This window comes from Heterodontus francisci, chromosome 23 (genome assembly GCF_036365525.1).
Source record: "Heterodontus francisci isolate sHetFra1 chromosome 23, sHetFra1.hap1, whole genome shotgun sequence".
In the NCBI taxonomy this organism is placed as follows: Eukaryota; Metazoa; Chordata; class Chondrichthyes; order Heterodontiformes; family Heterodontidae; genus Heterodontus; species Heterodontus francisci.
This window is the reverse complement of record NC_090393.1, coordinates 63,016,566-63,088,654: the sequence shown is the minus strand read 5'-3', so window position 1 is coordinate 63,088,654 and position 72,089 is coordinate 63,016,566. Positions and strand designations below refer to the sequence as shown.

General features: G+C 45.2%; 1 protein-coding gene across 1 annotated transcript; it reads right to left on the bottom strand.

The window, feature by feature from the left end:
* Positions 1 to 20,896: 20,896 nt before the first annotated feature.
* On the bottom strand, positions 20,897 to 65,494 carry LOC137382933 (T-box-containing protein TBX6L-like). The gene is made up of 6 exons (XM_068055508.1): positions 65,380 to 65,494; positions 64,432 to 64,591; positions 63,459 to 63,561; positions 62,860 to 63,024; positions 62,148 to 62,294; positions 20,897 to 20,971 (listed from the first exon to the last, which is right to left on the bottom strand). Exons 1-6 carry the CDS (start codon positions 65,492 to 65,494, stop codon positions 20,897 to 20,899), a joined length of 765 nt encoding a protein of 254 aa, XP_067911609.1.
* Positions 65,495 to 72,089: the final 6,595 nt, after the last annotated feature.

Sequence of the window (72,089 nt, the reverse complement as noted above, 5' to 3'; positions counted from 1 at the left end):
GGTGTCCCGCACTGTGAGCAGTGGCTCCACATTGGGTGTCCTGCACTATGAACAGTGGCTCCTCACTGGGTGTCCCGCACTGTGAGCGGTGGCTTCTCACTGGCTGTCCCGCACTGTGGGCGGTGGCTCCTCACTGGGTGTCCCGCACTGTGGGCGGTGGCTCCTCACTGGGTGTCCCGCACTGTGAACAGTGGCTTCTCACTGGGTGTCCCACACTGTGAGCGGTGGCTTCTCACTGGGTGTCCCGCACTGTGGGCGGTGGCTCCTCACTGGGTGTCCCGCACTGCGAACAGTGGCTTCTCACTGGGTGTCCCGCACTGTGAGCGGTGGCTTCTCACTGGGTGTCCCGCACTGTGGGCGGTGGCTCCTCACTGGGTGTCCCGCACTGTGAGCAGTGGCTCCTCACTGGATGTCCCGCACTGTGAGCGGTGGCTTCTCACTGGGTGTTCCGCACTGTGAACAGTGGCTTCTCATTGGGTGTCCCGCACTGTGAGCGGTGGCTTCTCACTGGGTGTCCCGCACTGTGAGCAGTGGCTTCTCATTGGGTGTCCCGCACTGTGAACAGTGGCTTCTCACTGGGTGTCCCGCACTGTGAGCGGTGGCTCCTCACTGGGTGTTCCGCACTGTGAACAGTGGCTTCTCATTGGGTGTCCCGCACTGTGAGCGGTGGCTTCTCACTGGGTGTCCCGCACTGTGAGCAGTGGCTTCTCACTGGGTGTCCCGCACTGTGAACAGTGGCTTCTCACTGGGTGTCCCGCACTGTGAGCGGTGGCTCCTCACTGGGTGTCCCGCACTGTGAGCAGTGGCTTCTCACTGGGTGTCACGCACTGTGAACGGTGGCTCCTCACTGGGTGTCCCGCACTGTGAGCGGTGGCTCCTCACTGGGTGTCCCGCACTGTGAGCGGTGGCTTCTCACTGGGTGTCCCGCACTGTGAGCAGTGGCTCCACATTGGGTGTCCTGCACTATGAACAGTGGCTCCTCACTGGGTGTCCCGCACTGTGAGCGGTGGCTTCTCACTGGCTGTCCCGCACTGTGGGCGGTGGCTCCTCACTGGGTGTCCCGCACTGTGGGCGGTGGCTCCTCACTGGGTGTCCCGCACTGTGAACAGTGGCTTCTCACTGGGTGTCCCACACTGTGAGCGGTGGCTTCTCACTGGGTGTCCCGCACTGTGGGCGGTGGCTCCTCACTGGGTGTCCCGCACTGTGAACAGTGGCTTCTCACTGGGTGTCCCGCACTGTGAGCGGTGGCTTCTCACTGGGTGTCCCGCACTGTGGGCGGTGGCTCCTCACTGGGTGTCCCGCACTGTGAGCAGTGGCTCCTCACTGGATGTCCCGCACTGTGAGCGGTGGCTTCTCACTGGGTGTTCCGCACTGTGAACAGTGGCTTCTCATTGGGTGTCCCGCACTGTGAGCGGTGGCTTCTCACTGGGTGTCCCGCACTGTGAGCAGTGGCTTCTCATTGGGTGTCCCGCACTGTGAACAGTGGCTTCTCACTGGGTGTCCCGCACTGTGAGCAGTGGCTTCTCATTGGGTGTCCCGCACTGTGAGCAGTGGCTTCTCATTGGGTGTCCCGCACTGTGAGCAGTGGCTTCTCACTGGATGTCTCGCACTGTGAGCAGTGGCTCCACATTGGGTGTCCCGCACTGTGAGCGGTGGCTTCTCACTGGGTGTCCCACACTGTGAGCAGTGGCTCCTCACTGGGTGTCCCGCACTGTGAGCGGTGGCTTCTCACTAGGTGGCCCGCACTGTGAGCGGTGGCTTCTCACTGGGTGTCCCACACTGTGAGCAGTGGCTCCTCACTGGGTGTCCCGCACTGTGAGCGGTGGCTTCTCACTGGGTGTCCCACACTGTGAGCAGTGGCTCCTCACTGGGTGTCCCGCACTGTGAGCGGTGGCTTCTCACTGGGTGTCAGATCTCAGGACTTTTTGCCCATTGTTTTTCACAGAAAGGTTTTGGAAATGAGTCACATTTAAGTGTCTTATTTTAAGTTCAATTTCTGCTGCCAAGGCCCGAAGCTGTGGAATTCCCTTCCTTAAACCTGTCCATCTCTCCACCTCTTTCCTCCATTAATATGCTCCTTAAAACCAACTATCTTTGACCAAGCTTCTGATCACCTGTCCTATTATCACCTTATGTGGCCCAGTATCAAATTTTGTTTGATAACGCTCCTGCGAAGCAGCTTGGGATGTTTTATTATGCTAAAGGCGCTATATAAATGTAAGTTGTCATTGTTCACGCATCTTCTGCAGCTGCTGGGACATTTGTCCTGGGAATTTCCTCAGGCTTCTTCCATGCTCCTTGCTCGTGTGTAAATTGGTATTCTGCAGAAGTTGCAGCAGTGCAGTGGGAGCAGTCCTGAGGAAATTTCCCAGTGTAGGTGTTGATGAACCAGCCATTGAAGACGTGTTTACATAAAGACAGTGGACACGAGTTATCTCATCCCAGGCTTCCTAGAAACATCCACACATTTACCGTCCGGAAGATCTTATTCATTGGAGCCCAGAAAGCAATGTCTATCTTGAATGGTCTGGGAAAGAACTAGCTGGTTTCATTGACAGAGCTACTGGCATTTCACTGAATGGGAAAGGTTGGAGGGAGACTTCACCCAGCCACATCCTGAGTCAGCCTGTCGAGTTAGCCTTTGGGAAGGGATCCCGGCCTAGTCAGGGAAAACTCACTCGTCTTAAGCCAAGAACTGATCAGATCCAGTCAGCTGACCAGGTAAAGTTAATTTCGCCCAGTAACGTGGGTTGTCGTGGCATTTTTATTATTTATCTTATTCACAAGGGGAAATTTGAAGTTAAGTGAGTTTGATTACAACTTTTACTCAGTACATTTACCTGCTGTCTGTAAAAGAAACCCCTGGGTTACACTATCATACAGATAGCTATTGGGCAGTAGGGCACATTCCTGGACATAAGATGCTCAGACCACTTATGGAAGTGACCAGTACCACTGTACCTGAGAAAATCTAAACGTGTAACACCAGGATTTCTCCGTAACAAGAACCGTGGATTAGACTTCAAATTGCTGACATGTTTGAATCAGTATCACACTGCCTTTTTCCACTGGGAGACCCACAGGCAGACCCACAGGGATACCCACTGGGAGACCCACAGGGATATCCACTGGGAGACCCACTGGGAGACCCACTGGGAGACCCACAGGGATATCCACTGGGAGACCCACAGGGATACCCACTGGGAGACCCACAGGGATATCCACTGGGAGACCCACTGGGAGACCCACAGGGATATCCACTGGGAGACCCACTGGGAGACCCACTGGGAGATGCACAGGGAGACCCACTGGGAGACCCACAGGGAGACCCACTGGGAGACCCACTGGGAGACCCACAGGGAGACCCACTGGGAGACCCACAGGGAGACCCACTGGGAGACCCACAGGGAGACCCACAGGAAGACCCACAGGGAGACCCACTGGGAGACCCACAGGAAGACCCACAGGGAGACCCACTGGGAGACCCACAGGAAGACCCACAGGGAGACCCACAGGGAGACCCACAGGAAGACCCACTGGGAGACCCACTGGGAGACGCACAGGGAGACCCACTGGGAGACCCACTGGGAGACGCACAGGGAGACCCACTGGGAGACCCACTGGGAGACGCACAGGGAGACCCACTGGGAGACCCACAGGGAGCAGAAACTCCTGATGCTTTTCCAATTAGTCCCTTACCTGTATAATAGAAATGGAACTGGTGTAGAATAGGGCTGTTCGGCTACACAGGCATCCTCTTCTCTGGACCGTGTTGTATTGTTGGGCGCTGGACCCTCCTTTTGCTCAGGTTCCCACTGTAAATACCATTGTCCAGGCTGCTCGCTGAAAACTGTGCTCTCTGGATCTCTGGTTATTCCTGATTTGTTCACTTCTCCAAAGGACTTTCTGGGATCTAAGTTTAAACAATACATTAGGAGATTGAGAAATAAGTGAAATGAGAAGGAAAGCAGAACAAACTCTGTGGCTGGTACTCGCACTGGAACAGTTGGCTTGTGAGCTAACAATGAATGTGAGAGTTTTCAGCCAAGTCAGCTGGGGAATGACAGGGATGGCTGGGCCCTTGTAGGAATGTTAGAGTCCCGGTTTCCACCCTGTTCCTCCCCCCGCGCCTCCTGCTCAATTCCTACACAGGAGAGCATCACTGCCCCCTTCCCAGCCGAAGCATGCAGTAGCTGTCCAGGTCCAACTATGGTTGGTTTTGATGTCCTCGGCTATTAAGAACAGTTGGGGTACTACCACACAAGCCTGCCCCCCAGTCGGGCCTAGTATTAGGGAATGGGAGGGTCATGGTAATAAAGCTGGGGGCCCAGTCACAAACCCTGGGTGTCTTCTCACTGTGCCTGGGAAAAGCAGCCCAAAGGCCCCAGGCCCCAAGATCTCATCACCCAACACTACAGCACCGAGCCTGTGCCCAGCACAACCCCTTTCCTGTATTACCCTGCCAACCCACATTACCCCATCAGCCCATGATACCCCACCGCTCTGTATAACACCACCAAACATATTACTGTTACCCCAAATTACTCTGCCACCTCATATTAGCCCACCAACCCATATTACCCCACCAAACCTCCTGCATTCCCCCGTATCCCCTGTATTCTCCTGAGTTACCCAGAACCACTCTAAATTAAACAAAATCCCCAGGAATTACCAACTCCCTTACCCCCAACCCGCACCCAATGTGTGACTCAGTCTCCTTACATTTTTACTCATTCATGGGATGTGTGCATCGCTGGCAAGGCCAGCACTTATTGCCCATCCCGAATTGCCCTTGAGAAGATGATGGCCTTCTGGACCCGCTACAGTCCATGTGCAGACTTCAAGGATTTTGACCCAGTGACAGTGAAGGAACGGCAATATAGTTCCAAGTCAGGATGGTGTGTGGCTTGGAGGGGAACTCGCAGGTGGTGGTGTTCACATGCATCTGCTGCCCTTGTCCTTCTAGGTGGTAGAGGTCACAGCTTTGGAAGGTGCTGTCGAAGAAGCCTCGGCAAGTTGCTGCAGTGAATCTTGCAGATGGTACACACTGCTGCCACTTCATCACTTTGCTGATGATTGAGTGTAGACTGATGGGGCAGTAATAGAACAAAGAACAGTACAGCACAGGAACAGGCCATTCGGCCCTCCAAGCCTGTGCCGATCTTGATGCCTGCCTAAACTAAAACCTTCTGCATTTCCGGGGACCGTATCCCTCTATTCCCATCCTATTCATGTATTTGTCAAGATGCCTCTCAAACGTCGCTATTGTACCTGCTTCCACCACCTCCCCCGGCAGCAATTTCCAGGCACTCACCACCCTCTGTGTAAAGAACTTGCCTCACACATCCCCTCTAAACTTTGCCCCGCTCACCTTAAACCTATGTCCCCTAGTAACTGACTCTTCCACCCTGAGAAAAAGCTTCTGACTATCCACTCTGTCCATGCCGCTTATAACTTTGTAAACCTCTATCATGTCGCCCCTCCACCTCCGTCGTTCCAGTGAAAACAATCCGAGTTTATCCAACCTCTCCTCATAGCTAATGCCCTCCAGACCAGGCAACATCCTGGTAAACCTCTTCTGTACCCTTTCCAAACCCTCCATGTCCTTCTGGTAGTGTGGCGACCAGAATTGCACGCAATATTCTAAGTGTGGCCTAACTAAAGTTCTGTACAGCTGCAGCATGACTTGCCAATTTTTATACTCTATGCCCCGACCGATGAAAGCAAGCATGCCGTATGCCTTCTTGACTACCTTATCCACCTGCATTGCCACTTTCAGTGACCTGTGGACCTGTACGCCCAGATCTCTCTGCCTGTCAATACTCCTAAGGGTTCTGCCATTTACTGTATACTTCCCACCTGTATTAGACCTTCCAAAATGCATTACCTCACATTTGTCCGGATTAAACTCCATCTGCCATTTCTCCGCCCAAGTCTCCAACCGATCTATATCCTGCTGTATCCTCTGACAATCCTCATCACGGTCCGCAACTCCACCAACCTTTTTGTCGTCCGCAAACTTACCAATCAGACCAGCTACATTTTCCTCCAAATCATTTATATATACTACAAACAGCAAAGGTCCCAGCACTGATCCCTGCGGAGCACCACTAGTCACATCCCTCCATTCAGAAAAGCACCCTTCCACTGATACCATCTGTCTTCTATAACCGAGCCAGTTCTGTATCCATCTTGCCAGCTCACCTCTGATCCCGTGTGACTTCACCTTTTGTACCAGTCTGCCATGAGGGACCTTGTCAAAGGCTTTACTGAAGTCCATATAGATAACATCCACTGCCCTTCCTTCATCAATCATCTTTGTCACTTCCTCAAAAAACTCAATCAAATTGGCCAGATTGGATTTTTTTATTTTTTATTTTTTAGAGATACAGCACTGAAACAGGCCGTTCGGCCCACTGAGTCTGTGCCGACCAACAACCACCCATTTATACTAACCCTACAGTAATCCCATATTCCCTATCACCTCCCTACACTAGGGGCAATTTACAACGGCCAATTTACCTATCACCTGCAAGTCTTTGGATGTGGGTGGAAACCGGAGCACCCGGCGAAAACCCACGCAGACACAGGGAGAACTTGCAAACTCCACACAGGCGGTACCCAGAATCGAACCCAGGTCCCTGGAGCTGTGAGGCTGCGGTGCTAACCACTGCGCCACCGTGCCACCCTTTGTTCTGCATTTTTGTACAGGATACACCAGGACAATTTTCCACTTCGTTGACTAAATGCCTTGTTCTAGCTGTACTGGAACAGCTTGGCTAAGTTTGCGGCCAGCTCTGGAGAATAAGTCTTCAGAACTACAACTGGGATGTTGTCATGGCCCATTGCCTTTGCAGTATCCAGTGCCTTCAACCATTTATTTATCCATATTGAGTGAATCGAATTGGCTGAAGACTTGCATCTGTGATGCTGGGGATCTCAGGAGGAGGCCGAGATGGATCATCCACTCAGCACTTCTGGCTGAGCCTCAGCCTTGTCTTTTGCACTGATGTTGGGCTCCCCCATAGTTGAGGATGGGGTATTTGTGGAGCCTCCTCCTCCTGTTACTTATTTCATTGTCCACCACCATTCATGACTGGATGTGGCAGGACTGCAGAGCTTTGATCTGACCTGTTGGTTGTGGGATCACTTGGATTTGAAGGGAGTCTGGCTATAGCTTGCTCCTTCTGCTGTTTAGCATGCATGTAGTTCTCTGTAGTAGCTTCACCAGGTTGACAAGTCATTTTCAGGAACACCTGTTCTATTCCTGGCATACATTCCTACACTCCTCATTGAACTAGGGTTGATTCCCTAGCTTGATGGTAATGGTAGAGTGAGGGATATGTCAGGCCATGAGTTTACAGTTTGTGGTTGAATACAATCCTACTGATGATGATTACACACAGCGTCTTATGGATGCTCAGTTTTCAGCTTCTAGATCTGTTCTGAGCCATTTAGTATGATGGTAGTACTACACAACACAATGGCAGGTATCCTCAATGTGGATTGTGCAGTGGTCACTCCGACCAATATTGTCATGGACAAATGCATCTGTGACAGGTAGATTGGTGAGGATGAAGTCAAGTAGGTTTTTCCCTCATGTTGGTTCTTTCAGCACCTGCCACAGGACCAGTCTGGCAAATATGTCCTTCAGGACTCGGCCAGCAGTGGTACTACCGAGCCAGTCTTGGAGATGGACATTTTGAAGTCCCCCACCCAGAATACATTCTGTGTCCTTGCAACCCTCACTGTTTCCTCCAAGTGGTTTTCAACATGGAGGAGTATTGATTCATCAGCTGAGGGAGTGTGGTAGGTGGTAATCAGCAGGAGGTTTCATTTCCCATGTTTGACCTGATGCCATGAAACTTCATGGGATTGGGAGTCAATGTTGAGGGCTACTCCCTCCCAACTGTATCTCAATGTGCCACCAGGAACAGTGATGGAGGAGTCTGGGAGGTTGGCTGGAAGGTATGATGCTCTGAGTATGATTATACTGCTTGACTAGTCTGCAGGGCAGCTGTCCCCTAGCGAGGAGACAGGGTTGGCCAGGCTGTGTATGCCTTTGTCATGTCTGAATCCAGTGTGTAGGTCGGTGCTGGGTGGTCTGTCTGGTTTTATTCTTGCTATTGTATTTTGTAGTGGTCTGATACAACTGAGTAGCTTGCTCAGCCATTTCAGAGGGCAGCTAAGAGTCAACTGCCTTGCTGTGGGTTTGGAGTGGAGTCGGTAGTGGGGAAAATTCTAGGGTCCATTATCAAAGATTTTATAGCAGAGCACTTGGAGAACAGTGGTAGAATCGGACAGAGTCAGCATGGATTTACGTAAGGGAAATCATGCTTGGCAAATCTACTAGAAGTCTTCAAGGAAATAACTCGTAGAATTGATGAGGGGGAGCCAGTGGATGTGGTTTATTTGGACTTTCAGAAGGCTTTCGACAAAGCCCCACATAAGAAATTAGCGTGTAAAATTAAAGCGCATGGGATTGGGGGTAGTGTATTGCGATGGATAGAAAATTGGTTGGCAGACAAGAAACAAAGAGTAGGGATAAATGGGTAGTGATCAGGGAGGGGGATTGTGATATACTTGATCAAATTAGCATTGAAAAGGGGGAAGTATTAGCTGTATTAGCGGGCTTAAAAATGGATAAATCCCTAGGCCCAGATGAGATGTATCCCAGGCTGTTATGTGAGGCAAGGGAGGAGATAGCGGGGGCTCTGACACAAATTTTCAGATCCTCTCTGGCCACAGGAGAGGTGCCAGAGGATTAGAGAACAGCAAATGTGGTACCATTATTCAAGAAGTGTAGTAGGGATAAGTGTAGTAGGGTAATTACAGGCTGGTGAGTCTAACATCAGTGGTAGGGAAATTATTGGAAAAAATTCTGAGAGACAGGATTAATCTCCACTTGGAGAGGCAGGGACTGATCAGGGATAGTCAGCATGGCTTTATCAGGGGGAGATCGTGTCTAATAAATTTGATTGAATTTTTCGAGGCGGTGACTAGATGTGTAGATGAGGGTAAAGCAGTTGATGTAGTCTACATGAACTTCAGTAAGGCTTTTGATAAGGTCCCGCATGGGAGATTGGTTAAGAAGGTAAGAGCCCATGGGATCCAGGGCAATTTGGCAAATTGGATTCAAAATTGACTTAGTGGCAGGAGGCAGAGGATGATGGTCAGGGGTTGTTTTTGCGAGTGGAAACCTGTGACCAGTGGGATACCACAGGGATCGGTGCTGGGACCCTTGCTGTTTGTAGTGTACATCAATGATTTAGATGTGAATTTAGGAGATATGATCAGTAAGTTCGTAGATGACAGGAAAATTGGTGGTGCCGGAAATAGTGAGGAGGAAAGCCTTAGATTACTGATATAGATGGGCTGGTAAGATGGGCGGAGCAGTGGCAAATGGAATTTAATCCTAAAAAGTGTGAGGTGATGCACTTTGGGAGGACTAACAAGGCAAGGGAATATACAATGGATGGTAGGACCCTAGGAAGTACAGAGGATCAGCGGGACCTTGGGGTGCTTGTCCACAGATCACTGAAGGCAGCAGCACAGGTAGATAAGGTGGTTCGGAAGGCATATGGGATACTTGCCGTTATTAGCCAAGGCATAGAATATAAGAGCAGGGAGGTTATGATGGAGCTGTATAAAACACTGCAGCTGGAGTACTGTGTACAGTTCTGGTCGCCACACTTTAGGAAGGATGTGATTGCACTGTAGAGGGTGCAGAGGAGATTCACCAGGATATTGCCTGGGCTGGAGCATTTCAGTTATGAAGAGAGACTGGATAGGCTGGGGTTGTTTTACTTGGAGCGGAGAAGGCTGAGGGGGGACCTGATTGAGGTATACAAAATTATGAGGGGCATTGATAGGATAGATAGGAAGAAACATTTTCCCTTAGCGGAGAGGTCAATAACCAGGGGGCATAGATTTAAGGTAAGGGGCAGGAGGTTTAGAGGGGAATCGAGGAAAACATTTTTCACCCAGAGGGTGGTTGGAATCTGGAACACACTACCTGAAGGGGTGGTAGAGGCAGGAACACTCACGACATTTAAGAAGTACTTCGATGAACACTTGAAACGCCATATTGTACAAGACTACAGGCCAAGTGCAGGGAAATGGGATTACTTTTGGATGGTTGCTTGATGGTCAGTGCAGGCGCATTGGGCCAAAGGGCCTGTTTCTGTGCCGTATAACTCGATGACTCTTTGAATCAAATGGAAGAGACACAAAGAACAGCAAAGGATGACAATATAGATAGTAAGAGCTACAAAAAGGGAGTATGAAAAGAAACTTGCAAGGGATATCAAAATGAAGACAACATTTTTACAATTAAATTAGATAACAGAGGGTATTCAGGAGTAATGGGGGCTCCTTGAAAACTGATAACTGTGATATCATCAATGAAATTAAGGAGCTGGCAGGCATGTGTAATAATTAATTTGCATCAGTATTTACAATAGAGGAAGCAGTCAGCATGCCAGACATTCTAGGGAACTAACATTGAATCAGGGACAGGGACTCAGCAAAATTAATGTAAGCAAAATAACATAATGAAGAAAATAATGACACTAAAGTGTGTCAAATCCCCAGCACCAGACAGTTTCCATCGCAGGGATTAAAATGAAGTAGTTGAGAACATTGCAGATGCCCTAACGACAATCTTCCAAGGTTTTCTTGATTCGGCAATCGTCCCTTTAGATTGGAAAATTGTGTATGTCACTGATATTTAAGAAAGGTGAGAGGGAAACCAGGGAATCTGATTGAATTTTGTGAAGAGGTGACTAAAGTAGTGGACTGGGCAATGTCTAAGGATGTTATTTATATGGACCTCCAGAGGTATTTGATAAAGTCCCTCATGGAATTGAAGGCAAATTATTGACCTGATTAGGAGATTGGTTGAATAGAAAGAGATAGAGAGAAGGGATAATGGACAGGCACTCTAATCAGCAGGATGTGAGTAGTAGTGTCCCACAAGGATCTGTGCTCAGACACCAACTATTCACTGTATTCATTAACAACTTAGATGATGGAATAGAAAATCATATATCCAAATTTGATGATGACACAAAGCGAGGCGGCATTGTAAACAGTGTAATGGAAATGTAAAATTACAAAGAGATATTGTTAGATTAAGTGAATGGACAAAACTGTGGAAAATGGATTTCAATGTAGGCAAATGTGAGGTCATCCTCTGTGGACCTAATGAGGTCAGAACTGGGTACTTTCTAAATGGTGACAAGCTAGAAAGAAAGAGACTTGGGGGCATTGTGACACTGGCAGATTTTGCATGGGTAAAAGGTCACGTGAGGAGTGGGATTTGAACCCACACCCCTACAAAGGGACCAGAATTCACGAGCCTTTGGTAACACAAAGCTTAGCACGCCTTGAGCCTGGTACCTTAGACCACTCAGCCATCCTGCCAACTGTGCGCTGGTGTTTTTAAAAGTCTGCTCCAAAATCTATACACTAACTGAACTGTATCACCCTCATTCCTCCTGTGCAAACAAAGCACAAACTGCCATTTATTAAGAACATAAGAAATAGGAGCAGGAGTAGACCATGTGGTGCCACAAGCCTGCTCCACCATTCAGTATGATCATGGTTGATCTGCTTCAACTCCACTTTCCAGCCCACTCCCCATATCCCTCGATTCCCTGAGAGACATCTGTCTATCTCAGCCTTGACTAGACTCAATGATGGAGCATCCACAACCGTCTGGGGTAGAGAATTCCAAAGATTTACAACCCTTTCAGTGAAGAAGTTGATTGGCCCCTTATCCCTACACTGTGCCCCCATGTTCTAGATTCCCAGCCGGGGGAATCTTACTTAACTTATCAGGCAGTGCCAGTCATGAAATTCATTGTTCCTGCATACAACAAACATTCACACACACATATTTCATACAACAACTCAGTGGGTATCTGGAACGAGCTGCCTGAGGAGATGGTGGAGGCAGGAACAGTAGCGACATTTAAGAGGCATCTGGACAGGTACTTGAATGATCAAGGCATAGAGGGATATGGAATTAATGCAGGCAGATGGGATTAGTATAGATAGGCATTATGACGCGGTGGGCCGAAGGGCCTGTTTCTATACTGTACCACTCTATGACTCTATGACTCTATAACTCGCATTTCACAACGTATCGGGTAACATCCTCCTGAGGGTAAGGATGAATAGGGCGGTCACAAAGACTTTAGACTAGTAATTGGGGGAGGGCTCAGGTGGAAAAGGTAGTATAGATAATAGAAAGCAAATGACAGGAAAAAGAGTAGAGTAACAGTCAGAAATTGGGCTTCAGGCACTGCAGGTAAAGGGAAAACTAAAAGATGTAAAGCAATTAAACTAGGAAAGAGAAATAAGAAACGAGAGCAGAAGAACAGGTAAGGGTATGTGGCCCAAATAAGCATTCTTGATATAAACAGATGGAGTACAAGGAATAAATTGTAGACACAGAATCAACTTGGAGGGTATGACAGGACAGTCATTATTGAGACATGGCTGCAGATGGTCAGGACTGGGAATTAAATATACCAGGTTATAAGGTCCACAGGAAAGATAAGGAAAATGTTAGAGAGGAAGGAATAACCTTAGTGATTAAGGATGAAATCACCTCAATGGTAAGAAAGTAATAACGAGAGGGAAGCAGGCAGTGGAGACTATATGGGTAGAATTAAGAAATGGAAAAGTATTTAAGACTAGTGGGAATTATGTATAAACCCCTGGTAGGAGCTGTGAAGTGGTAGATTGTATAAATGCAGAGATTAGACAGGCATGTAGTAAAGGCAGAATGTTTTTAATGGGGGATTTTAACTTACATATAGTTTGAGATAAGCAGCTGGTACATGTCAGAAAGGTAATAAATTTTCTGAGTGTATCTGGGACAGTTTTCTGCAACAATATATCCTAGAACCAACAAGAGGGCATCCTGTATCAGATGTAGTAATGAGTAATGAAGCAGATTTAGTTAACAGCCGAAATCTAATTTATCTCATAGTGATCACATTATGATCAAGTTTACCATAGTGTTTGAAAGAGAGAAACCTGAAACAGATATGAACGTTCTAGATTTAGGTGAGGCTGACCTCAATGGGATGAGACAGAGACTGTCCAAAGTAAACGGGACAAATCTGTTACTGGGTAAAATGACAGAAGATCAGGGGTAGGTGTTTAGAAAAGAATTTAATGTGATACGGAACCAATTCATGTCCCTAAGGGGCAAGAGCTCTATTTCCCAAAAATGACAGCCATGGAAAACTAAGAGGTAAGAGTCAACATAAAACTAAAAGAAAAGGCAGACAAAATTCAAATACAAAGTACAAATCCTGACAAATGGGAGAGATACAAAGAACAGCAAAGGGTGACAAAATAGTAAGAGTATGAAAAGAAACTTGCAAGGGATATCAAAAGGAAGACAACATCTTTTTCAATTACATTAGGAAAAACAGGGTGATCTGGAGCAATGTGGGCCCCTTGAAAACGGATAATGGTGATATTGTCAGTGATAATAAGAAAATGACAGACATACTGAATAATCATTTTACACTAGTACTTGCAGTACAGGAAGATGTCAGCATACTGGAAATCCCTAGGAAATTAATATTCAATCAGTGATGGGGAAATCACCAAAATTACCATTAGCAAAATAACAGTAATGAAGAAAATATTAGCACTAAAAAATGTCAAATCCCCAGGACCAGACGGTTTCCATCCCAGAATTTTAAAGGAAGTAGGTGAGAACATTGCAGATACCCTAAGCATAATCTTCCAAAGTTCTCTCAATTCAGGAACCATTCCTTTAGTTTGGAAAACTGCAAATGTCACTCTGCTATTTAAGAAAGGAAAACCAGGGAACTGTAGACCAGTTAGCCTAACATCAGTTGTTGGGAAATTGCTAGAGGCTATAATTAAGGACAGGGTAACTGAACACCTTGAAAACTTTCAGCTGATCAGAGAGAGCCAGAATGGATTTGTAAAGGGTAGGTCATTCCTGACAAACCTGATTGAATGTTTTGAAGAGGTGACTAAAGTAATGGGGAATGTCTGCAGATGTTATTTATATGAACTTCCAGAAGGCCCTCATAAGGCATTGTTAGTTAATGTTGAAGTTCATGGAATTGAAGGCAAATTATTGAGCTGGTTATGAAACTGAGTGGAAGGAGACAGTGATTAGGGATAATGGGCAGGTACTCTAACTGGCAGGATGTAACTAGTGGTGTCCCGCAGGGATCTGTGTTGGGGCCTCAACTATTCAACGTACTTAGACGACGGTATCGAAAGCCACATAACCAAATTTTTTGATGACACAGAGATTGGTGGGATTGTTTAGTTTAGTTATACAGCACTGAAACAGGCCCTTCGGCCCACCGAGTCTGTGCCGACCATCAACCACCCATTTATACTAATCCTACACTAATTCCATATTCCTACCACATCCCCACCTGTCCCTATATTTCCCTACCACCGACCTATACTAGGGGCAATTTATAATGGCCAATTTACCTATCAACATGCAAGTCTTTGGCATGTGGGAGGAAACCGGAGCACCCGGCGGAAACCCACGCAGACACAGGGAGAACTTGCAAACTCCACACAAGCAGTACCCAGAATTGAACCCGGGTCGTTGGAGCTGTGAGGCTGCGGTGCTAACCACTGCGCCACTGTGCCACCACTGTGTTAGCAATGTAGATGGAAGCATAAAATAATAAAGAGATATTAATAGATTGAGTGAATGGGCAAAACTGTGGATAATGGATTTCAATGCAGGCAAATATGATTCATCCACTTTGGACCTAAAAAACATAGAACAGGATACTTTCTAAATGGTGAATAGTTAGAAAGAGTGGAGGTCTAAAGAGACTTGGGGGTCCAGGTATACAGATCATTAAAATGTCATAAATAGGTGCAGAGAATAATCAAATAAGCTACTTGAATGCTGGCCTTTGTATCTAGATCACTAGAAGACTAAAGGACGAGAATACAAAAAGTCCTGCTTCAGCTATACAAACCTCTGGCTAGACCACATCTGGAGTCCTGTGAGCATAAGTGACTTAGGAAGGATATATTGGCCTTGGAGGGAGTGCAATGTAGATTTATCAGAATGATATCTGGACTCCAAGAGTTCAATTAGGACTAGGGTTGCATTCCCTAGAATTTAGAAGGTTAAGGGGTGATTTGATTGATATTTTCAAGATATTAAGGGGAACAGATAGGGTGGATAGTGAGAAATTATTTCTGCTAGTTTGGGGAGTCAACCAGGGCTCATAGCCTAAAAATTAGAGCCAGACGTTTCAGGAGTGAAACGAGGAAACACTTGCACACACAAAGTGGCTGGGAATTTACTGAGCTCCTGATATTGGGCTCCGTGGAGGGGGAGGCCGGAAGATTGCTCCGGCAGCAGCCCGCCACGGAGCCTGATAATAGGAATGCTGGGCCCATTATTCCTGGTAGTGGTGAGGCTCCGGAGTGGCCCTCCCACCGCTGGGCAACGGGATCCAGATTAACATATTTAAATTAATGAAATGAATATATTTAAATAAAATCAATAGCAATCTTACCTTCGGGCCGCGATCTTCTGAGCAGTGACCGGCACTCACATGCCTTCACTTTCCCGTCCAGGGAAATTATTTTTATGTTCAGTCTGAGGGGAGGGGGGATGTGGGGGGTGGGGTTGCTAATGCAAATTACTAGTGTACAGGAGGGTGGGAAGGTCAAGTGTTGAAAGTAAGTGTTTTGTGGGGAGAGAGGGCAAATGTTGAATTTCATTGTTATTGGGGGGTGGGAAGGGCGATAGATTTATCAGTGGTACATTGGGGGGAGGGGGGTAGCCCTTTAACAAATTAAATGACCCAGCGGGGTTGGCTGCCCTTTAAAAATAGTGCCAGCGCTTGCACACAGGCAGCTGATGCCATTGCCAGCATTGGAGAGCCTGCCCCCTCCACATGATCAGATGGGGGGTGGGGGGGGACCCGACTAGCTCATTATCCTGGACCACCACGAGAAAGATCAAGGTGACGTGGTGGCGCGCGGCCCGCATTTGTGGGTCACCATTTTTTCGCCCGCCACTGCTCATTGCGGTGGGAGAAGAAAATCTAGCCTGAAAGGTGTAAGACATTTAGAACTCTCTTCCACAAACAGCAATTGATACCAGGTCAGTTGTTAATTTTAAATCTGATATTCATAGTTTTGTTAACCTAAGTTTGTTAAGGGATGTGGGGAACAGTGAGCAGAAGATGCTTGAAGGGATAAATAGCCTACTCCTGTTTCTATTCTAGATTTATTTGATTAACTGAGTTTTAATTCCCCGTCGGCTGTGTTGGCATTTGAACTCAAGTCTGCAAATTATTAGTCCAGGCCTTTGGATTACTAGTAACATAACCACTATGCTACCATACCTGCATGTAATAGCTCACTAATCGAGCAGCTCACTCTCTCACCATCGCTGCTGCGGTCCAGACTGGCTTGGCCTGTATTCGTTCGGTCCTGCCCAGCCTGGTCTGTTCTGCCTCGGTCAGAGCTGGTCTGGTCTGTTCTGTCTTGGTCGGAGCCGGCCTGGTCTGTTCTGCTTTGGTCAGGGCTGGTCTGGTCTATCCTTCGCCTTTTGAATGCGGACTTCTGGCATAATTGAGGTCTCATTAACCGCTCCCTGTGAAAATCACACATGACAAATGAGATATGTTTGATGGGTTTTGCTCTTTTCCCTGGTTTTTCCTCATCCATGCCTTAGTTACCTTTTGACTCAAGTATTCCAATGCTTCCTGGCCGGCCTCCCATCTACCATCCTCATAGAGTTGAGCTCATTCCAAAACTCTGCTGCCGTGTCCTAACTGGTATCAAGTCCTGATCATGAATCACTCCTGTGCTCACTCACCTACATTGGCTCCTGGTCCAATGCCTCATTTTTAAAATTCTCATCCCTGTGTTCAAATCCCCCTTTGTCCTCGTTCCAACCTATCTCTATCACCTCTTCCAGCTCCACAACCCTCTGTGATCTCAGCATTCTTCCAACAGCAACAAATCCCCAATTTCCTTTGTCCCTCCATTGGCGGCCATACCTACAGCTGTCTAGGCCCCAAGCTCTGGAATTCCCTCTATAAACCTCTTCCCTCTCTCATCCTCCTCTAAACACTCCTTAAAACCTACCTCTTTCAGCAAACTGTTGTTTACCTACAGTACACAACACCTACAGTACACAACACCTACAGTACACAACACCTACAGTACACAGCACATGCAGTACACAGCACATACAGTACCCATTTTGTTTTCGTTCTTGAGATGTAAGTGCCAGCATTTGTTGCCCATCTCTAGTTGCCCTTGAGAAGGTGGTGATGAGCCGCCTTCTTGAACAACTGCAGTCCACGTGGTATAGGTACACCCACAGTGCTGTTCGGAAGGGCCTTTCAGGATTATCACACAGCGATAGTGAAGGAATGGTGATATAGTTCCAAGTCAGGATGGTTTGTTTCTTGGAGGGAAATTTACAGGTGATGGCGTTCCCATGCTTCTGCTGCACTTGTCCCCCTAGGTGGTGGAGGTTGCGGGAGCCTTGGGGAGTTGCTGCAGTGCATCTTGCAGATGGTACACTCTGCTGCCACTGCGTATCTGCGGTGGAGTGAGTGAACGTTTAAGGTGGTGAATGGGGTGCAAATCAAGCGGGCTGCTTTGTCCTGGATGGCGTCGAGCTTCTTGAGTGTTGTTGGAGCTTTACTCATCCAGGCAAGTGGAAAGTATTCCAACACACTCCTGACTTGTGCCTTGTAGATGGTTGGCAGGCTTTGGGGAGTCAGGAGGTGAGTTGCTTGCCACAGAATTCCCAGCTTCTGACCTGCTCTTGTAGCCACAGTATTTATATGGCTGCTCCAGTTCAGTTTCTGGTCAATGATAACTCCCAAGATGCTGATGGTGGAGGATACAGCGATGGTAATACCATTGAATATCAAGAGAAGATGATTAGATTCTCTCTTGTTGGGATACGAACATATGAATTAGAAGTAGAAGTCGGCCATTCGGCCCCTCGAGCCTGCTCCGCAGTTCAATAAGATCATGGCTGATCTGTTTGTGTCTCGAATTCCACACTCCCATCTACTCCCAATAATCTTTGATTCCCCTGCCTAACAAGAATCTATCTACCACCGCCTTAAAAATATTCTATGACCCCGCCTCCACCACCTTCTGAGGCAGAGTGTTGCAAAGTCACACAACCCTCTGAGAGAAAAAAATTTCTCCTCATCTCTGTCCTAAAAGGGTGATGCCTAATTTTAAAACAGTGCCCCCTAGTTCTGGACTCACCCACAAGAGGAAACATCCTTTTCACATCCACCTTGTCAAGACCGTTCAGGATCTAATAAACTTCAATCAAATCTCCTCTCACTCTTCTAAACTCCAGTGAAAACAAGCTCAATCTGTCCAATCTTTCCTCATAAGACAACCCACTCATTCCAGGTATCAATCTAGTAAACCTCCTCTGAATCGCCTCCAACGCATTCACATCTTTCCTTAAATAAGGAAACCAAAACTGCACACAGTATTCGAGATGTGGTCTCGCTAATGCCCTGTATAACTGAAGCATAACATCCTTACTTTTATTTTCAATTCCTCTCATAATAAAGGATAGCATTCCATTAGCCTTCTTTATTACTTGCTGTACCTGCATACTAACTTTTTGTGACTCATGCACTAGAACACCTAAATCCCTCTGCACCTCAGAGTTCTGCAGTCGTTCTCTATTTAAGTAATACTCTGCTTTTTTATCCTTCCTGCCAAAGTGAACAACTTCACATTTTCCCACATTATACTCCATCTGCCACATTTTTGCCCACTCACTCAACCTATCTATATCAGTCTGCAATCTCCTTATGTCGTCTTCACAACATACTTTCCTACCTATCTTTGTGTCATCTGCAAATTTAGCTACCATGCCATCGCTCCCCTCATCTAAACCATTGATATAAATTGTAAAAAGTTGTGGCCCAGCACAGACCCCTGTGGGACTCCACTCGTCACATCCTGCCAATCAGAAAAGGACCCATTTATGCATACTCTCTATTTTCTGCCAGCCAGCCAATCTTCTATCCATGCTAATATGTTACCTCCTACACCATGAGCTCCTACTTTGTGCAATAACCTTGTATGTGGCACCTTGTCAAATGCCTTCTGGAAAACCAAAAACAGTATGTCAACGGACTCCCCTTTATCCGCAGTACATGTTATTCCTTCAAAGAACTCCAGTAAATTGGTTAAGCATAATTTTCCTTTCACAAAACCATGCTGACTATTCCCGATTACCTTGAGTTTTTCGAAGTGCCCGGCTATAGCCTCCTTAATGATCAATTCTAACACCCTCCCCACGACAGACGTCAAGCTAACTGGCCTACAGTTACCTGTTTTCTGTCTCCCACCCCACCCACCCCTTCTTGAATAGGGGGGTTATATTTGCTACTTTCCAGTCTGATGGAACCTTTCCAGAATCCAGTGAATTTTGAAAAGTTAACAGCAATGCATCTACTACCTCACTAACTACCTCTTTTAAGATGCTAGGATGAAGCCCATCAGGACCCGGGGACTTGTCAGTCCGCAGCTCCATCAGTTTGCTCTGTACTGCTTCCCTGGTAATTGGAATTTCACCAAGTTCCTCTCTTCCTTCCACCTTCTGATTTACAGCTATTACTAGAATGTTTTTTGTATCCTCTATAGTGAAGACAGAAGCAAAATATTTGTTCATTTCATCCGACATTTCCTTATTATCTACTATTAACTCCTCATTCTCACCCTCTAGAGGACCAACACTCACTTTACTTACTCTTTTCCTTTTTAAATACCTGTAGAAACTCTTGCTATCTGTTTTTACATTTCTAGCTAGCTTCCTCTCATACTCTAATTTCTTTCTCATGATTAACCTTTTAGTCATTCTCTGTTGTTCTTTATATTCTGACCAATCATCTGACCTGCCACTCATCTTTGCACAATTATTTGCTTTTTCCTTAAGTTTGATGCTTTCCTTAGCTTCTTTAGTTAACCACGGATGGTGGGTCCTCCCCTTAGAGTTTTTCTTCATAGTAGGATGGTCATTGCCTGACACATTGTGTGGCGTGAATGTTACTTCCCACTTATCAGCCCAAGCCTGAATGTTGTCTAGGGCTTGCTGCATGCGGGCATCAACTACTTCAGTATTTGAGGTGTTGCGAATAGAATTGAGCGCTGTGCAATCATTAGAGAATATCCCCATTTCTTATCTTATATTGGGGAGAAGGTCTAGGACTGAGGAACTCCTGCAGTGATATCCTGGAGCTGAGATGATTGGCATCTTTCCTTTGTGTGAAGTATGCCTCCAACCAGTGGAGAGTTTTCCCCTGATTCTCATTGACTTCAATTTTGTTTGGACTCCATGACACCACACTCGGTCAAATGCTGCCTTGATGTCAAGGGCACTCACTCCCACATCACCTCTGAAATTCTGCTCTTTTGTCCATGTTTTGACCAAGGCTGTATTGAGGACTGGAGCCAAGTGGCCCTGGAGGATCCCAGTCTGAGCATCAGTGAGCAGGTTGTTTCTGAGTAAGCGCCGCTTGATAGCACTGTCGATGACACCTTCCATCGCTTTGCTGATGATTAAGAGTATATTGATGGGGTGGCATTGGTCGGATTGGATTTATCCTGCTTTTTGTGGGCAGGACATACCTGGACAATTTTCCCCATTGTTGGGTAGATGGCAGTGTTGTAGCTATACTAGAACAGCTTGGTTAGGGGTGCAGCTCGTTCTGGAGCACAGGTCTTCAGTACTACAGCCAGGATGTTGTCAGGGCCCATAGCCTTTGCTGTATCGAGTGCCTTCACAGTATTTCACAGTACACAACACATACAGTACATGACACACATCATATCTGACATTAACTTACCTTTTATTATTCAATCCGACCTCTCTAAATCCTTTGGCAAATGGATTATGGTCAATCTTCAGTTTTGTAATCTGGAACAGTGTTGAACATTGGAGTCAGGCACTTGCTTTCATTAAGAGATAACTGAGACTTAAGTGAACCCAGATCATGTGTCACATATCAGTGTGATTTATCAGTGTGACAGATCAACGTGATTGGTCAGGGTCATGGGTTAATGCGATTGATCAGCGTGATGGGTATGTATGATAATACCCTCTAGTACATTAATTGGGTATAAAACTGTTGTTGCAATACCAAATGCTGGAAGGTGGGATTAGGCGGTGTGGCTCATTTTATGGCCTCTTTCTGTGCCATAAACTTTCAATTCTATTTTGTTTTTATACTGGGGTGTAATACCCTCTGTTCCAATACTATGGTATATTACTCTCTAGTACAATACTGGGTATAATACTCTCTGGTACCATAATAGTTTATAATACCTCCTGCTACAATACTGGATATAATACTCTCTGGTACAATAATGGTTTATAATACCCCCTGATACAATACTGGATATAATACTCTCTGGTACAATAATGGTTTATAATACCTCCTGATACAATACTGGATATAATACTCTCTGGTACCATAATAGTTTATAATACCTCCTGCTACAATACTGGATATAATACTCTCTGGTACCATAATAGTTTATAATACCTCCTGCTACAATACTGGATATAATACTCTCTGGTACAATAATGGTTTATAATACCCCCTGATACAATACTGGATATAATACTCTCTGGTACAATAATGGTTTATAATACCTCCTGATACAATACTGGATATAATACTCTCTGGTACAATAATGGCTTATAATACCCCCTGATACTATACTGGATATAATACTCTCTGGTACAATAATGGCTTATAATACCCCCTGATACTATACTGGATATAATACTCTCTGGTACAATAATGGTTTATAATACCCCCTGATACAATACTGGATATAATACTCTCTGGTACCATAATGGTTTATAATACCTCCTGATACAATACTGGATATAATACTCTCTGGTACAATAATGGTTTATAATACCCCCTGATACAATACTGGATATAATACTCTCTGGTACAATAATGGTTTATAATACCCCCTGATACAATACTGGATATAATACTCTCTGGTACAATAATGGTTTATAATACCTCCTGATACAATACTGGATATAATACTCTCTGGTACAATAATGGTTTATAATACCCCCTGATACAATACTGGATATAATACTCTCTGGTACCATAATGGTTTATAATACCTCCTGATACAATACTGGATATAATACTCTCTGGTACAATAATGGTTTATAATACCTCCTGATACAATACTGGATATAATACTCTCTGGTACAATAATGGTTTATAATACCTCCTGATACAATACTGGATATAATACTCTCTGGTACCATAATGGTTTATAATACCTCCTGATACAATACTGGATATAATACTCTCTGGTACCATAATGGTTTATAATACCTCCTGATACAATACTGGATATAATACTCTCTGGTACAATAATGGTTTATAATACCCCCTGATACAATACTGGATATAATACTCTCTGGTACAATAATGGTTTATAATACCTCCTGATACAATACTGGATATAATACTCTCTGGTACCATAATGGTTTATAATACCTCCTGATACAATACTGGATATAATACTCTCTGGTACAATAATGGTTTATAATACCTCCTGATACAATACTGGATATAATACTCTCTGGTACAATAATGGTTTATAATACCTCCTGATACAATACTGGATATAATACTCTCTGGTACCATAATGGTTTATAATACCTCCTGATACAATACTGGATATAATACTCTCTGGTACAATAATGGTTTATAATACCTCCTGATACAATACTGGATATAATACTCTCTGGTACAATAATGGTTTATAATACCCCCTGATACTATACTGGATATAATACTCTCTGGTACAATAATGGTTTATAATACCCCCTGATACAATACTGGATATAATACTCTCTGGTACCATAATGGTTTATAATACCTCCTGATACAATACTGGATATAATACTCTCTGGTACCATAATGGTTTATAATACCTCCTGATACAATACTGGATATAATACTCTCTGGTACCATAATGGTTTATAATACCCCCGATACAATACTGGATATAATACTCTCTGGTACCATAATGGTTTATAATACCTCCTGATACAATACTGGATATAATACTCTCTGGTACCATAATGGTTTAAATACCCCCTGATACAATACTGGATATAATACTCTCTGGTACAATAATGGTTTATAATACCCCCTGATACAATACTGGATATAATACTCTCTGGTACCATAATGGTTTATAATACCCCCTGATACAATGCTGGATATAATACTCTCTGGTACCATAATGGTTTATAATACCTCCTGATACAATACTGGATATAATACTCTCTGGTACAATAATGGTTTATAATACCCCCTGATACTATACTGGATATAATACTCTCTGGTACAATAATGGTTTATAATACCCCCTGATACAATACTGGATATAATACTCTCTGGTACCATAATGGTTTATAATACCTCCTGATACAATACTGGATATAATACTCTCTGGTACCATAATGGTTTATAATACCTCCTGATACAATACTGGATATAATACTCTCTGGTACCATAATGGTTTATAATACCCCCGATACAATACTGGATATAATACTCTCTGGTACCATAATGGTTTATAATACCTCCTGATACAATACTGGATATAATACTCTCTGGTACCATAATGGTTTAAATACCCCCTGATACAATACTGGATATAATACTCTCTGGTACAATAATGGTTTATAATACCCCCTGATACAATACTGGATATAATACTCTCTGGTACCATAATGGTTTATAATACCCCCTGATACAATACTGGATATAATACTCTCTGGTACCATAATGGTTTATAATACCTCCTGATACAATACTGGATATAATACTCTCTGGTACAATAATGGTTTATAATACCTCCTGATACAATACTGGATATAATACTCTCTGGTACCATAATGGTTTATAATACCTCCTGATACAATACTGGATATAATACTCTCTGGTACCATAATGGTTTATAATACCTCCTGATACAATACTGGATATAATACTCTCTGGTACCATAATGGTTTATAATACCTCCTGATACAATACTGGATATAATACTCTCTGGTACCATAATGGTTTATAATACCTCCTGATACAATACTGGATATAATACTCTCTGGTACCATAATGGTTTATAATACCTCCTGATACAATACTGGATATAATACTCTCTGGTACCATAATGGTTTATAATACCTCCTGATACAATACTGGATATAATACTCTCTGGTACCATAATGGTTTATAATACCTCCTGATACAATACTGGATATAATACTCTCTGGTACCATAATGGTTTATAATACCCCCTGATACAATACTGGATATAATACTCTCTGGTACCATAATGGTTTATAATACCCCCTGATACAATACTGGATATAATACTCTCTGGTACAATAATGGTTTATAATACCCCCTGATACAATACTGGATATAATACTCTCTGGTACCATAATGGTTTATAATACCTCCTGATACAATACTGGATATAATACTCTCTGGTACAATAATGGTTTATAATACCCCCTGATACAATACTGGATATAATACTCTCTGGTACAATAATGGTTTATAATACCCCCTGCTACAATACTGGATAGAATACTCTCTGGTACAATAATGGTTTATAATACCCCCTGATACAATACTGGATATAATACTCTCTGGTACAATAATGGTTTATAATACATCCTGATACAATACTGGATATAATACTCTCTGGTACAATAATGGTTTATAATACCCCCTGATACAATACTGGATATAATACTCTCTGGTACAATAATGGTTTATAATACATCCTGATACAATACTGGATATAATACTCTCTGGTACCATAATGGTTTATAATACCCCCTGATACAATACTGGATATAATACTCTCTGGTACAATAATGGTTTATAATACCCCCTGATACAATACTGGGTATAATACTCTCTGGTACAATAATGGTTTATAATACCCCCTGATACAATACTGGGTATAATACTCTCTGGTACAATAATGGTTTATAATACCCCCTGATACAATACTGGATATAATACTCTCTGGTACCATAGAATCATAGAAGTTTTATGGCACAGAAAGAGGCCACTTGGCCCATCGTGTCCGTGCCAGCCGGAAAAAAAGAGCCATCCAGCCTAATCCCGCCTTTCATCATTTGGTCCGAAGCCCTGCATTTCAGGTGCACATCGAGCACCTTTTAAACAAGATGAGGTTTTCTGCCTCTCCCACCCTTTCAGGCAGTGAGTTCCAGACCCCCACTACTCTCTGGGTGAAAAAGTCTTTCCTCATCTCCCCTCTAATCCTTTTACCAATCACTTTAAATCTATCCCCCCTAGACACTGATCTCTCTGCTAAGGTAAATAGGCCCTTTACATCCACTCTATCCAGGCCCCTCACAATTTTGTACATCTCAATCAAATCTCCCCTCAGCCTTCTCTGTTCCAAGGAGAACAACCCCAGCCTCTCCAACATTTCTTCATAGCTGCATTTTTCCAGTCCTTGCATCATCCTCATAAATCTCCGCTGTACCCTCTCTAGTGCAATTAAATCCTTTCTGTAATGAGGTTACCAGAACTGCACACAGTACTCAAGTTGTAGCCTAACAAATGATTTATACAGTTCCAGCACAACCTCCTAGCTCCTATATTCTATATCTCGGCTAATAAAGGAAAGGATTCCATGTGCCTTCTTAACCGCCTTATCGACCTGTCCTGCTACCTTTAGGGGATCTGTGGACATTCACTGCAAGGTCTCTCGCTTTCTCTCAGCATTCAACCATTAATCGTGTATTCCTTTGCCTTGTTTGATCTCCCCACATGCATCACATCACACTTCTCTGGGTTGAATTCCATTTGCCACTTTTCTGCCCACCTGACCAGTCCATCAATATCTTCCTGCAGCCTTCAGCTATCCTCCTCGCCAGCTACCACAAAGCCAATCTTTCTGTCATCTGCAAACTTCTTGATCATGCCCCTTACATTTCCATCCAAATCGTTACTATATACCACACAAAGCAGGGGACCCAGTACTGAGCCCTTCAGAACACCACTGGAAACAACACTCCAGTTGCAAAAACACCTGTCAACAATGAACCTTTGTTTCCTGCCACTGAGCCAATTTTGTATCTAGCTTGCTATATTCCCTGGATCCCATGGGATTTTATTTTTTTTAACCAGTGTGCCATGTGGGACCTTGTCAAAAGCCTTGCTAAAATCCATGTAGATCACATCAACTGCACTACCCTCATCTATCTTCCTTGTTACTTCCTCAAAAAATTCGATCAAGTTGGTCAAACAAGATCTTCCCTTAACAAATCCATGTTTACTATCCTTGATTAACCTGTGCCTTTCTAACTGACAGTTTATCCTGTCTCAGAATTGATTCCAATAATTTGCCCACTACTGAGGCTAGACTGAAAGGTTTGTAATTATTTGGTCTATTCCTTGCTCCCTTTTTAAATAAAGGTACAATGTTAGCAGTTCTCCAATCCTCTGGCACCACACCTGCATCCAGTGAGGACTAGAAAATGATGGTCAGACCTTCCGCTGCTTCCTCCCTGGCTTCTTTTAACAGCCTGGGGTACATTTCATCCGGCCCTGGTGATTTATCAACTTTCAAGAATGCTAATCCATTTATACTTCCTCTCTCCCTATGTTTATCACATCCAATACTTCACACCCTTCTTCCTTAACTACAATATGTGCATCATCCCCTCTTTTGTGAAGACAGATGTGAAGTATTCATTCAAAACAATACCAACAACTTCCCCCCCTACACACAGGTTACTTTTTTGGTCTTTTATGGGCCCTACTCTTTCCTTAGTTATCCTCTTACTCTTAATGTATTGATGAAATATCTTTGGGTTCACCTTGATTTTGCTTGCCAATATTCTTTCATGCCCTCTCTTTGCTTTCCTAATTTCCTTTTTGATTTCACCCCTCCACTTTCTATACTCCTCTTGGCTCTCAGTGGTATTGAGTTCTCAGTGTCGGACATAAGCTTTCCTTTTCTGCCTTATCTTAGGCTCCTTGACAACCATGGGACTCTAGATTTGGCCGTCTCACCCTTTTTCTTTGTGGGAACATGTTTACTCTGAACCCTTGAATCTCCCCTTTGAAAGTCTCCCACTGTTCTGACACTGATTTACCATAAAGCAGCTGTTTCCAGTCCACTTAAGTAAAATTGGCCATGCCCCAAGCCCCAATTGAGAACTCTAACTCCTGTTCTGTCCTTGTCCATAATTATGTTAAAACTGACTGAATTATGATCACTACCACCAAAATACTCTCCCACTGCCATTCCTTCCACCTGCCCATCTTCATTTACTAAAATTAAGTCTCAAACTTGTTGGATTTGCTGCATACTGGGAAAACAAGTTCTCCTGAATGCACCTCAATAATTCTGCTCCCTCAATTCCTTTCACACTAAAACTATCCCAGTTGATAATGTGGTAGTTAAAATCTTCTGCTATTACTGCCCTATTGTTCTTGCACTTCTCAGAGATTTGCCTATATATCTGCTCTTCTATCTCCCTCTGACTGTTTGGGGGTCTATAGTACACTCCCAACAGTGTGACTGCCCCTTTTTGTTCCTTAGCTCGATCCATATGGTCACATTTGATAAACCTTCCAACATATCATCCCTCCTCACATATATAATTGTTTTTTGACCAAAATTACCACATCCCCTCCTTTCTTATCTCCATCCCTATTGCATCTGAAAACCTTGTAACCAGGAACATTGAGCATACCCGTCCCTTCATAGCTGTTATAATACGCTGTAAGAGTTGTTATAATACTCTTTGCTACAACACAGGGTAATAATATTCTCTGGTACAACACTTGGGTATAATACTCACGGGTACAATACTGGGGTATATTACTCCCTGATACAATACCGGGATTTAACACTCTCTGGTATAACACTGGGGTATAATACTGCCTGGTATAATACTGGAATATGATACTCCCTGTTACAATATTAGAGTATATTACTCCCTGGTACAATACTGGGGTATAATACTCCCTGTACAATAATGATTTATAATACTCACTGCTACAATGCTGGGGTATAATACTGCCTGGTATAATACTGGAATATGATACTCCCTGTTACAATATTAGAGTATATTACTCCCTGGTACAATACTGGGGTATAATACTCCCTGTACAATAATGATTTATAATACTCACTGCTACAATGCTGGGGTATAATGCTTTCTGGTACAACACTGTGGTATAATAGTCCCTGGCACAATACTGAGGTATAATACTCTGCGGTGCAACATTTGGTTAAAATATTCTCTGGTACAGTACTGGAGTACAATACTCTCCAGTACAACACTTGGGTATAATACTCCCTGGTACAATACTGGTTTATAATACCTTCTAATACAAGTCTGGGGTATAATACTCTCTGGTAAAATACTGGGATATAATATACTCTGGTACAAGAGTTGTACCAAAGTGCATTATAACAACTAACATGCAGGTGCAGCAAGCAATTAAAAAGGCAAATGGCATGTTAGCCTTTATCGCAAGAGGATTTGATTAAAGGAATCCTGGATCGGCGCAGGCTTGGAGGGCCGAAGGGCCTGTTCCTGTGCTGTAATTATCTTTGTTCTTTGTTCTTTGAATAGTGAGGTCTTGCTTCAATTATATAGAACCTTGGTTAGACCGCACCTGGAGTAGTGTGTGCAGTTTTGGTCCCCTTACCTTAGGAAGGATATTATTGCCATAGAGGGAGTGCAACTAAGGTTCACCAGACTTGTTCCCGGGATGGCGGGACTGTCCTGTTAAGAGAGATTGGAGAAACAGGGCCTGTATTCTCTAGAGTTTCGAAGAAGGAGAGGTGATCTCATTGAAACCTACAAAACACTTAAAGGGATAGACAGGGTAGATGCAGGAAGATTTTTCCCCTGGTTGGGGAGTCTAGAACCAGTGGACACAATTTCAAAGTAAGGGGGAAGCCACTTAGGACAGAGATGAGACGTAATTTCTTTATTCAGAGGGTTGTGAATCATTGGAATTCTCTACCCCAGAGGGGTGTGGAAGCTCAGTCATTGAGTATGTTCAAAGCAGAGATTGACAGATTTCGAAATACAAATGACAGAAGGGGATATGAGGATAGTGTGGGAAAAAGGCATTGAAGTGGAAGATCAGCCCTGATAATATTGAATGGTGTGGCAGGTTTGATGGGCGGAATGGCCTACTCATGCTTCCATGTTCCTATGTTCCTACAATAATTTCTGGTAGAATACTGGGGTATAATACACTCAGGGCCAATACAGAGGTGAAATACACTCTGGTACAATACAGAGGTATAATAATCTATGGTACAATACCGGGGTATAATACTCTCTGGTACAGTACAGGGGTAGAATACTGTCTGGTACAATACCGGGGTATAATACTCTCTGGTACAGTACAGGGGTAGAATACTGTCTGGTACAATTCAGGGGGAGAATGCTCTCTGGGACAATACTGGGGCATAATACTCTCTGGTACAATACAGGTGTATAATACTCTCTGCTACAATGCAGGGGTATAGTACTGTCTGGTAAAATACTGGGGTATAATACACTGTGGTACAATACTGGGGTGTAATGCTCGCCACTACAATACAGGGGTATAGTACTTTCTGGTACAATACAGGGGCATAATACTCACTGCTACTATACAAGTGTATAGTACTCTGAGCTACATTATGGGGTATAATGCTCCCTGGTACAATACAGGGGTATAATACTCTCTGGTACAATACTGAGGAAGAATACTCTCTGCTACAATACAGGGGAATAACATTCTCTGGTGCACTACAGGGGTATAATACTCTCTGGTACAATACAGGTGTATAATAGTCACTGCTACTATACAAGTGTATAGTACTCTCTGCTACATTACTGGGGTATAATGCTCCCTGGTACAATACAGGGGTATAATACTCACTGGTACAATACTGGAGAAGAATACCTCTCTGCTACAATACAGGGGAATAACATTCCCCGGTACAATACTGGTGGATAATATTCTGTGCTACAATACAGGGGTAGAATACTCCTGGTACAATACTGGGGTATAATAATCGCTGCTACAATACTGGGGTACAGTACTCTCAAGGCGAATACTGGGGTATAACACTCTCTGGTACAGTGCTGGGGTATAATGCTCTCTGGTGCAATAGAAGGGTATAATACTCTCTTGTACAATACTGAGGTGGAATGGTTGCTGGTACAATACTGGGGTAGAATATTCTCTGGTACAATACTGGCGTAGAATACACGCTGGTACAATACATGGGTAGAATACTCTCTGGTACAATACTGGGGTAGAATACTCTCCAGTACACTACTGGGGTATAAAACTCTCTGGTACAATACTGGGGTATAATGCTCTCTGGTGCAATAGAAGGGTATAATACTCTCTTGTACAATACTGGGGTAGAATGGTCGCTGGTACAATACAGGGGTAGAATACTCTCTGGTTCAATACTGGGGTAGAATACTCACTGGTACAATACAGGGGTAGAATACTCGCTGGTACAATACTGGCGTAGAATACTCTCTGGTACAATACTGCGGTATAATTCTCTCAGCTACAATACAGGGGTATCATAATCTCTGGTACATTACAGGGGTATAATATTCTCTGGTACAATACTGGGGTATAATACTCTGTTACAATACACGGGTATAATACTCTCTGGTCAAATTCTGGGATGTAACACTAATTGCTACAATACAGTGGTATAATACTCTCTGGTACATTACTGCGGTAGAATACTCTCTGCTACAGTACAGGGATATAATACTTCCTGGTATAATACTGGGGTATAATGCTCTCTGGTAGAATACTGGGTTATGATACTCTCTGGTACAATACTGGAGTATAATACACTCCTGGTACAATACTGGGGTATAATACACTCTGCTACAATACTGGGGTAGATTACTCCCTGGTACAATAATGAAATATCATACTCATGGTACAATACAGGGGTACAATACTCTCTGGTACAATACTGAGGTAGAATATAATCTGCTACAATACAGGGATATAATACTCTCTGCTACAATACCGAGGTATTATACTCTCTGGTACAATACAGGTGTAGAATACTATCCGGTACAGCACTGGGGAATAATACTCTCTGGTACAACACTGGGGTATAATACTCGCCAGTACAATACTGGGGTATAATACTCTCTGGTACAATACTGGGGCAGAATACTATCTGGTACAATATTGAAGTATAATACTCTCTGGTAAAACACAGGGGTATAATACTCGCCAGTACAATACTGGGGTATAATACTCTCTGGTACAATACTGGGGTATAATACTCTCTGGTACAATACTGGGGCAGAATACTATCTGGTACAATATTGAAGTATAATACTCTCTGGTAAAACACAGGGGTATAATACTCGCCAGTACAATACTGGGGTATAATACTCTCTGGTACAATACTGGGGTATAATACTCTCTGGTACAATACAGGGGCAGAATACTATCTGGTACAGTATTGAAGTATAATACTCTCTGGTAAAACACAGGGGTATAATACTCGCCAGTACAATACTGGGGTATAATACTCTCTGGTACAATACTGGGGTATAATACTCCCTGGTACAATACTGGGGCAGAATACTATCTGGTACAATATTGAAGTATAATACTCTCTGGTAAAACACAGGGGTATAATACTCGCCAGTACAATACTGGGGTATAATACTCTCTGGTACAATACTGGGGTATAATACTCCCTGGTACAATACTGGGGCAGAATACTATCTGGTACAATATTGAAGTATAATACTCTCTGGTAAAACACAGGGGTATAATACTCTCTGGTACAATACTGGGGTATAATACTCTCTGGTGCAATACTGGGGTATAATACTCCCTGGTACAATACTGGGGCAGAATACTATCTGGTACAATATTGAAGTATAATACTCTCTGGTAAAACACAGGGGTATAATACTCTCTGGTACAATACTGGGGTATAATACTCTCTGGTGCAATAGAGGGGTATAATGCTCTAAGGTTCAATATTGAGGTGTAATACTCTCCGGTACCATTCAGGGGTAGAATACACTCTGGAGCAATACTGGGGTGTAATACTCTCTGCTACAATACAAGGCTATAATATTCTCTGGTGCAATAGTGCGGAATAATACTCTCTGCGACAGTACTGAGTATAATACTATCTGCTACAGTACTGGGGTATAATGCTGTCCGGTGCAATACTGGGGTTGAATATTCTCTGCTACAATACAGGGGTATAATACTCCCTGGTACAATACTGAGGTGGAATACTTGCTGGTACAATAGATGGGTAGAATACCTCCTGGTACAATACTGGGGTAGTATACACGCTGGTACAATACAAGGGTAGAATATTCCCCGGTTCAATACTGGGGTAGACTACTCTCCGATACAATACAGGGGTATTATACACACTGGTACAATACTGGGGTATAATACTCTTTGCAACATTACAGGGGTAGAATACTTTCTTGCACAATACCTGGGTAGAATACCCTCTGGTACAATACTGGGGTCGAATACTCTGTGGTAAAATAATGGGGTAGAATAATGTCTGGTATAATACAGGGGAAAAATTCAACATGGTGGCTCCTCATCAGACCCCTTTCCTATCCTGAGTGGCGTGAAACAGGGCTGTGTTCTCGCACCCACACTTTTTGGGATTTTCTTCTCCCTGCTGCTTTCACATGCGTTCAAGTCCTCTGAAGAAGGAATTTTCCTCCACACAAGATCGGGGGCAGGTTGTTCAACCTTGCCCGTCTAAGAGCGAAGTCCAAAGCACGGAAAGTCCTCATCAGGGAACTCCTCTTTGCTGATGATGCTGCATTAACATCTCACACTGAAGAGTGCCTGCAGAGTCTCATCGACAGGTTTGCGGCTGCCACAAAGAATTTGGCCTAACCATCAGACTCAAGAAAACGAACATCATGGGGCAGGACGTCAGAAATGCTCCATCCATCAATATTGGTGACCACGCTCTGGAAGTGGTTCAAGAGTTCACCTACAACTCAACCTACAGCTCAACTATCACCAGTAACCTGTCTCTAGATGCAGAAATCAACAAGCGCATGGGAAAGGCTTCCACTGCTATGTCCAGACTGGCCAAGAGACTGTGGGAAAATGGCGCACTGACACGGAACACAAAAGTCCGAGTGTATCAAGCCTGTGTCCTCAGTACCTTGCTCTATGGCAGCGAGGCCTGGACAACGTATGTCAGCCAAGAGCGACGTCTCAATTCATTCCATCTTCGCTGCCTCCAGAGAATACCTGGCATCAGGTGGCAGGACCGTATCTCCAACACAGAAGTCCTCGAGGCGGCCAACATCCCCAGCTTATACACACTACTGTGTCAGCGGCGCTTGAGATGGCTTGGCCATGTGAGCCGCATGGAAGATGGCAGGATCCCCAAAGACACATTGTACAGCGAGCTCGCCACTGGTATCAGACCCACCGGCCGTCCATGTCTCCGCTTTAAAGATGTCTGCAAACGCGACATGAAATCCTGTGACATTGATCACAAGTCGTGGGAGTCAGTTGCCAGCTTTTGCCAAAGCAGGCGGGCAGCCATAAAGGCGGGGCTAAAGTGTGGCGAGTCGAAGAGACTCAGTAGTTGTCAGGAAAAAAGACAGAGGCGCAAGGGGAGAGCCAACTGTGTAACAGCCCCGACAAACAAATTTTTCTGCAGCACCTGTGGAAGAGCCTGTCACTCTAGAATTGGCCCTTATAGCCACTCCAGGCGCAGCTCCACACACCACAGACCACCTCCAGGCGCTTACCCATTGTCTCTCGAAATAAGGAGGCCAAAGATAGATAATACAGGGGTAGAATACTCTCTGGCACAATACTAGGGTAGAATACTCGCTGGTACAATAGATGGGCAAAATACTACCTGGGACAATACTGGGGTAGAACACTCTCTGGTACAATACTGGGATATAATACTCCCTGGTACAATACTGGGGTATAATACTCCCTGGTACAATACTGGGGTAGAATAGGCTCTGTTACAATACTGGGGAATAATATTCTCTGGTACAATACTGGGCTATAATGCTTTCTGTTACAATACTGGGGTAGATTACTTTCTGGTACAATACTGGGGTATAGTGCTCTCTGGTACAATATTGGGGTAGAATAATCGCAGGTACAATACAGGGGTGGAGTACTCCCTGGTATAATACAGGGGTAGAATACTCTCTGGTACAATACTGGGGTGGAGTACTCCCTGGTATAATACAGGGGTAGAATACTCTCTGGTACAATACTGGGGTAGTATAGTCGCTGGTACAATACAGGGGTGTTATACTGCCAGGTACAATACTGGGGTAGTCTACGCTCTGGCACAACACTGGGGAATAATACTCCGTGGATCAATACTGGTGTACAATACTCTCTGGTATAGTACAGGGTTATTATACTCTCTGCGACAATACAAGTGAATCAATGCTCTTGTACATTACAGGGGTATGATACTATCTGGTACAATACTGGGGTATAATACTCTCTGGCACAATACAGTGGTACAATGCTCTCTGCTACAATACTGGGGTAGAATACTCTCTGCTACAATACAGGTGAATGATACTCTCTGGTACAATACTTTGCTAGAATACTATCTGCTACAATACTGGGGTATAATACTCTCTGCGACAATACTGGGGTAGAATATTCTCTGGTACAATACAGTAGTATAATACTGTCTGCTACAATACAGTTGTATAATTCTCTCTGGTACAATACGGGGTATAATACTCTCTGCTACAATACTGGGGTAGAATATTCTCTGGTACAATTTTTTTTTTTCTTTTGGGCCTCCTTATCTCGAGAGACAATGGATACGCGCCTGGAGGTGGTCAGTGGTTTGTGAAGCAGCGCCTGGAGTGGCTATAAAGGCCAATTCTGGAGTAACAGGCTCTTCCACAGGTGCTGCAGAGAAATTTGTTTGTTGGGGCTGTTGCATAGTTGGCTCTCCCCTTGCGCCTCTGTCTTTTTTCCTGCCAACTACTAAGTCTCTTCGACTCGCCACAATTTAGCCCTGTCTTTATGGCTGCCCGCCAGCTCTGGCGAATGCTGGCAACTGACTCCCACGACTTGTGATCAATGTCACACGATTTCATGTCGCGTTTGCAGACGTCTTTATAACGGAGACATGGACGGCCGGTGGGTCTGATACCAGTGGCGAGCTCGCTGTACAATGTGTCTTTGGGGATCCTGCCATCTTCCATGCGGCTCACATGGCCAAGCCATCTCAAGCGCCGCTGACTCAGTAGTGTGTATAAGCTGGGGATGTTGGCCGCTTCAAGGACTTCTGTGTTGGAGATATAGTCCTGCCACCTGATGCCAAGTATTCTCCGAAGGCAGCGAAGATGGAATGAATTGAGACGTCGCTCTTGGCTGGCATACGTTGTCCAGGCCTCGCTGCCGTAGAGCAAGGTACTGAGGACACAGGCCTGATACACTCGGACTTTTGTGTTCCGTGTCAGTGCGCCATTTTCCCACACTCTCTTGGCCAGTCTGAACATAGCAGTGGAAGCCTTACCCATGCGCTTGTTGATTTCTGCATCTAGAGACAGGTTACTGGTGATAGTTGAGCCTAGGTAGGTGAACTCTTGAACCACTTCCAGAGCGTGGTCGCCAATATTGATGGATGGAGCATTTCTGACATCCTGCCCCATGATGTTCGTTTTCTTGAGGCTGATGGTTAGGCCAAATTCATTGCAGGCAGACGCAAACCTGTCGATGAGACTCTGCAGGCATTCTTCAGTGTGAGATGTTAAAGCAGCATCGTCAGCAAAGAGGAGTTCTCTGATGAGGACTTTCCGTACTTTGGACTTCGCTCTTAGACGGGCAAGGTTGAACAACCTGCCCCCTGATCTTGTGTGGAGGAAAATTCCTTCTTCAGAGGATTTGAACGCATGTGAAAGCAGCAGGGAGAAGAAAATCCCAAAAAGTGTGGGTGCGAGAACACAGCCCTGTTTCACACCACTCAGGATAGGAAAGGGCTCTGATGAGGAGCCACCATGTTGAATTGTGCCTTTCATATTGTCATGGAATGAGGTGATGATACTTAGTAGCTTTGGTGGACATCTGATCTTTTCTAGTAGTCTGAAGAGACCACGTCTGCTGACGAGGTCAAAGGCTTTGGTGAGATCAATGAAAGCAATGTAGAGGGGCATCTGCTGTTCACGGCATTTCTCCTGTATCTGACGAAGGGAGAACAGCATGTCAATAGTCGATCTCTCTGCACGAAAGCCACACTGTGCCTCAGGGTAGACGCGCTCGGCCAGCTTCTGGAGCCTGTTCAGAGCGACTCGAGCAAAGACTTTCCCCACTATGCTGAGCAGGGAGATTCCACGGTAGTTGTTGCAGTCACCGCGGTCACCTTTGTTTTTATAGAGGGTGATGATGTTGGCATCGCGCATGTCCTGGGGTACTGCTCCCTTGTCCCAGCACAGGCATAGCAGTTCATGTAGTGCTGAGAGTATAGCAGGCTTGGCACTCTTGATTATTTCAGGGGTAATGCTGTCCTTCCCAGGGGCTTTTCCGCTGGCTAGGGAATCAATGGCATCACTGAGTTCCGATTTGGTTGGCTGTATGTCCAGCTCATCCATGACTGGTAGAGGCTGGGCTGCATTGAGGGCAGTCTCAGTGACAGCATTCTCCCTGGAGTACAGTTCTAGGTAGTGCTCAACCCAGCGGTCCATCTGTTTGCGTTGGTCAGTGATTATGTCCCCCGATTTAGATTTGAGGGGGGTGATCTTCTTGATGGTTGGCCCAAGAGCTCTCTTCATGCCATCATACATTCCTCTGATGTTTCCGGTGTCTGAGGCCAGCTGAATATGACTGCATAGGTGTTGCCAGTAGTCGTTTGCGCAACGCCTAGCTGTTCTTTGTGCAGTACTTCTGGCTGCTTTAAGTGCTGCGGATGTTAAATCGCTGGGGGCTTTCTTGTAGTTCAAAAGTGCAATGCGCTTAGCGGCTATGACAGGTTCCAGCTCTTCATTATGAGATTGAAACCAGTCTGCATTTCTCTTCGCACTTTTGCCGTAGGTGGTCAAAGCTGACTCATAGATGGCGTCTCTGATGTGGGCCCACTTGGTCTCAGCATCCCCTGTGGGAGTGTTTTGAAGGGCTGTTACAAGTGAATTTAGAAATTTTTGTAACAGCTGTGGGTGAGAAATTCTGCTCGTGTTGATGCGCGGGTGGCCCTTCTGCTTGGAATGATGCAACTTCTTTGGTCTGAGTCTAACCTTGCTGCACACCAGGGAGTGGTCGGTGTCGCAGTCCGCACTGTGGAAGCTGCGTGTGATTTGAACACTGTTTAAGGCGGCTCGCCTTGTGACAATGAGGTCTAGCTGGTGCCAACGACGTGATCTTGGGTGCCTCCATGAAACCTGGTGACAGGGTTTAGTGTGAAAGAACGAGTTGGTGATGCAGAGGTTATGATAGGTACACAACTCAAGCAGTCTCTGCCCGTTCTCATTCATCCTTCCAACGCCATAGCGCCCAAGGCAGGAGGGCCATGAGTCATGGTCGGCCCCAACCCTGGCATTAAAGTCCCCCAGCAGGAATAGGTGTTCGGTGTTGGGGATGCTGCTAATGATGTTATGGAGTTGTTCATAGAACTGGTCTTTAGCTTCAGGTGCGGAACAGAGTGTTGGAGCATAGATGCTGAGTAGGTGTACTGGACCAGAGGTGGTGAGCAGTCGGATGGACAGTATGCGTTCCGAGCCATTTGAGGGAGGCTCTATCATGCTGAGCAAGGAGTTTCTGATGGCGAAGCCCACTCCATGCTGTCTTGGTTCTTCAGGATCCCTGCCCTGCCAGAAGAAGGTGTAGTCTTGCTCTGCTAGAGAGCCACTCGCGGGGAGGCGAGTCTCCTGAAGTGCTGCAATGTCCACATTGAGTCTACTGAGCTCGTTGTTAATGATGGCAGTCTTCCGAGAATCGTTGATTTGTGTAAGGTCTTCCGACAGGCCAGGACACATAGTTCTGACGTTCCATCTTGCAAAGCGAAGGGCTGGTACCTTCTTTCCTTTTTTCATGTTGTTTGGTGCGGTGTATCAGTCCACCTTTCGGGCAATGACCCTGAGCTCCAAGCACCCATTGAAGCAGGCAGACTGTGGCGGGACAGAACCTTATTGACCGGGGGCTGCCCGGTTTGAGGCGGGCGGTAGCTGTCCAGTGAGGTGCAATGACCTCTCCCACCGACAAAGGCAACCCGTGGCGCCCAGTTTCTACGCCAATTTATCTGGACTTATAACCCGTAACTGCTGCCTTCCGTGTTGTTTCAGTCGCTGTGAGGCAACTATGGAGTGACCTCTCCATGGCGCATGCCTGGGCAAATTTATGGAGGTTGAGAGTTGCCCAGTCGTCAAAACCCCCCTCTCGGCCTTTCTGGTGGGGTCCAAAGGAGTGCAGGACACGACGTTTGGCACCAGTATGGCTGCAGGAACTGCCGGAAACATGCCAAAGGTGACACATGACCGCCTACGGGGTTCCGCTCCGGATTTTCTGTTAGGGTTTACTCCCTTAGCCTTGGTCTCTCCCGAGACGCCCACAAGGCAGTGGGGTTGTTGGGGCCCCTACACAGGTGTAGGATGGTGCCGGTGGGAGGAGGGGATGCAAGGGGGAGGGGTAGAGGGAGGAGGGGGGGGTGCAGGGGAAGGGGGTGCGGGGTGAAGATGGTGCGAGGGGGGGGCGGGCTGGGACGGGGTTGTGCTGAGAGGGTGGAGCAGGGAAGGGGAGGGGGGTGGAAGGGGGGTAAAGGGGGGGGGGAGGGGGGGTGGAATCTGGTGCAGGTAATAAGCCATTTCCTCAGTGCCCACCATCGACTTCCGGAAAGCTCATCCACGTCCTTCGGGAGGTGAAGCATCATTTGGCAGACTTAGAGGTGATTACATTTGCTAAGGGTTTTTTTTTTTTGCAGTGGTTTAAATAAAGGCATGCAGCATTGCCGACAGTGCGCTGCAGATGCTCTCCGAGCCATCTCCCGCGGGCGCTTTGAAGTTGCGGCCGGGGGGGCCGTTCGTGGATGTTTTGGGTGTTCGGGGCACCTTTTCACAGGACTTCTCTCGGGTCCCGCAGCTCCTTCTTCACCTCAATGGATTTACCGCATGCCGTGGCTGCAGACACTCTGGACTGTGAAGACAGCAGGATCGGAGATTAAAGTATCGGCAGCTGTTCTCGTCAGTTTCATCCGGATCAATTTCATTGAGAAAACAAAGAGCAGGTGTGGCTGGGGGAGGGCAGTGGGCCCAGGTAACATACACTAAACTAACAGTTAACTTTTAGATAGGGCTAAAATGAACTGATTTAAAGAGCCAGGGGAATTTAAACAGTTTAAGAGGGCAGATTGGGGGAGAAAACGTTAGGGATGGGAGCAGATGGCCATGGATAGAGTTGAACAGCAAGGGAGCTTCCTAGGGAGCTTCCAGCCCAGGAGCCATCTTGAAAGATGGTACAATACAGTAGTATAATACTGTCTGCTACAATACAGTTGTATAATTCTCTCTGGTACAATACTGGGGTATAATATTCTCTGGTACAATACAGTAGTATAATAATCTGTGGTACAATACATGGGTATAATTCTCTCTGGTACAATACTGGGGTATCATACACTCTACAACAACACAGGGGCATAATACTCCCTGGTTCAATACTGGGGAGGAATAACACTCTCAGGCACAATACAGGGGGATACAATGCTCTCTGCTGCAATACTGCGGTAGAATACTCTCTGCTACAATACAGGCGTATAATACTCTCTGGTACAATACTGGGTATAATTCTCTCTGGTACAATACAGGGGTTGAATGCTCTATCATACAATTTGGGGTATCATACTCTCTGGTACAATACTAGGGAATACTACTCTCAAGTACAATACAGGCATATAATACTCTCTGTTACAATGGAGGTGAGTAATACTCTCTGGTTCAATACGAATGTGTAATATTCTCTGGTAAAATACTGGGGTATAATACTCCCTGTTTCAATACTGGGGTAGAATTCTCTCTGGTACAATACTGGTGTAGAATAATCTCTGCTACAATACTGGGGTATTATACTCTCTGGTAAAATACTGAGGTAGAATTCTGTCTGGTATAAAACTGGGGAAGAATACTCTCTAGTATAATAATGGGGTACAATACTCAGTGGTACAATACAGGGGTAGAATACTGTCTGGTACAATACTGGGGTACATTACTGTCTGGTACAATACAGAGGTAGAAAACCCTCTGGTGCAATACTGGGGAAGAATACTCACTGGTATAATAATGGGGTATAATATTCCCTGGTACAATACTGGGGTAGAATACTCACTGGTAAAGTACAGGGGTAGAATACCCTCTGGTACAATACTGGGGTATAATGCGCTCTGTTACAATACTGGGGTAGAATTCTCTCTGATACAATAGTGGCATAGAACACTCTCTGCTACAATTCTGGGTATTATACATTCTGGTACAATACTGGGGAAGAATACTCTCTGGTGCAATACTGGGGAAAAATACTCTCTGGTATAATATTGGGGTACAATACACTCTTGTACAATACAGGGGTAGAATACACGCTGGTACAAGAGGTGGGAAAAATACTTCGGGGTGCAATACTGGGGTAGTATACTCGCTGGTACATTACAGGGGTAGAATACGTTCTGGTACAATACTGGTGTAGAATACTCTCTGGTACAATACCGGGGTAGAATACTCCCTGGTATAATACTGGATTGTAATACTCTCTGGTACAATACTGGGGTACTGTACTCTCTGGTACAATACAGGGGTTTAATACTCTCTGGTGCAATACTGGGGAAGAATACTCTCTGGTAGAATGATGGGGAAGAATTCTCATTGGTACAATAATGGGGTACAATATTCTCTGGTACAATAGAGGGGTAGAATACTGTCTGGTACAATAGAGGGGGAGAATACTCTCTGGTACAAAAATGGGGTAGAGTACTCGCTGCTACAATAGATGAGCAAAATACTTCCTGGTACAATACTGGGGTAGTATACTCGCTGGTACAGTACAGGGGTACATTATTATCTGGTACAATACAGGGGTAGAAAACCCTCTGGTACAACACTGAGGAAGAATACTCTCGAGTATAATAATGGGGTACAATACTCTCTGGTACAATACAGGAGTAGAATATTCTCTGGTATAATACTGGGGTCGAATTCTCTCTGGTACAATACTGGCATAGAATACTCTCTGCTACACTTCTGGGGTATGATACATTCTGGTACAATACTGGGACAGAATACTCTCTGGTATAATAATGGGGTAACTTACTCTCTGGTACAATACTGGGGAAGAATACTTGCTGGTACAAGAGATGGGCAAAATATTTCCTGGTACAATACTGGGGCAGTATAGTCGCTTGTACAGTACAGGGGTAGAATACTCTCTGGTACAATACTGGTGTAGAATACTCTCTGGTACAATCCTGGGGTATAGTACTCTCTGGTACATTACTGGCATATAATGCTCTCTGGTTCATTACTGGGGTGTAATACTCTCTGGTACAATACTGTGGTATAATACTCGCTGGTAAAATACATGGGTATAACACTCTCTGGTACAATACTGGGGTATGATACTGTCAGGTACAATACAGGGGTTGTATAATCTATCGTACAATTTGGGGTATAATACTCTCTGGTACAAAACTAGGATATAATACTCACAAGTACAATAGAGGGGTATAATACTCTCTGATACAATAGAGGTGTATAATACTCTCTGGTTCAATGCGGAGGTGTAATATTCTCTGGTACGATATTGGGGTATAATACCCTCTGGTACAATACTGGGGAAAAATACTCTCAGGTATAATAATGGGGTACAATACACTCTTGTACAATAAAGGGGTAGAATACTCGCAGGTACAAGAGATGGGCAAAATACTTTGTGGTACAATACTGGGGTAGTATACTCGCTGGTACATTACAGGGGTAGAATATGTTCTGGTACAATACTGGTGTAGAATACTCTCTGGTACAATATTGGGGTAGAATACTCCCTGGTATAATACTGGAGTGTAATACTCTCTTGTATAATACTGGGGTATTGTACTCTCTGGTGCAATAGAGGGATTTAATACCCTCTGGTACAATACAGGGGTTTAATACTCTCTGGTACAAGACTGGGGTATTATATTCTGGTACAATACAGGTCTATAGTGCTCTCTGGTTCTATACTGGGGTATGATACTCTCTGGTACAATACAGGGGTAGAATACTCTCTGGTACAATACTGGGGAAGAATACTCTCTGGTAGAATAATGGGGAAGAATACTCACTGGTATAATAATGCGGTACAATGCTCTCTGGTACAATAGAGGGGTAGAATACGCTCTGGTACAAAACTGGGGTAGAGTACTCGCTGCTACAATAGATGAGCAAAATACTTCCTGGTACAATACTGGGGTAGTATACTCGCTGGTACAGTACAGGGGTAGAATACTCCTGGTACAATACTGGGGTACATTACTGTCTGGTACAATACAGGGGTAGAAAACCCTCTGGTACAACACTGGGGAATGAATACTCTCTGGTATAATAATGGGGTACAATACTCTCTGGTACAATACAGGAGTAGAATACTGTCTGGTACAATACTGGGGTAGAATACTCACTGGTACAAAACTGGGGAAGAATACTCTCTGGTATAATAATGGGGTACACTACTCAGTCGTACAATACAGGGGTAGAATACTCTCTGGTACAATACTGGGGTACATTACTGTCTGGTAGAATACAGGTGTAGAAAGCCCTCTGGTACAGCACTGGGGAAGAATACTCACTGGTATAATAATGGGATACAATACTCTCTGGTACAATACTGGGGAAGAATACTCTCTGGTATAATAATGGGGTAGAAGTCTCTCTGGTACAATTCAGGGGTAGAATACTCCCTGGTACAATACTGGGGCAGAATACTCTCTGGTAAAATACTGGGGTAGTATTCTCTCTGGTACTAAACTGGGGAAGAATACTCTCTGGTATAATAATGGGGTACAATACTCTGTTACAATACAGGGGTAAAATACTCCCTGGTACAATACTGGTGGAAGAATACTATCTGGTATAATAATGGGGTACAATACTCTGTTACAATACAGGGGTAAAATACTCCCTGGTACAATACTGGTGGAAGAATACTATCTGGTATAATAATGGGGTACAATACTCTCTGGTTCAATAAGGAGGTGTAATACTCTCGGGTACAATACAGGGGTATAATAATCCCTGCTGCAATACTGAGGTAAAATATTCTCTGGTACAATACTGGGGTATAATGCTCTCTGGTACAATACTGGGGTAGAATTCTCTCTGGTACAATGCTGGGGAAGAATACTGTCTGGTATAATAATGGGGTACAATACACTCTTGTACAATACAGGGGTTGAATACTCTCTGGTACCATTTGGGGTATAATCCTCTCTGGTTCAATCCTAGGGTATAATTCTCTCAAGTACATTATAGGGGTATAATACTCTCTAGTACAGTACTGGGGTATAATACACTCAGGTACAGTATTGGGGTAGAATATTCACTGGTACAATACAGAGTTATGATACTCCCTGGTTCAATACTGGGGTAGAATTCTCTCTGGTACCATACTGGCATAGAATACTCTCTGTTACAATACGGGGGTATTACACATTCTGGTACAATACTGGGGTAGAATACCCTCTGGTATAATAATGGGGTAGAATAGAACAACAAAGAACAGTACAGCACAGGAACAGGCCATTCGGCCCTCCAAGCCTGCGTCGATCTTGATGCCTGCCTAAACTAAAACCTTCTGCACTTCCGGGGACTGTATCCCTCTATTCCCATCCTATTCATGTATTTGTCAAGATGGTTCTTAAACGTTGCTATTGTACCTGCTTCTGCCACCTCCCCCAGTAGCAAGTTCCAGGCACTCGCCACCCTCTGTGTAAAGAACTTGCCTCGCACATCCCCTCTAAACTTTGCCCCTCGCACCTTAAACCTATGTCCCCTAGTAACTGACTCTTCCACCCTGGGAAAAAGCTTCTGACTATCCACTCTGTCCATGTCACTCATAACTTTGTAAACCTCTATCATGTCACCCCTCCACCTCCTTCGTTCCAATGAAAACAATCTGAGTTTATCCAACCTCTCCTCATAGCTAATGCCCTCCAGGCCAGGCAATATCCTGGTAAACCTCTTCTGTACCCTCTCCAAAGCCTCCACGTCCTTCTGGTAGTGTGGCGACCAGAATTGCACGCAATATTCTAAGTGTGGCCTAACTAAGGTTCTGTGAAGCTGCAACATGACTTGCCAATTTTTATACTCTATGCCCTGACTGATGAAGGCAAGCATGCCTTATGCCTTCTTGACTACCTTATCCACCTGCGTTGCCACTTTCAGTGACCTGTGGACCTGTACACCCAGATCTCTTTGCCTGCCAATACTCCCAAGGGTTCTGCCATTTACTGTATACTTCCCACCTGCATTAGACCTTCCAAAATACATTACCTCACATTTGTCCAGATTAAACTCCATCTGCCATTTCTCCGCCCAAGTCTCCAAATGAATCTATATCCTGCTGTATCCTCTGACAATCCTCATCACGGTCCGCAACTCCACCAACCTTTGTGTCGTCCGCAAACTTACTAATTAGACCAGCTACATTTTCCTCCAAATCATTTATATATACTACAAAGAGCAAAGGTCCCAGCACTGATCCCTGCAGAACACCACTAGTCACATCCCTCCATTCAGAAAAGCACCCTTCCACTGCTACCCTCTGTCTTCTATGACCGAGCCAGTTCTGTATCCATCTTGCCAGCTCACCTCTGATCCCGTGTGACTTCACCTTTTGTACCAGTCTGCCATGAGGGACCTTGTCAAAGGCTTTACTGAAGTCCATATAGATAACATCCACTGCCCTTCCTTCATCAATCATCATTGTCACTTCCTCAAAAAACTCTAACAAATTAGTGAGCCACGACCTCCCCTTCACAAAACCATGCTTCCTCTTGCTAATTAGTTTGTTTGTTTCCAAATGGGAGTAAATCCTGTCCCGAAGAATCCTCTCTAATAATTTCCCTACCACTGACGTAAGGCTCACCGGCCTATAATTTCCTGGATTATCCTTGCTACCCTTCTTAAACAAAGGAACAACATTGGCTATTCTCCAGTCCTCTGGGACCTCACCTCTAGCCAATGAGGATGCAAAGATTTCTGTCAAGGCCCCAGCAATTTCTTCCCTTGCCTCCCTTAGTATTCTGGGGTAGATCCCATCAGGCCCTGGGGACTTATCTACCTTAATGCTTTGCAAGACACCCAACACCACCTCCTTTTTGATAATGAGATGACTGAGACTATCTACACCCTCCTTCCCTAGGCTCATCATCCACCAAGTCCTTCTCTTTGGTGAATACTGATGCAAAGTACTCATTTAGTACCTCGCCCATTTCCTCTGGCTCCACACATAGATTCCCTTCTCTGTCCTTGAGTGGGCCAACCCTTTCCCTAGTTACCCTCTTGCTCTTTATATATGTATAAAAAGCCTTGGGATTATCCTTAATCCTGTTTGCCAATGACTTTTCATGACCCCTTTTAGCCCTCCTGACTCCTTGCTTAAGTTCCTTCCTACTGTCTTTATATTCCTCAAGGGATTCGTCTGTTCCTAGCCTTCCAGCCCTTCTGAATGCTTCCTTTTCCTTTTTGACTAGGCTCACAATATCCCGCAATATCCAAGGTTTCCGAAACTTGCCAAACTTATCCTTCTTCCTCACAGGAACATGCCGGTCCCGAATTCTAATCAACTGACATTTGAAAGACTCCCACATGTCAGATGTTGATTTACCCTCAAACAGCCGCCCCCAATCTAAATTCTTCAGTTCCTGCCTAATATTGTTATAATTAGCCTTCCCCCAATTTAGCACCTTCACCCGAGGACTACTCTTATCCTTATCCACAAGTACCTTAAAACTTATGGAATTATGGTCACTGTTCCTGAAACGCTCCCCCACTGAAACTTTGACCACCTGGCCGGGCTCATTCCCCAATACCATGTCCAGTACGGCCCCATCCCTAGTTGGACTATCTACATATTGTTTCAAGAAGCCTTCCTGGATGCTCCTTACAAATTCTGCCCCATCCAAGCCCCTAGCACTAAGTGAGTCCCAGTCAATATAGGGGAAGTTAAAATCACCCATCACTACAACCCTGTTACCTTTACATCTTTCCAAAATCTGTCTACATATCTGCTCCTCTACCTCCCGCTGGCTGTTGGGAGGCCTGTAGAAAACCCCCAACATCATGACTGCACCCTTCCTATTCCTGAGCTCCACCCGTATTGCCTCGCTGCACGACCCCTCTGAGGTGTCCTCCCGCATCTCTGGTATAATAATCTCTGGTATAATAATGGGGGACAATAGTCTCTTGTACAATACAGGGGTAGAATAATCTCTGGTACAATACTGGGGTAGAATACTCGCTGGTTCAAGAGATGGGCAAAATACTTCCTGGTACAATACTGGGATAGTATTCGCACTGGTACTGTACAGGTTTAGAATATACTCCGATACAATACTGGGGTAGAATACTCTCTGGTACAATACTGGGGTAGAATACTTTCTGGTAAAATACTGGGGTAAAATACTCTCTGGTACAAAACTGGGGAAGAATACTCTCTGGTATAATGCATGGGTAGAAAGCTCTCTCATACAATACAGGGGTACAATACTCCCTGGTACAATGATGGGGTAGAATACTCCCTGGTACAATACTGGGGTAGTATACTCTCTGGTACAATACTGAGGTACTATATTCTGGTACAATACCGGGATCTAATGCTCTCTGGTAGAATTCTAGGGTATAATACTCGCTGGTACAATACAGGGGTAGAATACTCGCTGGTACAATTAGGGGTGTAATCATCTCTGGGGCAATACAGGGTAGAATACTCTCTGGTACAATACTGGGGAATAATACTCCCTGTTACAATACAGGCTAGAATACTTTCTGGTACAATTCAGGGTTATAATATTCGCTGGTACAATACTGGGCTATTATGCTCTCTGGTACAATAATGGGGTACAATACTTTCTGGTACAATGCATGGGTAGAAAACTCGCTGGTATAATACAGGGATAGAATTCTCACTGGTATAATAATGGGATAGAATACTCCCTGGTACAATACTGGGGTAGAATACGCTCTGGTACAATACTGAGGTATAATAATCTCTGATATAATACAGGAGTATAATACTCTCTGCTATAATAATGGGGTAGAATAATATCTGGTACAATTTTGGGGTATAATACCCTCTGCTACAATACAGGGATATAATATTCTCTGGTACAATACTGGGGTATAATGCTCACTGGTACAATACTGGTGTATTATACACTCTGGTGCAATACTGGGGTAAACTACTCTCTGGTACAATACAGGAGAATAATACTCCATGGATCAATCCTGGTGTAGAATAATCTCAGGTACAATACAGGGGTATAATGCTCGCTGCTACAATTCAGGGGACTAATACTCTCTGGTACAATACTGGGGTAGGTTAATTCTCTGGTACAATACTGGGGAAGAATACTCTCTGCAACATTACAGGGGAATAATACTCTCTTGTACAATAGTGGGGTATATTACTCTCTGGTGCAATACTGGAGTATAATTCTCTCTGCTACAATATACGGGTATAATACTCTCTGGTACAATACTGGGATATAACACTCTCTGCTAAAATACAGCAGTATAATACTCTCAGTACATTACTGGGGTAGAATACTCTCTGATACAACACAGGGGTATAACTCTCTCTTGTACAATACTGGGGTATAATACTCACTGATACAACACAGGGGTATTATACCCTCTGGTAGAATATTGGGGTATAATACTATCTGGTACAATAATCGGGTAAAATATTCTCTGGTACAATATTGGGGTATAGTACAGTCTGGTACAATACAAGGGTAGAACACTCCCTGGTACAATATTGGGGTGGAACAAATGCAGGTACAATACAGGGGTGGAAAATTCCCTGGTACAATACTGGAGTAGAATACTCGCTGGTACAATACTGGGATATAATACCCTCTGCTACAAGGTTATAATATTCTCTGGTAAAATACAGGGGTAGAATAATATCTGGTACAATACTGGGGCATATTACTCACTGCTACTACACAGGGGTATTATACCCTCTGGTATATTACTGGGGTATAATACATTCTGGTACAATACAGGGGTATAATACTCTCTGGTACAAAGCTGAGGTATAATACTCTCTGATATAATACTGGGGTAGAATACTCCGTGGTTCAATACTAGGGTAGAATACACTCTGCTACAATACTGGGGCCTAATACTCTCTGCTACAATACAGGGGTGTAACACTCTCTGGTAAAATACAGGGTTGTAATACTTGTTGCTACAATACAGGGGTATAATACTCTCTGGTACAACAGAGGGATAGAATATTCTCTGGTACAATACTGGCAAAGAATACACTCTTGTACAATACTGGGGTATAATACTCTCTGATACAACACAGGGGTAGTGTACTCTTTGGTACAATACAGGGGTCCATTACTCTCTGGTACAATACTGGGGTATAATTCACTCTGCTACAATACAGGACTATAATATTCTCTGGTACAATACTGGGGTATAATTCTCTCTGCTGCAAATCGATGGTATCATAATCCGTGGTAAGATACAGGGGTATAACACTCTCTGGTAAAATACTGGGATATAACACTCTTTCCTACAATACAGCAGTATAATACTCTCTGGTACATTACTGGGGTAGAATACTCTCTGCTACAATACTGGGGTCGAATACTCGCTGGTACAATACAGAGGTAGAATTCTTTCTGCTACAATACTGGGGTAGACTACTCTCTGCTACAATACCGGGGTAGAATACTGCCTGCTACATATACTGGGGTAGAATATTCTCTGGTATAGTACAGGGTTATTATACTCTCTGCTACAATACAAGGGAATCAATGCTCTTGTACATTACTGGGGTATAATACTCTCTGTTACAATACTGGGCTATAATACTCTCTGCTACAAGACAGGGGTACAATATTCTCTGGTACAATACAGGGGTATAATACTCCCTGGTTCTATATTGGGGTAGAATTCTCTCTTGTACAATACTGGCATAGAATACTCTCTGCTACAATACTGGGGTAGTATACTCGCTGGTACAGTACAGGGGTAGAATATTCTCTGGTTCAATACTGGGTGAGACGACTCTCTGATACAATACTGGGGTATAATACTCCATGGTTCAATACTAGGGTAGAAATCTCTCTGGTACAATATTGGGGTATAATGCTGTCTGGTACAATACAGGGGTATAATACTCTCTGCTACAATACTGGGGTAGATTACTCCCTGGTTCAATACCAGGGTACAATACTCTCTGCTACAATACAGAGGTATCATATTCTCTGGTACAATACTGGTTTATAATACTCTCATGTACAACACAGGGGTATAATACATTCTGGTATAATACTGGGGTATTATACTCCCTGCTACAATACTGGGGTATAATACTCTTTACAACAATACTGGGGTATAATACTCTCTGGCACAATACAGGGGTATAATGCTCTCTGCTACAATACTGGGGTAGAATATTCTCTGGTACAATACAGGCGTAAAATACTCTCTGGTACAATACTGGGGTACAATACTCTCTGGTACAAAACTGAGATATAATACTCTCTGCTACAATACTGGGGTATAATACTCTCTGCTACAATACTGGGTTAGAATACACTCTGGTACAATAGAGGGGTATAATACTCCCTGGTTCAATACTGGGGTACAATACTCTCTGGTACAAAACTGAGGTATAATACTCTCTGCTACAATACTGGGGTAGAATACTCGCTGGTACAATAGATGGGTAGAATACTGCCTGGTACAATACTGGGGTAGTATACTCGCTGGGACAGTACAGGGGTAGAATATTCCCTGGGTCAATACTGGGTTAGAATTCTCTCAGGTATTATACACTCAGGTACAATACTGGGGTATAATAGTCTCTGATACCGCACAGGGGTATAATGCTCTCTGGTACAATACTGGGGTATAATACTCTCTGATACAACACAGGGGTATATTACTCTCTGGTACAAAACTGGGGTCGAATACTTTTTGGTACAAGACTGAGGTATAATACTCTCTGCTACAATACTGGGGTATATTACTCTCTGGTACAATACTGGGGTAGAATACTCTCTGGTACAATACAGGGGTAGAATACTCTCTGCGACAATACTGAGGTATAATACTCTCTGCTGCAATACTGGGGTATAATACTCTCTGGTACAAAACTGAGGTATAATACACTCTGCTACAATACTGGGGTATATTACTCTCTGGGACAATACAGGGGTATAATACTCTCTGGTACAAAACTGAGGTATAATACTCTCTGCTACGACACTGAGGTATAATACTCTCTGCTGCAATACTGGGGTATAATACTCTCTGGTACACTGCAAGGGTACAATACTCTCTGGTACAATAATGGGGTATATTACTCACTGGTACAATACTGGGGTAGAATACTCTCTGCTACAATATTGGGGTATATTACTCTCTGGTACAATACTGGGGTAGAATACTCTCTGTTACAATACAGGGGTAGAATACTCTCTGCTACAATACTGGGGTATATTACTCTCTGGTACAATACTGGGGTATATTACTCTCTGGTACAATACTGGGGTATAATACTCTCTGCCACAATACTGAGGTATAATACTCTCTGCTGCAATAAGAACATAGAACATAGAACATAGAACAGTACAGCACAGTACAGGCCCTTCGGCTCACGATGTTGTGCCGACCCTTTAACCTACTCTAAGATCAAACTACCTACATACCCTTCATTCTACTATCATCCATATACCTATCCAAGAGTCGCTTAAATGTCCCTAATGTATCTGCTTCTACTACCACCGCTGGCAGTGCATTCCACGCACCCACCATTCTCTGTGTAAAGAACCTACCACTGACATCTCCCCGAAACCTTCCTCCAATCACCTTAAAATTATGCCCCCTGGTGATAGCCCTTTCCGCCCTGGGAAAAAGTCTCTGGCTATCCACTCTATCCATGCCTCTCATCATCTTATACACCTCTATCAAGTCACCTCTCATACTTCTTCGCTCCAATGAGAAAAGCCCTAGCTCGCTCAACCTTTCTTCATAAGACATGCCCTCCAGTCCAGGCAGCATCCTGGTAAATCTCCTCTGCACCCTCTCTAAAGCTTCCACATCTTCCTATAATGAGGCGAACATAACTGAACACAATATTCCAAGTGTGGTCTAACCAGGGCTTTATAGAGCTGCAGCATAACCTCGCGGCTCTTAAACTCAATCCCCCTGTTAATGAAAGCCAACACCCCATACGCCTTCTTAACAACCCTATCAACTTGGGTGGCAACTTTGTCGGATCTATGGACGTGGACCCCAAGATCCCTCTGTTCCTCCACACTGCCAAGAATCCTGTCTTTAAGCCTGTATTCTGCATTCAAATTCGACCTTCCAAAATGAATCACTTCACACTTTTCCAGGTTGAACTCCATCTGCCACTTCTCAGCCCAGCTCTGCATCCTGTCAATGTCCCGTTGCAACCTACAACAGCCCTCCACACTATCCACAACTCCAGCAATCTTTGTATCATTGGCAAACTTACTAACCCAGCCTTCCACTTCCTCATCCAAGTCATTTATAAAAATCACAAAGAGCAGAGGTCCCAGAACAGATTCCTGCGGAACACCACTGGTCACCGAGCTCCAGGCTGAATACTTTCCATCTACTACCACCCTCTGTCTTCTATGGGCCAGCCAATTCTGTATCCAGTCAGCCAAATTTCCCTGTATCCCATGCCTCCTTACTTTCTGAATGCGCCTACCATGGGGAACCTTATCAAACGCCTTGCTAAAATCCATATACACCACATCCACTGCTCTTCCTTCATCAATGTGTTTTGTCACATCCTCAAAGAATTCAATAAGGCTTGCGAGGCATGACCTGCCCCTCACAAAGTCATGCTGACTATCTCTAATCAAACTATGCTTTTCCAAATAATCATAAATCCTGTCTCTCAGAATCCTCTCCAATAACTTGCCCACCACCAATGTAAAACTGACTGGTCTGTAATTCCCAGGGTTATCCCTATTCCCTTTCTTGAACAAGGGAATAACATTTGCCACTCTCCAATCATCTGGTACTACTCCAATGGACAGTGAGGGCGCAAAGATGATCGCCAAAGGCACGGCAATCTCTTCCCTCGCTTCCCGTAACAACCTTGGGTATATCCCGTCTGGCCCCGGGGACTTATCTATCCTCATGTCTTTCAAAATTTCCAGCACATCCTCCTTCTTAACATCAACCTGTTCGAGCATATCAGCCTGTTTCACGCTGTCCTCACAAACGACCAGGTCCCTCTCACTAGTGAATACTGAAGCAAAGCATTCATCAAGGATCTCCTCTACCTCCTCCGACTCCAGGCACAAGTTCCCTCCACTATCCCTGATCGGCCCTACCCTCACTCTGGCCATCCTCTTGTTCCTCACATAAGTGTAGAACGCCTTGGGATTTTCCTTAAACCTACCCGCCAAGACTTTTTCATGTCCCCTTCTAGCTCCCCTAAGTCCATTCTTAAGTTCCTTCCTGGCTACCTTGTAACCCTCTAGAGCTCTGTCTGATCCTTGCTTCCTCAACCTTAAGTAAGCTTCCTTCTTCCTCTTGCCTAGCTGTTCCACATCTCTTGTCATCCAAGGTTCCTTCACCCTACCATCCCTTCCTTGCCTCATCGGGACAAACCTATCCAGCAGTCGCAGCAAGTGCTCCCTAAACAACCTCCACATTTCTGTCGTGCATTTCCCTGAGAACATCTGTTCCCAGTTTAAGCGCCCCAGTTACTGCCTAATAGCATTGTAATTCCCCCTCCCCCAATTAAATATTTTCCCATCCCGTCTACTCCTATCCCTCTCCATGACTATAGTAAAGGTCAGGGAGTTGTGATCACTATCACCGAAATGCTCTCCCACCGAGAGATCTGCCACCTGGCCTGGGGTGGTATACAATGGGGTATATTACTCTCTGGAACAAAACTGAGGTATAATACACTTTGATACAATGCAGGGGTATAATACTCCCTGGTTCAATACTGGGGTAGAATTCTCTCTGCTCCAATACTGCGGTAGAATACTCGCTGGTACAATAGATGGTTAGAATACTGCCTGGTACAATACTGGGGTAGTATACTCGCTGGTACAGTTTAGGGATAGAATATTCCCAAGTTCAATGCTGGGTTAGACTACTCTCTGATACAATACTGGGGTATAATACTCCGTGGTTCAATACTAGGGTAGAATTCTCTCTGGTACAATACTGGGGTATAATGCTCTCTGGTACAATACAGGGGTATAATACTCACTGGTACAATATTGGGGTAGATTACTCCCTGGTACAATACAGAGGTATAATATTGTCTGGTGCAATATTGGGCTATAACACTCTCTTGTACAATACAGGGGTATAATACATTCTGGTACAATACTGGGGTATAATACTCTCTACAACAATACTGGGGTATAATACTCTGTGGTACAATACAGTAGTATAATGCTCTCTGCTACAATACTGGGGTAGAATACTCTCTGCTACAATACGAAGGTAGAATACACTCTGGTACAGTACTGGGATATAATACACTCTGTTACAATACAGGGGTATAATACTGCCTGGTTCAATACTGGGTTAGTATTCTCTCTGGTACAATACTGGGGTAGTATACTTGCTGGTACAGTACAGGGGTAGAATATTCTCTGGTTCAATACTGATTTAGACTACTCTCTGGTACAATACTGGGGTATAACACTCCATGGTTCAATACTAGGGTAGAATTCCCTCTGGTACAATACTGGGATAGAATACTCTCAGGTACAATACTGGGGTATTATACACTCCGGTACAATACTGGGGTATTATACACTCTGGTACAATACTGGGGTAGAATACTCTCTGGTATAATACTGGGGTATAATACCCTCTGTTAAAATACAGGGGTAGAATAATTTCTGGTACAATACTGGGGCCTAATACTGTCTGCTACAATACAACGGTGTAACACTCTCTGATAAAATACAGGGGTATAATACTTGTTGCTACAATACAGGGGTATAATACTCTCTGGTACAATACTGGGGTAGTTTACACTCTGGTACATTATTGGGGTATAATACTCCCTGCAACAATACAGGGGTATAATACTCTCTAGTAAAATACTGGGGTGGAATACTCTCTGCTACAATAAAGGGGTAGAATATTCTCTGGTACAATACTGGGTTATAATACTCTCTTGTACAATAATGGGGTATAATACACTCAGGTACAATAATGGGATATAATACTCTCTGGCACAACACAAGGGTATTATACTCTCTGGTAGACTATTGGGGTAAAATATTCTCTGGTACAATACTGGGGTATAATACACTCTGATACAATACTGGGGTACAGTACTGTCTGGTACAATACAAGGGTAGAATATTCCCTGGTACTATATTTGGGTGGAATAATCACAGGTATGGTATAATACAGGGGTGGAATACTCCCTGGTACAATACTGGGGTAGAATACTCTCTGGTACAATACTGGGGTATAATGCTCTCTGGTACAATACAGGGGTATAATACTCACTGGTACAATATTGGGGTAGATTACTCCCTGGTACAATACTAGGGTATAATACTCTCTGCTACAATACAGAGGTACACAGTCTGGCCAAGACAGCGTGGGAAAATGGCACACTGACACAGAACACAAAAGTCCAAGTGTATCAAGCCTGTGTCCTCAGTACCTTGCTCTACAGCAGCGAGGCCTGGACAACGTATGTCAGCCAAGAGCGATGTCTCAATTCATTCCATCTTCGCTGCCTCCGGAGAATACTTGGCATCAGGTGGCAAGACCGTATCTCCAACACTGAAGTTCTCGAGGTGGCCAACATCCCCAGCTTATACACTCTACTGAGCCAACGGCGCCTGAGATGGCTTGGCCATGTGAGCCGCATGGAAGATGAGGATCCCCAAGGACACATTGTACAGCAAGCTCGTCACTGGTATCTGACCCACCGGCTGTCCTTGTCTCCACTTTAAGGACGTCTGCAAACGCGACATGAAGTCCTGTGACATTGATCATAAGTCGTGGGAGTCAGTTGCCAGCGATCGCCAGAGCTGGCGGTCAACGATAAAGGCGGAGCTAAAGAGTGGCGAGTCGAAGAAACTTAGCAGTTGGCAGGAAAAAAGACAGAAGCGCAAAGAGAGAGCCAACTGCATAACAGCCCTGTCAACCAATTTTATCTGCAGCACCTGTGGCCTTTATAGCCACTCCAGGCGCCGCTTCACGAACCACTGACTACCGCCAGGCGTTTACCCATTGTCTCTCGAGACAAGGAGGCCAAAGAACAATAGATGGGTAGAATACTGCCTGGTACAAAACTGGAGTAGAATACTCGCTGGTACAATACAGGGGTAGAATACTGCCTGGTACAATACTGGGGTAGACTACTCTCTGGTACAATAATGGGGAATAATATTCCATGGATCAATACTGGGGTGGAATACTCTCTGGTATAGTACAGGGTTATTATACTCTCTGCTACAATACAAGGGAATCAACTCTCTTGTACATTACAGGGGTAGAATACTCTCTGGTACAATGTTGGGGTATAATACTCTCTGCTACAAGACAGGAATACAATATTCTCTGCTACAATACTGCGGTATAATGCTCTCTGGTACAATAGTGGGGTAGAATACTCTCAGCTACAATACAGGGGTATAATACTATCTGGTACAGTACTGCGGTATAATACTCTCTGGGACAATACCGGGGAATAATAAACCCTGGTTCAATACTGGGGTAGAAGTCTCCCTGGTAAAATACAGGTGTAGAATACTCTCTTGTACAATATTGGGGTATTATACACTCTGGTACAATACTGGGGTAGAATACTCTCTGGTACAATACTGGCGTAGATGACTGTCTGGTACAATACTAGGGTATAATATTCTCTGGTACAATACTGCGGTATAATAATATCTGCTACAATACAGGGGTATAATACTCTCTGGTACAATACAGAGGTAGAATACTCTCTGGTACTATATTGGGGTAGAATAATCGCAGGTACAATTAAGGGGTGGAATACTCCCTGGCACAATACTGGGGTAGAATTATCTCTGCTACAACACAGGGGTAGAATACACTCTGGTTCAATAGATGGGTAGAATACTAGCTGGTACAACACTGGGGTAGAGTACTGTCTGGTACAATACAGGAGAATAATACTCCATGGATCAATACTGGGGTATAATAATATCTGGTACAATATTGGGGCAGAATACTCTCTGTTACAATACTGGGGTATACCACTCTCTGTTACAATACTGGGGTATAATATTCTCTGTTACGATACATGGGTATACAACTCTCTGGTAAAATACTGGGATATAACACTCTTTGCTACAATACAGCAATATAATACTCTCTGGTACATTACTGGGATAGAATACTCTCTGCTACAATACTGGGGTAGAATATTCTCTGGTACAATACTGGGTTATGAACAAAGAAGAACAAAGGAAATTACAGCACAGGAACAGGCCCTTCGGCCCTCCAAGCCTGCGCCGATCCAGATCCTCTATCTAAACATGTCGCCTATTTTCTAAGGGTCTGTATCTCTTTGCTTCCTGCCCATTCATGTATCTGTCTAGATACATCTTAAAAAACGCTATCGTGCCCGTGTCTACCACCTCCGCTGGCAACGCGTTCCAGGCACCCACCACCCTCTGCGTAAAGAACTTTCCACGCATAACCCCCCTAAACCTTTCCCCTCTCACTTTGAACTCGTGACCCCTAGTAATTGAATCCCCCACTCTGGGAAAAAGCTTCTTGCTATCCACCCTGTCTATACCTCTCATGATTTTGTACACCTCAATCAGGTCCCCCCTCAACCTCCGTCTTTCTAATGAAAATAATCCTAATCTACTCAACCTCTCTTCATAGCTAGCGCCCTCCATACCACGCAACATCCTGGTGAACCTCCTCTGCACCCTCTTCAAAGCATCTACATCCTTTTGGTAATGTGGCGACCAGAACTGCACGCAGTATTCCAAATGTGGCCGAACCAAAGTCTTATACAACTGTAACATGACCTGCCAACTCTTGTACTCAATACCCCGTCCGATGAAGGAAAGCATGCCGTATGCCTTCTTGACCACTCTATTGACCTGCGTTGCCACCTTCAGGGAAGAATGGACCTGAACACCCAAATCTCTCTGTACATCAATTTTCCCCAGGACTTTTCCATTTATTGTATAGTTCACTCTTGAATTGGATCTTCCAAAATGCATCACCTCGCATTTGCCTGGATTGAACTCCATCTGCCATTTCTCTGCCCAACTCTCCAATCTATCTATATTCTGCTGTATTCTCTGACAGTCCCCTTCACTATCTGCTACTCCACCAATCTTAGTGTCGTCTGCAAACTTGCTAATCAGACCACCTATACTTTCCTCCAAATCATTTATGTATATCACAAACAACAGTGATCCCTGTGGAACACCACTGGCCACACGTCTCCATTTTGAGAAACTCCCTTCCACTGATACTCTTTGTCTCCTGTTGCCCAGCCAGTTCTTTATCCATCTAGCTAGTACACCCTGGACCCCATGCGACTTCACTTTCTCCATCAACCTACCATGGGGAACCTTATCAAACGCCTTACTGAAGTCCATACATATGACATCTACAGCCCTTCCCTCATCAATCAACTTTGTCACTTCCTCAAAGAATTCTATTAAGTTGGTAAGACATGACCTTCCCTGCACAAAACCATGTTGCCTATCACTGATAAGCCCATTTTCTTCCAAATGGGAATAGATCCTATCCCTCAGTATCTTCTCCAGCAGCTTCCCTACCACTGATGTCAGGCTCACCGGTCTATAATTACCTGGATTATCCCTGCTACCCTTCTTAAACAAGGGGACAACATTAGCAATTCTCCAGTCCTCCGGGACCTCACCCGTGTTTAAGGATGCTGCAAAGATATCTGTTAAGGCCCCATCTATGTCCTCTCTCGCTTCCCTCAGTAACCTGGGATAGATCTCATCCGGACCTGGGGACTTGTCCACCTTAATGCCTTTTAGAATACCCAACACTTCCTCCCTCCTTATGCCGACTTGACCTAGAGTAATCAAACATTTATCCCTAACCTCAACATCCGTCATGTCCCTTTCCTCGGTGAAAACCGATGCAAAGTACTCGTTTAGAATCTCACCCATTTTCTCTGACTCCACGCATAATTTTCCTCCTTTGTCCTTGAGTGGGCCAATCCTTTCTCTAGTTACCCTCTTGCTCCTTATATATGAATAAAAGGCTTTGGGATTTTCCTTAACCCTGTTTGCTAAAGATATTTCATGACCCCTTTTAGTCCTCTTAATTCCTCGTTTCAGATTGGTCCTACATTCCCGATATTCTTCCAAAGCTTCGTCTTTCTTCAGCCGCCTAGACCTTATGTATGCTTCCTTTTTCCTCTTAGCTAGTTTCACAATTTCACCTGTCATCCATGGTTCTCTAATCTTGCCATTTCTATCCCTCATTTTCACAGGAACATGTCTCTCCTGCACGCTAATCAACCTCTCTTTAAAAGCCTCCCACATATCACATGTGGATTTACCTTCAAACAGCTGCTCCCAATCTACATTCCCCAGCTCCTGCCGAATTTTGGTATAGTTGGCCTTCCCCCAATTTAGCACTCTTCCTTTAGGACCACTCTCGTCTTTGTCCATGAGTATTCTAAAACTTACGGAATTGTGATCACTATTCCCAAAGTAGTCCCCTACTGAAACTTCAACCACCTGGCCGGGCTCATTCCCCAACACCAGGTCCAGTATGGCCCCTTCCCGAGTTGGACTATTTACATACTGCTCTCGAAAACCCTCCTGGATGCTCCTTACAAATTCTGCTCCATCTAGACCTCTAACACTAAGTGAATCCCAGTCAATGTTGGGAAAATTAAAATCTCCTATCACCACCACCCTGTTGCTCCTACATCTTTCCATAATCTGTTTACATATTTGTACCTCTATCTCACGCTCGCTGTTGGGAGGCCTGTAGTACAGCCCCAACATTGTTACCGCACCCTTCCTATTTCTGAGTTCTGCCCATATTGCCTCACTGCTCGGGTCCTCCATAGTGCCCTCCTTCAGCACAGCTGTGATATCCTCTTTGACCAGTAATGCAACTGCTCCACCCCTTTTACCTCCCTCTCTATCCCGCCTGAAGCATCGATATCCTGGGATATTTAGTTGCCAATCGTGCCCTTCCTTCAACCAAGTCTCAGTAATAGCAATAACATCATACTCCCAGGTACTAATCCAAGCCCTAAGTTCATCTGCCTTACCTACTACACTTCTTGCATTAAAACAAATGCACCTCAGACCACCAGTCCCTTTGCGTTCATCATCTGCTCCCTGCCTACTCTTCCCCTTAGTCACGCTGACTTCATTATCTAGTTCCTTACAGGCTTTAGTTACTACCTCCTTACTGTCCACTGACCTCCTCATTTGGTTCCCAACCCCCTGCCACATTAGTTTAAACCCTCCCCAGCAGCGTTAGCAAAAGCACCCCCAAGGACATTGGTTCCAGTCCGGCCCAGGTGTAGACCGTCCAATTTGTAATAGTCCCACCTCCCCCAGAACCGGTCCCAATGTCCCAAAAATCTGAACCCCTCCCTCCTGCACCATCTCTCAAGCCACGCATTCATCCTGACTATTTTTTCATTTCTACTCTGACTAGCACGTGGCACTGGTAGCAATCCTGAGATTACTACCTCCGAGGTCCTACTTTTTAACTTGGCTCCTAACTCCCTAAATTCTGCTTGTAAGACCTCATCCCGTTTTTTACCTATATCATTGGTGCCTATGTGCACAACGACAACTGGCTGTTCACCCTCCCCCTTCAGAATGTTCTGCAGCCGATCTGAGACACTCTTGTACAATACTGGGGTATAATACTCTCTGATACAGCACAGGGGTATAATACTCTCTGCTACAGTACTGGGGCAGAATGCTCTCTGGTACAATACTGGTGTATAATACTCTCTAGTAAAATACAGGGGTAGAATAATATCTGGTGCAATATTGGGCCAGAATACCGTCTGGTGCAATACAGGGATATAATTCCCTCTGCTACAATGCAGGGATATAATACTCTCTGGTACAATGCAGGGATATAATACTCTCTGGTACAATACTGGGGTATAATACTCTCTGCTACATTACAGTGTTATAATACATTCTGGTACAATACAGGGGTATAATACTCTCTGATACAACACAGGGGTATAATACTCTCTGGTACAATACTGGGGTAGATTACTCTCTGGTGCAATACTGGGGTAGATTACTCTCTGGTACAATACTGGGGTATAATTCTCTCTGCTACAATACAGGGGTATAATTCTTTCTGCTATAATACAGGGGTATACTACTCTCTGGTACAATAGGGGGTAGAATACTCTCTGGTACAATACAGTGGTATAATACTCTGCTACAGTACTGGGGTATAATGCTCTCTGGTACAATACTGGCGTATAACACTCTCTGCTACAATACAGGGGCATAATATTCCCTGGTACAATACTGGGGTATAATTCTCTCTGGTTCAATACAGGGGTAGAATACTCTCTGCTACAATACAGGGGTGTAATACTCCCTGTTTCAATACTCGGGTTGAATACTCTCTGGTACCATACTGGAGTATAATACTCCCTGGTTCAATACTGGGATTGAATACTCTCTGATACCATACTGGTGTAGAATACTCTCTGGTACGATACAGGGGTAGAATACTTTCTGGTACAATACTGGGGTAGAATACTCGCTGGTACGACACAGGGGTAGAATACTTTCTGGTACAATACTGGGGTAGTATACTCGCTGGTACAATACAGGGGTAGAATACTTTCTGGTACAATACTGGGGTAGAATACTTGCTGGTACGACACAGGGGTAGAATACTTTCTGGTACAATACTGGGGTAGTATACTTGCTGGTACAATACAGGGGTAGAATACTTTCTGGTACAATACTGGGGTAGAATACTCGCTGGTACGACACAGGGGTAGAATACTTTCTGGTACAATACTGGGGTAGTATACTCGCTGGTACAATACAGGGGTAGAATACTCGCTGGTACGACACAGGGGTAGAATACTTTCTGGTACAGTACAGGGGTATCATACTCCCTGGTACAATACTATTCTTCTCCTGGTAACGCAGATGGAGAGTGTCAGTCCTGTCCCTCTGTGCCTAATGGTTCACAGATTGCTGCTTGGCCCTGAGACCCAGTACCGAAATGATCACCCAGAAACCTGTGGCGTGGTAGTGTTGTCATTTTATAACTGGACAACTAATCCAGGAAACGTGAGCTCAAATCCCACCATAGATCCGTTGTATTGTTGTAAAATCCCAACTTTCATGAGCATCCTATCGGGAACAAAACCACCCGTCCGTAGCCACTCTGGTCTATAGCTCACTCCAGTTACACCCCAACATGTTAACTTTTAACTGGCCTCAGAAATGGGTTCAGAAGGCACTCAGTTGCATCAGGGCAAGTAAGAATGGGCAATAAATGCCAGTCTTGCCAGCAACACTCATGCCCCAAGAACAAATATAAGATCCACAAGCACCCCACTCCTCAACAAACAGAGTGATCTCCCTTCTCCTTGTTGTTCTGAAGCTGCACCCTCTGAACCAAGTTTCACTCTTACTTTCTCCCCCACTTGCCCTTGCTGCCTGAGGGGAGCTCCCCAGCTGCCACTTGCAGCTTCACCACATGGCGAGTGCCTCAGTCTATTCTGAGATATAGAACAATACCTCACCTTCTCGTTCTGATAGGCGGTGACTGCCATAAAGACAGTCTCAGGGAAGGTGAAGGTTTGGAAAATGCTCCATCGAACACCGAATGGGTTCTCCTCCTGCACAATGTGAAAGCGAGGCTGGTAACGGTGCATCGAGTGCAGGATAATCTGAAACACAGCAAGGGTGAAATGGTCAGTGTCTGTAAGTGGAGCACTGGGAGCTGGGTGACACGTTACATGGACCTTGCCAGCTGACTGGGGTTGGGCACCAGCCAGTGAGGGTCGCACAAAGCAAAAGGTCCCAACTTCAAACCCACCTTATACTGAGTAGCTGGTCTCAATAAGCATGTAACCTTTGGCCTCAGTGACTCTTGGGCAGGGCTTATGTATGTATCTAGCCCATGCTGTACCGGCCCTGGGAGTGTGCGAGGGGACAGTGTAGCTTTACTGTGTACCTGGAGGGACTGGGCTGAGTGAGAGAATGGGCTGAGTGAGGGAGGGACTGGGCAGTGGGAGGGAGGGACTGAGCTGGGGGAGGGAGGGACTGGGCTGAGGGAGGGCGGAACTGAGGGAGGAAGGGACTGCAGGAGCCAGCAGCTGATGTAAAATATAACAGCCTCACATTGACCCGACCAGGGAACACTGGTGAGGAGTGATGTGCACTACAGAACGATTTATAAACAGTGAATAAATAAAGCAGCAGACTGCCAAGTCAGGGGTCACGGTCACCTACATGTCCAGACTGATCGAGCATGTTGTTGGTGAGTTTCAGCTTACGGAAGTGAACAGCCTGTTTCATCCAGTGGTTGCCCAGAGCTGGCGACTCTGGGTGGATGTAGGTCACACACGGAGGCTGTGGTTCTGCCTTGCCAGCCACTCCCCATTGGTCCTTATACCACTGCAGAGAAAAACAGAGAAATGTTACATTGGGGCCAGAGCCAGCCTTTACCCCAGGGCCCCCAGGATCCATTCCAGCCCAGCAGGCGCTGGATTAGACCCAGTTCTTTACTTCAAGGCCCCTGGGCTCCACTCCAGCCTGGGACAGACTAGATTAGACCCAGTTCTTTACCTAGCAGGGACGAGTTGCAGGAGGGGGTGGGTCAGATGCAGTTTGGTGATGGAGCTTTCGATAGCTGGGGCTCCTGAGCCTTACACAGTTCAAAGACAAAGGATGAAAATTACAGCCTGCCCGTTACACCCGGTTACAATGAAACCCCAAGGAAAAGGCTGCAGTCACCTTAACGGGCAGAAAGCAAGATGGCAGAGTGACAGCCCCAGTTGCTATGGCAACTCTCTGTTGTACCCTGAGCTTTCATTCCCTGTAGTTCTCACCTTGTACCGCATTCCATCAGCTGGGACCAGGTCGACCATGATCATATATCTGGAGAATGGCATTAACCCAGACACACTGATCTTACACTGAGGGAACATCCTCCTAAAAGGAACACAGTCCATTACAAAGCAAATCAAACATTTTGTTCTTTACTGTCTGACACAGTGCTTTGATGTGTTGGATCTCCCCACTCTTCCCATCCCTCTCCCAATTTTCTCTCCTGAAGGATCTGACTTTTGATGGTCTATAGATGCACAGGCTCAATAGCTTGTCCAAGTGACTGTTCTTGGTATGAGAGCATAAATGATAGTTAATGAGATATTCAACTGTGAAGGGCATCACATCCAGCCCCACAAATTACCAGATTTATCGAATTCAAGTTTCAGAACCCACCATTGGTAGCATTTGAACTCACACCCTCTGGGTTGTTCATGCAGTTGCAAAAGGGTGAGTCATGCGGGGCTTGTGAATGAGCCAGTTGTGATAGTTACTGTTGTCCCGGCTGAAATTAGCCAATCAGTGGAGAGAAGTGATCAAAGCTTCAATATTCTGGATCTACATGGCTCTAGACTCATAGGATGCAATCCCTTGGACATTAGAGGGTCAGCATTACCCACTCAGCACCAGCCCCAGGATTAGCTGGGAAATTCTACCAGAAAGGATTCATTCCTGATGTACTTTCCCCAACTGTCTGTATAGGAGAGCCTGATTTGTAGGCCTCTAAAGATAGGGCTGTGCCCAAACTCACGGCTGCAGTCCAACAGGCTCAGGGCTCCAATAACTCGGGGAGATGGCAGCTCTTTGTGCAGGAGATGTAAATTTAGCTATAGGTGCCCCATTAACATCACTAGTTGTGTCCTTGGCCTTGACTCTGACCTTCCCCCTTCCCCTTCTCTCTCACTCTCTGCTCCTATTCCTATTCCTCTGTCTTGTTGTACCTGCCAATATCCCATTATAGTTGAGGCACCTTACCTGCCCAATTTGGTGATGATCATTTCGGTGCCAATCTCATGAAACTTCTGCCACAGTTGCTGATCCTCTAGGGCCACCCTGATGCTGTTCCAGGAATCGCCCTGACTGGCAATGGCCCTCAGGGATGGTGAGGGCTCGTGCTCCAGATGTGTCTTTGGCACTGTACAAAAAAAAAGGATTTAGTGAATCAGGATCAGCTCCCAGACCACACACAGTGAACCTCCCTCATAAAACCTGCAGCGAAAATAATGTCACCACTAAAATTAGACTTGAAAAAGTGGTATTCATTGTTATAGAGGGAGAATTATAGACTGGAGCATATAATGCAGGCTGACACTCTAGTGCAGTGTTGAGGGAGTGCCGCACTGTTGGAGGTGCCATCTTTTAGGTGAGATGTTAAACTGAGGCCCTGTCTGCTCCCTTCGATGGCACTATTTCAAAGAAGAACAGGGAAGTTATCCCAGGTGTCCTGGTGAATATTTAACATACAATCGACATCATTAAAACAGATTATCTGGTCATTATCACATAGATGTTTGTGGGATCTTGCTATGCATAAATTGGCTGCTGTGTTTCCCACATTACAACAGTGACTACACTTCAAAAGCTGGCTGTAAAGCATTTTGGGAGGTACTGAGGTTGTGAAAGGTGCCATAGGAATGCAAGTCTTTCTTTAAGATGAATAAAGTTAATTCTGTAGAGTCAGCACATTCTGATAGGGGTAAAATGATCCCCATTTACCTAGGCTTACCTATGCTCTTGGAATGTTAGAGGTTCTCTCGGAATCGACAACGAGTGGGATGGCTGTGGGGTGGGGTGTAAAATGGAGTGGGAGACTCCGGGAGGATTTCCTGACCCGCTCCCGCATCCGCCACCCTTTACGTAGGGTGGGGTGGGGGCATAAAATGGCCTGCCCTCCCCAGGCCAATCAAGGCCTTAAGTAGCCACTTTTGGGCCACTTAAGGGTCTTTGCCCGCCTCTCCACGTGGATTTTACTTGTGGCTGGTCGGGCAGCCGAGGACCGAGAAAAGCCGCCTGGCATGACCAGGCAGCTGTTGACCATCCCGGGGCGGCCCTCATGATCGGGCACCCTGTGCCCGATGGAGGGCCGTCCCCGCTACCCCTACCACCCCCAAGACTCAACACGACCCCCCCTTCCCCCTAAATGACCACCCTTGCTTCACCGGGGCCTGACCGATTACCCCCCGCGAGGCAATCAAAACTTACCTGCCTTCCTGGCTCCCAGGCATCTTCTGTGCGCGCTGGGCTGCAGTCCCAGCAGTGGCTACCACGCCCGCTGATTGGCCGGCAACCCTATTAGGCGGGACTTCCTGCCTCAAGCGGGTGGATGTCTCGCCTCCCACCAATTGAAGCCTGGGGACCTGCAAAATATGGGTTGAATCCCCAGGCAAGGCGGAAACGGGTTCTCCACCGACTTTTACGTCGGTGGCCAGCTCCCGTCCGCCAACCATAAAATTCTGGCCTAAGTTTAAGTTTAATAAATTTCAACCTTTCTTCTTTAAACCTAAGGAAACCTGTTTGTGCCTTAAAATTGGAAAGCAGTGAACAAGAATTCCCAAGGGGGAGCTAAAACACAATGTGTTCAACATTAAACCCTGTTACGGTAAGAGCAGGTGAAGTCTGAGAGGGAACCCCTTAGACCCCTTTGTCACTGGGTCATAACAAGCTCATTGTGCCTGTGCTGGATCTTTGAAAGTGCTATCTTAGTCCCACTGTATGTACATGCTCTTCCTGCATTTCCCTGCAAATTTCAGCAACTGAAAAAATATCAACAGGTACAAAAATTAATCAAAGTGAACAAGAGGTAAAACTGTCAAATTGTGATTTTTGTTTTTTTCTGAATGGACTGCGATAAAACCGAGTACATAACTTGTCTTCGAAATTGAGGGAGATCACGGACTAATACAACTGTTTAGTTTTTCAAAAGAACAAGCTGAAGAATATGGATGTATCGAACAGATCCTGAGTTTACCATAGGTTTAAAAAAAACAGAATCCACAACAGTCGATATTTACACAGAATGGTGCTCCTTTAACTATTGTACTTTACTCTAAAAATACTGTTCTGCACAAAGACTCAACAACAACAACTTAGATTTATATAGCACCTATACTGTAGTAAAACATCCCAAGCTGCTTCACAGGAACATTATTAAACTAAACTTGACACAGAACCACGTAAGGAGATATCAGGTCAGATGACCAAAACCTTGGTCGAAGAGGTACATTTTAAGGAGCTTCTTAAGGTGAAGAGAGAGGCAGGAGATTTAGGGAGGAATTCTAGAGCTCAAGTGCAGCCACCAATGGTTGAGTGATTAAAATCAGGGATCTCAAGAGGCCAGGATTTGTGGAGTGCAGATATCTCAGAGGGTGGTAGGGTTGAAGGATGTTACAGGGTACCCAATCTTTATACAATAAAGGCAAAAATATTCCCAAACTGGGGACAAATATCATGTGATCAAACGTCTACTCACCAAACTAGTGTCTGTGATCCAGACCGATGTCTGTGAGCCAGACCAGGGTTGTTGATCCAGACCGGTGTCTGTGATCCAGACTGGTGTCTGTGATCCAGACCGGTGTCTAGGAGCCAGTTTTCCGTGGGTCTCCAGTTCTGCTGCTGTGATATGAACTCCCCAAGCCCACACAGGAATTGCAGGCTGTGTGCCTTTCCACAGTTCAAGTGGACTGGAGAATGCATATTCCACCCAGATGCTGCCCTGAGCTTCTGCAGACTGCAGTGTAACCCTGACACCCAACACAGGACCAGCTTCACTCCTTTATAGGATCAAACAGCACAGGAGGCCATTCAGCCCATCATGCCTGTGCAGAATCTTTGAAACAGCTACCCAATTAGTCCCACTGAGCCCTGCTCATTCCCGCAGCCCTGCATTTTTTCCTTTTCAGATATATAACCAGTTCCCTTATTGAGAGTTTGAATCTGCTTCCACTGCCCTTTCAGGCAGACCACAACAACTCACTGCATTAGATAAAAACTCCTCATTTCCCCCTCTGGTTTCTTTGCCAATTACTTTCAATCTGTGTCCTCTGGTTACCAATCCTTCTGCCACTGGAAACAGTTCCTCCTTATTTATTTTATCAACCTCTTCATTATTTGGAAAACCTCTATTAAATCTTTTTTTTACCAGGAACAATCTCAGTTTCTCCAGTCTCTTCTCTACATAACTGAATTCCCTTATGATTATAATAAATCTCTGCAAACACCGCAAGGCCTTGACATCTTTCCGAAAGTGTGGTGCCCAGAATTGGACACAATACTCCAGCTGAGGTTTAAGCAGTGTTTTAAGAAATTTAGTGTAAATTCCTTGCTTTTGTACTCTATGCTTCTCTTAATAAAACCAAGAGTCCCATATGATTTTTTGAACAACCTTCTAAAATTGTCCTACCACCTTCAAAGACTCACTCTGTTCCTGCACTTTTAAAATTGTATCATTTAGTTTATAATGCCTATCCTCATTCTTCCGATGGAAATGTATCTCTTCACATTTCACTGTGTTAAATTTCTTTTGCCACTCCTTCAACCTTCTTACAGTTCACCGGTTTTAACTTGTGATTTACATGAGATTTCCTGCGATATTAAAAGTTACAGTAAAAGGACAGCAGGACAGGGAAGCCTCTGGTTGTTTGCTGATACTATTTCTCCCTGCGAGATATAGACACAGGATCAAAATAAATATACAATACACACAAACACAGGACAAGAGTTGTAGATCAACCAAGCGCGTACTCACCCTGAGACACCTGCTCCATCCTTTCCAACACAAACACTCGCCTCCTCTTCGAGATAAAAAATCCAGTGGAGCCAGAACAAGACAGTGAGAGAGACTGTTGAGTGACTGCAGCCCAGGAGTGTGTCCCACACTGAATGAGGTGGTAGTGGTGTGTCAGGAAGGGAGAGGAGGCGGAGGCTGCTGTCATTTATTGATGACACCCTGGGGAAAAGGGTCGGGGTGGAGCTACAGGAGTTTTTTAGGTGTCTGCGCTTCTCTTTGAAGTGCTCCTGCCTCCCAGACAATAGGAGGGCACATCCTCTGTGGAGTTTGAGATATATCAAAGGGAATTAGCATGACCAAGGCACAGCACCACAGGAAATGTGGAGAACACCAGGCCCATTTCCACAGAAGGAATTGCCAGTCCATTTGATCAGGTTCGATGTATATTGGGCAGTTCTCTGTGAACTTCAGGCCAAGTCATTTCAGCATTGACAGTGGAGAACGATATCGTACCAATATGGAGGGCAACCCTGGGCTGTCTGGGCAGAGTGGGACACCCTGCTCCAATCTCCTGTCCTGATCCAGTCTCTACCCTGCCCCACCTGCTCATGACCAAGACCCCACAGTTGAAAGTGAGCAACTTCAAACTCCAGCTCTGTACTGTCAGTTGTACCCAGAGAGCTGGTGGCTGTTCACGGAACCGGCCCGCCATCCTTACCCCGCGTCAATATAATGGAGGGGTCTGTGATGATGGATATAACCCACAGCAATGATCCCCACAGCACAGATACCCCATAGCACTGACCACCCACAGCATTGACCCCCCCATAGCAATGATCCCCCATAGCACTGAACCCCCTAGCACTGATCCCCCAAGGCAATGATCTGCCTCAGCAGTGATCCCGCATAACACTGATCCCCCAAAACAATGATCCCCCGTAGCACTGATCCCCCATAGCACTGATCCCCCAAAGCAATGATCCCCCATAGCACTGATACCCCATAGCATTGACCCCCCACAGCATTGACACCCCATAGCAATGATCCCCCATAGCACTGGACCCCCTAGCACTGATCCCCCAAAGCAATGATCCCCCATAGCACTGATCCCCCATAGCACTGACCCTCCATTCCAATGAACCCCCCTAGCACTGATCTCCCATAGCACTGATCCCCCATAGCACTGATCCCCCATAGCACTGATCCCCCATAGCACTGATCTACCATAGCACTGAACCCCCTAGCACTGATCCCCCAAAGCAATGATCCCCCATAGCACTGATCCCCCATAGCACTGATCCCCCATAGCACTGATCTCCCATAGCACTGAACCCCCTAGCACTGATCCCCCATAGCAATGATCCCCCATAGCACTGAACACCCCAGCACTGATCCCCCAAAGCAATGATCCCCAATAGCACTGATCCCCCGTAGCACTGTACCCCAAAGCACTGACCCCCCATTCCAATGATCCCCCATAGCACTGAACTCCCCTAGCACTGATCCCCCATAGCACTGATCCCCCATAGCACTGAACTCCCATAGCACTGAACCCCCTAGCACTGATCCCCCAATGCACTGATCCCCCTTAGCACTGACCCCCCATAGCAATGATCCCCCATAGCACTGAACCCCCTAGCACTGATCCCCCAAAGCAATGATCCCCCATAGCAATGATCCCCCAAAGCAATGATCCCCCATAGCAATGATCCCCCATAGCACTGATCACCCAAAGCAATGATCCCCCATAGCACTGATCCCCCAAAGCAATGATCCCCCATAGCACTGATCCCCCATAGCACAGATCCCCCATAGTACTGATCCCCAATGGCACAGATACCCCATAGCAATGATCCCCCATAGCAATGAACCCTCATAGCAACGATACCCCATCGCACTGATCCCCCATAGCACTGATCCCCAATGGCACAGATACCCCATAGCAATGATCCCCCATTGCACTGATCCCCCAAAGCACTGATCCTCTACGACTCTGATCCCGCATAGCACTGTTTCCCAAAAGCATTGATCCTCCACAGCACTGATCTCCCAAAGCACCTATCTCCCATAGAAATGATCCCCCATAGCACTGATCCTCCAAACCACTGATTCCCCCATAGCACTGATCCCCACAGCACTGATCCCCCACATCACTGATTCCCCCATAGCACTGTTCCCCCACAGCACTGATCCCCGAAAGCAATGCAACCCCATTGCAATGATCCCCCATAGCACTGATCCCCCATAGTACTGATCCCCCATTGCACTGATCCCCCATAGCACAGATCCCCCATAATACTGATCCCCCAAAGCAATGATCCCCCATTGCATTGATCCCGCATAGCAGAGATCCCCCAGAGCACTGATCCCCCATAGTACTGATCCCCCATATCAATGCTCCCCCATAGCAATGATCCACCATAGAATGGATCCCCCACAACACTGATCACCCTTAGCACTGATCCCCCACAACACTGATCCCCCTTAGCACTGATCCCCCACAACACTGATCCCCCTTAGCACAGATCCGTCACAACACTGATCCCCCATAGCACTGATCCCCCACAACACTGATCCCCCTTAGCACAGATCCGTCACAACACTGATCCCCCATAGCACTGATCCCCCACAACACTGACACCCAATAGAACTGACCCCCCAAAGCAATGATCCCCCAGAGCACTGATCCCCAATTGCAATGAACCCACATTTCACGGACCCCCCAAAGCACTGATCCCCCAAAGCAATGATCTCCCATCACAATGGTCCCCCATCACGATGATCCTGCATAGCACTGATCCCCGATAGCACTGATCCCCGATAGCACTGATCCCCGATAGCACTGATCCCCCACAGCACTGATCCCCCACAGCACATATCCCCCACAGCACTGATCCCCCACTGCACTGATCCCCCACAGCACTGATCCCCCACTGCACTGATCCCCCACAGCACTGATCCCCCACAGCACATATCCCCCACAGCACTGATCCCCCACTGCACTGATCCCCCACAGCACTGATCCCCCACTGCACTGATCCCCCATAGCAACGATCCCCCAAAGCACTGATCCCCCACCACACTGATTCCCCAGAGCACTGATCCCCCATAAAAATGATCCTCCACAGCACTGATCTCCCAAAACACTGATTCCCCCATACCACTGATCTCCCATAGCACAGATCCCCTGTAGAAATGATCCCCCACAGCACTGATCCCCCATAGCACTGTTCCCCCATCGCAATGAACCCCCATAGCAATGATCCCCCATATCACCGTTCCCAAAAAGCACTGATCCTCCATAACTCTGATCCCCAAAAGCACTGAACCCCCACAGCACTGAGCCACCATACCACTGATCCCCCACAGCAGTGATCACCCATAGCACTGATCCCCCATAGCACTGATCACCCACAGCACTGATTCTCCAGAGCACTGATCCCCACAGCACTGGTTCTCCGGAGCACTGATTCCCTGTAGAAATGATCCCCCATAGCACTGATCCTCCACAGCACTGATCATCCCAAAACACTGATCCCCCATACCATTGATCCCCCATAGCATAGATCTCCCAGAGCACTGATCCCCTGTAGAAATGATCCCCCGAAGCAACGATCACCCATCGCACTGATCACCCATAGCACTGATCCCCCGTAGCACTGATCCCCCACACACTGATCTCCCACAGCAATGATCCCCCATGGCAATGATCCGCCATAGCACTGACCCCCCATACTCTGATCTCCCATAGCACTGATCCCCACAGCAGTGATCACCCACAGCACTGATCCCCCATAGCAACGATTCCCCATAGCACTGATCCATAATAACAGCGATCCCCTATCGCACTGATCCACCATAGCACTGATCCCCCGATAGAAATGATCCCCAATAGCACTGATACCCC

Excerpts from the sequence above, each read along its gene's own strand:
- LOC137382933 (XM_068055508.1), bottom strand. The coding sequence starts at position 65,494 with ATGGTCAACAGCTGCCTGGTCATGCCAGGCGGCTTTTCTCGGTCCTCG. Across the intron at positions 64,592-65,379 it reads GACCCTTAAGTGGCCCAAAA|TGCCAAAGACACATCTGGAG; the intron begins GTGGCTACTTAA and ends TTTTTTGTACAG. Across the intron at positions 63,562-64,431 it reads ATCATCACCAAATTGGGCAG|GAGGATGTTCCCTCAGTGTA; the intron begins GTAAGGTGCCTC and ends TGTTCCTTTTAG.